Source organism: Lepidochelys olivacea (genome assembly GCF_965140295.1).
Source record: "Lepidochelys olivacea isolate rLepOli2 genome assembly, chromosome: 7".
Taxonomy (NCBI): Eukaryota; Metazoa; Chordata; order Testudines; family Cheloniidae; genus Lepidochelys; species Lepidochelys olivacea.
Genome location: NC_140417.1, coordinates 57,399,926 through 57,460,873, shown reverse-complemented (window position 1 = coordinate 57,460,873; position 60,948 = coordinate 57,399,926). Strand labels below are relative to the sequence as shown.

General features: G+C 46.0%; 1 protein-coding gene across 1 annotated transcript; it reads left to right on the top strand.

Moving 5' to 3' along the window:
- The first annotated feature begins 347 nt into the window (after positions 1-347).
- LOC311523232 (uncharacterized protein) lies at positions 348-50,538 on the top strand. The gene is made up of 19 exons (XM_084633007.1): positions 348-564; positions 2,694-2,856; positions 3,327-3,476; positions 5,523-5,683; positions 6,542-6,718; positions 7,973-8,114; positions 10,215-10,402; positions 11,045-11,186; positions 12,029-12,207; positions 30,681-30,869; positions 32,081-32,243; positions 32,713-32,862; positions 35,195-35,355; positions 36,211-36,387; positions 37,643-37,784; positions 38,763-38,950; positions 39,796-39,937; positions 43,596-43,685; positions 50,215-50,538. Exons 1-19 carry the CDS (start codon positions 385-387, stop codon positions 50,319-50,321), a joined length of 2,991 nt encoding a protein of 996 aa, XP_084489133.1. The 5' UTR covers positions 348-384; the 3' UTR covers positions 50,322-50,538.
- Positions 50,539-60,948: the final 10,410 nt, after the last annotated feature.

The following is a 60,948-nucleotide window of genomic DNA, read 5'->3' as shown; positions in this document are numbered from 1 at the left end:
TGTTCATCCAGCCTTAGTCTAAAGCCCGTATAACAGCATGAAAGGCAATCACCACTGTATGTATGTAGTGTTCCAGCTGGCACCAAGCCTCTGGGGGTCGGGTACAACAGTCACATGACTTAGAGGGATTCACTTAATGATTAATTTTTGTGCTCTGTCAGCGAGTACACAAGAGGCAAACACAGATGATATGCAAACAAAGATTCAAAGGAGTTGTCCAGTAACCTTTTTTAGACCATACTTAGTGTTGTTGACCCAGAAGAACTGAGACCCTATTGGCTAATTGCTTGCACTTGCAATTGGAATTTTGCACCATACAATATATAAAAGCTGAAGTATAAAGTAAGCCCCTGCCAGAACCTGGAATAATTGCTACACTCTGCAATGGAACCTCTGGGAGCAACAAGTGTTTTCCTGGTGATTTGTGTCTCTTGCCTTCTTTTCCTTTCAGCATGGAGAAAGGTGTCTGGAAATGGGAAGCTGCCACCTGGCCCTGTTGCTTTTCCCATCATAGGGAACACGCTGCAGCTGAATATGAGGAACTTGCCCCAGTCTATACATGAGGTAAGGGGGCTTTCTCCTTAACCAGGGCTTTGGCTCAGGTGGGTTTTAAGCAGAGACTGTGGAAAGAGAACTCTGAAATTTCTGGGGTTTGCGCAGTGGCTCAACTCCTCATGTTTAAGGTTGAATATTTTTTCCACAGAAATATTTAATCTTGAATGCTAGATACAACCTGTTCCTGGCAATGTGTTATTTTTATGATAATGTGTCTTATTCACAGGTAAACCAGACTATGCCCTCTCAGTTGTGTTGCAGCCTGTACAGGTTATCCTGCAGTGGGGAGTGTGGTCTGGTGGGTTAAGCAGTAAACTGGCAGACAGCAGGCTTTGGTTCTGGTCCCAGCTCTGCAAATGATTCCATGTGTGCGCCTCGGGAAACCACTGAAGTTATTTGTGTGTTTCCCACTTGTAAAACTGATCTAATGATACTTGCCTTCTTCGCAGAACAAGGGTAAGGCCTACACTGTTGCTGTATTCTGTCAAGTTAACATAGTCATTGGGCTACAGAGAGAATGAGACTAACTCTGTATCCTTGTGGTTAGGTCGCTCACCCAGGATGTGGGAGACCCAAGTTTCTTTCCCAATGACTATTCAGTTATTTATATGCAATGGAATGGCTTCAACGGGAAAGACAGAGAGCCCCTTTCCAGAATGACCCACAGCGTGGTGGTTTAGGGCACTCTCCAAAGAGAGGGGAGACCTGGATTCAGATCCCTTCTTCACATCAGGTATGGGGGAGAATTAAACCCGGCTCTCCCACATCTCAGGTGAGTAGCATTCCCACTAAACTAAAAGTGATTGGGGCGGGAGAGGGGGGAGGCACCTCCTCCTCCTCTTCTGGTGCATGTTGTATGGATCTAATCTGTTAGGTGAGCTTTAAGAGCAGATGAGCGAGGGAGGGCAACACTGCATTTGAGGATCCAGACAGGGCTCAGGCGTGTGTTAGGCGCTGGCCATAAGGACTGAGGTAGCCGTGTGCATGCCCAGCCACAGATTTTATAAGTGCCTCCGGGAATTCCTTATAGGAGGACTCAGATCCAGCGTTCTGGTGGACTCACCTTTCCTTGGCAGCTGCTCCAGAGAGAGAGTGAGACTGACTCTATATCCTAGTGGTTAGGCCTAGGTCACTCACCCAGGATGTGGGAGACCCAAGTTCCTTTCCCAATGACTGTTCACTCATTGATATGCAATGGAACAGCTTCAACAGGAAAGATGGAGAGAGTTCTGCTCCAGAATGACCCACAGCGAGGTGGTTTAGGGCACTCTCCAAAGAGAGGAGAGACCCAGTTTGATCCCTTCTTTACATCGGGTATGGGGGGGAATTAAACCCAGCTCTCCCACATCCTAGGTGAGTACCATTCCCACTAAGTTGTGGTTCTCAAACCATGTGGTGGACCACACAAGGGAGGCATGGGAATGGGTCAAAGGAGGTGTGAGTTGGGTGGGGTTTTTTTGGTTTGTTTTGTTTTTTAAAGAGCTCTGGCTGTCAGTCTTGGGTGGCTGGGCTCGTGCCAAAGGATCCTGCACACCCTGGAGGCAAGGATAAAGGGGACAGATAGAACTCCGCCACCGGGGCTGACAGCCAGAGCTCTGCCACCAGGGCTTGGGGTCTCCTTCCTGCCCCCCTGCCAATCCCTCACTGGGAAGAGGTGGGGTTCTGGCTGTTAGCTCTGGGGTGACAGTAGCAGCGCAGAAGTAAGGGTGCCAATGTGGCGCTAAGTCTTAGGGACTATATTGATGAATGTCACTTCACATTGCCACCCTTACTTCTGTGCTGCTGCTGGCATGGTGCTGCCTTCAGAGCTGGGCACCGAGCCAGCAGCTTCTGCTGCTCTGCTTCGCCTTCAGAGCTGGGGGGCGGTATATGTACTTGTGGGGTGGGGGTGGCCGTAAATGACTACAGACACAAAGAAGGGGGGCGCGATCAAATGACTTTGAGAACTGCTGGCCTAGAGGATTAGCTGAGGGTTTTGAGGAGCAACATTTTTCATCTAGGTGTTTATATCCCTTTTTGAGTGTAGTCCTTGGTGGCAGGAGAGCTCTTCCATCAGTTTGTAATTAGATCCACTCTCCTCCTTATTCTTAAGTGGATTTAGTAAAAACATATTGGTCCTTTGTGTTAATCTTTTACAGCTCAGTGCAAAGTACGGCCCGGTTTTCACAATATGCTTAGGCTCACAGCGGGTTGTGGTGCTGTATGGACAGGAGGCTGTGAAGGAAGCTTTGATTGATCAAGGGGATGAGTTCAGTGGAAGAGGAAAACTAGCACTGGTTGACAAGCTTGCCAAAGGAGCAGGTACATTGCTAACAACTTCAGCATGTAGCGCTGATGTTCTCTGTATGTGGAGAACACGACTGAGAAGACTGTTGGTGTTTCATTTAGTCCTGCTCTTTGAGGGATACTCACTATAGCCACTTATTCATGTCCAGTGTATTTCTTATTTTTACATGGGTACCAGTATATCTACTTTGCTCTAATTACTGTGACAGTTTACACTGTGTTAGAGAACAAAATATAGCCATTGCGCATGGCAATCAATGGAATTATTTTTCTTGTTCATAATTGCTATAAACAGCAATGAGATTAACGTGTGGGATTTTGAGTTTCATACAGAAAAAATGTAATCCAGGGTCTCCAGTAGAACACAAATACAATAATGTTTGCCTTGACGTTGAACCTTTCAATGACCCATGTTTCCCTAGGTTAGAAATTTAGCAAATTGAGTCTGCCCCCACCCTTCTTTCCTATTCTCCTCCCTTTTCCAGGCATTATATTCAGCAATGGGGAGCGGTGGAAGCAGCTTCGCCGATTTGCCCTCACCACGCTCAGAAACTTTGGGATGGGGAAGAAAAGCATTGAGGAACGGATCCAGGAGGAAGCCTGTTTTCTGGTGGAAAGGCTCAAAAAAACACACGGTGGGGAATTGCTGCTTGTAATTCGGAAACTGAGGAGTCAGCTAAAGACTCCTGTCTTCCTTTATTTTGTGATCTTAACTTTGGTTCAAACACCTTATAACTCAAGCCATTAGCTGCACATATAACAAACTGTGTTTAATATAAAGGAAAAATATGTGAGAAAAGTTCCCGAGATGACCTTTCCTGGCTGTTATTTCCCATGTTTTCGACCCTCTGATCTGTGGCCAACGGGCAAATGGAAAATGTTTGTCCAGAGTAGGCAGAAGCTAACACAGTGAACCATGTTAGAGTGGATTAGTTTATCTTCCGTGTGTTGGGCTAATAAGACACTGAGGCCTACAGCTTGCTTATTCTGATTTTCTTCTCTGCTAGATGTCTGATACGAGTCTGACTCCTACATTGCATGGGGATGGTCTCCCGAGGAAAGTTTGAAATCACTGTGTAAATTTACAGTGCTTCCTAAGAGGAGATGATGATTTTATTATTTATTTATTTATGTTCTATTAGTTTCTAGAGGTCCCAGCCAAGACTGGGGCTCCTTCGCCTATGGGTTGTGCTAACAAACAGTTTGAGACAGTCCCTGCCCCAAGCAACGTACATATTAAATACACATGACGAAGAAAAAGTGGAGAAAGGAAGAATTATTTTCTCTCTTTTAGAGATGGGGAACTGAAACACAGAGAGATTAAGCGACTTGCTCGAGGTCACACCTGGAAGTTTGTGGCAGAGCTGGGAATTGTATCCAGATTTCCTGAGACCCAGGCCACTGCCTTAACCACAAGACCATCCCACCTCTTGCAATATACAGTATGCCATTAAGGGCTAAAATGAAGTTGACTGTCCGTCTCGGTGAATTGTGTGTATGAGAGGAGAATACACGGAGAACCTTCCCCACCCGTGATTCAGAAACAAGGGAGAGCCACTTTACTGCTGTTGCCACGTGTGTATCCTGAGCCAAGGGCAGCTGCTCCTGTAGATAATGACCCAAAAGAAATCTGCCTGGGTGAGGGCCAGGAGCAGGAGTCTGCTGTGAGGCGAGAACACACTGCATGGAGAAAATGCTGCTTCTGGATGTTTTCTCTGTGCAAAGTGGTCTCAAGTCAGAGGGGTGAAATCTTGTAGACAATTCCCTTGAATACTGCATAGGCCCTGCTGCATTACAGGAGTTTGTGACGATGCTACAAGCAATGGCTCAGGCAGAGTCCTCTGAATGCAGGATCCTGTTCTGAATGGGATACTGTCTGTCAGGCCTGTGTAAAGAGCCCGCGGCAGACAGGCAGTCCTCACTCGGAGATGGACTGATGGTCCCTGGTCAGACCAGAGTGTGTCAGGCAGAGAGCACCAAAGGAGACAGTGTGAAAACTGATTCCCAGCAAAATGGGGATAATTATTTAATATAAATTTACAGAGATAGCATTGGGGAAGCTGTAGGTGGAGAATGAGGGAAATATCTGTGTTATTTTTCATAAATACCTTGTGCGCCTCAGTTTACCTGTGTGATATTATCCTGCCTGACTGTACAGAATTAAGCAAAAAGGAGGCTGAAAGGGGAACAGCAAGAGGAAATAAAATAATGGCAAAGATAAGTATGATCAGAGAGAATGCCACTGGTAATAATGGAGAAGCTGTTAGTTTGAGAACAGCCCCAGCTTAGCTTCAGTTAATTGGCAAAGTATTGTCTTCCCAGACAGAAACTAGCATCCAACAGGGAGCAGCCTGTCATGCTAATATAGTTGGGAAGTAGCAAGTCTGCCGCTCAGCTATCCAGTCCAAGGGTGGTTAGATTGCGGGGTTCCTCCCATTCAGAGCAGGGCAGGAACTCAGCCTGTCACCTGAGGTGGGGTCTGGAGAGGGGCTGAGAGGGGTCTAAAGCGCAGCTCACCCTGGAACTGTGACACCAAAACTCACCCTCCCCAATGAATATTCGGGACTGCACTCTCGGTCTGGGGCCAGGACATCCAGAACTTTCCAATAACATCAATGGATGTGATGCTGTAGGTGAAAATACTGAATTAAAAATTGGACTCTGGTTTGGTTTTGTTGCAGAGCGACCCTTTGACCCAACCATCCCTCTCACCCATGCTGTCTCCAACATCATCTGCTCCATTGTCTTTGGGAACCGGTTTGACTATGAAGATCAGAAGTTTCTGGCATTCATTAGTCTCACAGAGGAAAACAATGAACTCTTCCGCTCTTTCCTGGGACAGGTGTGTTCAGTGGTTTTTTCCACTCTTCTCCTTTGTAATGGGGGAAGGGATAGATCTTTCTTTCTTTCACTGTTACTTTTCCTTAAATAATTATTTCGTTCCCATAATGTTCCTGTTCTCCTCATAAGGCGGCAGCTATTACCAATCCCAGCCTCAAACTTGTTTCTAAGGATTATTTAAATTCCCACACAAACCACTTCATTTCCTCAGAATTACGTTTGCTCAAGGACTTTCCCTTTCAACACTCTTGGTAAAAATCAAGGAAACTGCCAATTAAAACATTAGCATCCAAATCATTGCAATTCACATGCCTTAGTATATTCACAATGGGATACCTGAATGTGGTCACATTCCTCACCTGCAAAGCAAACTCCTTTTCGTTTCTAGTACACAGCCACCCACACATCCCATTGCTGAAAATCTCACCAAATGCACAACAGTTGAACTCAGTCAAAATCAATGGAGTTCTAGCAGCAGAGATTTGGCCCCTTGACTCCAACCTGAGGAAGACTAAGATATCTTTTACGTTTTATTTCTGCCTATGAAAATCTGAGCTAGGTTTGGGAACTTGAGTGTGATTTTCAAGAACAGCACGTTTGTATTGGTGATGCTTTTGTATTGGAAATAATGGAGATTATTGTAGCGAATAGAACTGAGTGTCACTGCAATTTCTGTGAGGAATATGTGTGTATTGAGTAGAATGAGTTAGTGAAGCATGAGACGTTCTTTCGAATGCATTTGCACAGGAACGTGCCACAAAAGTATTGTATTGTGCTGCTGTAACTGAGTCAATTGGGTCAATTGATTATTTGGTGTGTCCAGATAAACCAAGATGTGCTTTTCCTTCCATCATTCTAGCTGTACAATTTTTTCCCAACTCTCATGGATTATATACCTGGGCCTCACCAGAAGTTAGTTAAAAATTCGGAGGAGTTTAAAAGATTTGTTCTGGAGAGAGTGAAGATGCACGAAGAGTCTCTGGATCTCAGCTGCCCTCGAGACTTCATCGATGCTTTCCTCATCAAAATGGAACAGGTATGTGAGGGCAGCCGCCCTTCCCTTTGCTGTGGAGTGGGTTATACATATCGTGGGTATTTATCACTCTGTACAAGACCCAAAGGCAGACCTGGTCTCTGTCGCTGGGATTTACATTCTGAAAGGCAAGCCCTGCTCACCTCATTTGTGTGAGTAGTGCCGGTGATGCCAGTGGGACTACACCAGTGAGTAAGACAAATCTAAGCTTATGTGCACACTGCAATGAAAGACCCACAGTACAGCCATGGCTGGCCCAGGTCAGCTGACTTGGGCTTGAAGGGCTCAGGCTGAAGGGTTATAAAATTGCAGTGTAGATGTTGGTGCTTGGCCTGCAGCCCAAGCTCTGGGATTGTTCCTTCTTTGTGGGCCTCAGAGCCTGGGTGGCAGCCCTAGCCCATATGTCTACACTGCAATATTATAGCAACCCTCAACCCGATCCCCACAAGCCCAAGTCAGCTGACCCAGGCCAGCCGTGGGTCTTTTATTGCAGTGTATACATGTCTTAAAAGGACAGAGCACCCAATGCAGGTATCAACAGCATTTGGCAATGTATAGGCTGGCTCTGTTGGAGGTTAGCCATTGAAAGGGTTTTATTTACAAGGTGGACAGAAGCATTTTTACTGGCCTGTGTTAGCATCAGTGGGATTAGTAGAAGAAAGCAGTTTCTAATGGCTTCCTATGCCGACACCCACAGACCTAAGCTATTACCAGCTTCTTTGGAAACCCCACCTGCTAATCTCCTGCAATATTTTACAGCAACAGCCTCTTCGATGTTCTACCACTGCACCTCTCGGTCAGCAGGTAGCCAGGCATCTGCCTTTTCAATGGGGATCTCACTTTCTTTGGAGCATCAGACTCAATCCTTCTGGCTCGAAGGCTAAAAATTGGTTAGAAACATTTGGTTTCCTTTCTAGTTCAAAGTTTTCAAGGGCATTATTGCTGCCCAATCAAACAAACTATGAAAGCAAAGGGAATCAATAACAGTTAAAAATACAGATGGAAACTAACCAGGTAAAAGTAATGCTCCAATTCTCCCCTAATAGAAAAGGCCATATATTTCCACAGCAATGACCCAAAACACCCCAGCAGTGCTACTGCAATCTCCAGGGCTGTGGCCCATTTTCTGTAAGGATTTTTATATAGATGCCGAGTGGGTCACAGAGCAGGTAGAAGATGAGAGACTTTGGGCCTGTATGAATAGATCCCACACTTACAGTCAATGATCAAACAACTATAACAAGTCTCTCTCTGCAGGAACGACAGAACGGCCAGTCAGAATTTAACACTGATAACTTGTTAGGAAGCACAATGGATTTATTCTTTGCTGGAACAGGGACATCGAGCCTCACCCTGAGACATGGACTCCTGATTCTTCTGAAATACCCAGAAATAGAAGGTACCCCACGGACACACGCAATTTTAAGTTTTGGAGAGATGAGGGGATTACATGGCTCAAGGGATCTCTAATGGATACAGACCCCTGTCCCTTAAGTCACCAGACCAAATCTGGCTGGGGCTGGACGTAACCCACATTAGCGCTGTGTGCAAGCTGTTCACTGGTTTATGTGAAACTGAGAGGTGTTTGGGGATGGGTGTGTTACTTCAATTTGCATAGACAGGTGTCCACATTTGAAAAGCACCACCACAACTGGCATTACTCTGCCTCCTCAGGGGCGGTCTCAGCACAGGGTCCTCAGCCTGAGTAAGACATTGTGACTGGATTCCTTTCTCACCTCCAGTCCAAGTTAAGGCTACTGGGCTGGGGGAAAGTGTATGTGTTTGTGCAGGAGAAACCTCTGCTGCCACTGACAAGAAGGTGCCTGGTCTATGGGTAACAGGAGCCTTCGCATTCCAGGGCTGTCAGATGGCCCCCTCTGTGATGGGATTCCCGCCATACAACCTGGAACTGGGGTACCATTGATCCTCCCTTAACGTTCCAGCCTGGGCTGTCTTTCATAATGCTTTGCTAGTGACAAGCAGCAACCCCCTTTGTGAGCTGTTATCGCTGAGTACAACAGCATGTGGAGTCCCACAGGCAGATACATAGCGTGAATGCTCCCTGAGCCTTTCATGAATCACACAGAGAAAAGCACCAGCAAATCTCCCAAACGCGCAGCCTTGCACCTCAGAGCTGTACCGTCTTGCTGTGGTCAGAAGCCCGACCAGTGTAAGTTCATTACCCAGTCCAGCCCTCCCTCGATGTGAAGAGGACATGCACTAGCCTTTGTAAACTGAACTGAGATTTCCCAAGCACTTTAACCAAAACACACTGTTTTAGGTAAAGTATAAAAGAGGTTTATTAACTACGGAAAGATAGATTTTAAGTCATTATAAGTGGTAGGCACAAAAGGTCAGAGAGAGTTACAAAAGAAAATAAAAGGTAAGCACGCAGTCTAAATCCTGAACCTCATTAGACTGTCCAGTGTTTGGATCAAGCTGTTCTCACCCCACTGGATGTTGCAGGTAGGTTACAATCCTTAACACATAGGCTTCCCCTTTAAGCCTGGGACCAGTCTCCTCAGTTCAAGGCTTGGTCTTCCCAGCATTGTTTTTGCTTCCAGTGTAGGTGGGGGAGGAGAAAGGCAAAAGCATGAAGCCACTGTCCCCTATTTTATATCCGCAGTCCATGTACCTGGAAAACACTAGCTCAGATATGTCCTGGTGGGCTTTGCTGAGTCACAGAGTGGAGCAATCCCCCATTGTGTGATGCTTGTGCAGCTCTCTTACAGCACTGTAAATCCCTTGTTTAAAAGTCCCTCGCTGATTAATGGTAGTTTAACACCCTCCTGGGAGTGGATCCCCTCCTTTGTTGTCACTGGAGAACTGGCAGTTGCCAACTCTCAAGTGTACAACATATTTCAGTAACAACCATAGAGCAAAATCTCCTAACTTCATACTCACTAATGATATACATATTTGGACAGAACAGTGGGTTTCAGCAGATCATGACCTTTCATATAATATCTTACATGGCATGCTGTGTATGAAATATATCATAATCCTATGACAGGAGTGGATATGGGGGTTCCAGGGTGCTGCTTTCAGATACAGAGTGCTACACCCTCCCCTCAAATAAAGGCAAGTGTTAGAGATTTATCAACACCCAGCTAATATCCAGTGCTAATTCCAATCTCATGGGCTTCCTCCAAGGTCATGTGGATGATTGACTTTGATGGGGGGAAATTTTAGGCCTCAGTCTCTTGCGTAGCAGTTAGTTATATGCTCTGGCAATAACATCACACTGCATTCTCTTTTAGTACACAACCAGGCATGAGCCATATCACTGCCCTAATAATTACATTTTTGGCACTTTATCCTAGATACCACGTACAATAGTTTCAGTAACCCAAAACTAACTGTTATATTGTTATAACTTGTTATATTCCCAACATGTATTTGCTGAGACGTGTATATTTCTGACTGTGACAGAATGGGGGCAAAATTATGGGAATCCTGTTCTTTAGCTTTATTGTTAACCTGGTTCATTTGATGACAGCAAAAGTTCATGAAGAGATTGACTGTGTGATTGGCCGAAGCCGAAGCCCCTGCATGGCGGACCGAAGCCAGATGCCCTACACAGATGCTGTGATACATGAGATGCAGAGATTCATTAACCTTGCCCCGATGGGTGTCCCACATACAGTGACCAGAGACACTCGTTTCAGACAATATGTTATCTCCAAGGTTAGTTCTCAACGTTTCAAGCAGGCTGTGCAAAGCTTTCCCTCTTTTTGGAGCCTCTTTTGGGAGGTCAGTTTCTGAGCTGGTTTCATCTCTCCACCAAGATTTAGTCCTGCTGATGTGTTAATGTGCACCACAACTCACAGTGACCATGTTCTAGGTTGCTAATTGAGTTAGTGGGAGTTGTATAGGACTTTTTAGCTTTAATAAAATGATGATGATAATAATAATAATAATACATTTTATTTCTTATAAATAGTGATGTGGAAACCATTGGTGCAATGACTAAATTATGAAGACCAGGGAATGTCAAATGCTTCCAAACAGCAGCTGAGAGATGCACCTAACACTTCTGGATCTTAACCAGACTTTTCCAAATCTCTTAGATGTAGAAATCAGGCTGGCAGTCTAATGCGAGGAGCCTTTCTCATAAGATTCCAGGATCTCCTTGTTGAAGGTGGGCTCCCATTTGGTGAGGTTCCCTTTTCTCATGGAATTTTAATATTTCTGGTTCTGGTTCCAGGGGATGCAGGAAAATGAAGGAAAGAAAAACATGTCCCACTACCCAGCCCAGTGAATTCTGGACGCTTCTCTGCTGTGGACAGTGTCCACTTTAACTCTCTTTATCTGTGTTTGCTAATTCAGGGCACCACTATAATCCCTGTCCTGCAATCGGTCCTATATGACAGCAGGGAATTTCCAAAACCAGAGCAATTTAACCCGGGACATTTCTTGGATGAAAATGGTGCCTTTAAGAAGAGTGACTTCTTCATCCCTTTTTCTGCAGGTAAAAGAAGCCATGTTTGTTTCAGGGCCCAGACAATTCTCTCTTAGCTTTGTCTTGAGTAAACACAGAATTCTCAAACTGTAGTGTGCAGAGACTTTTCAGGCCGTTCACAAAGCAGAGCCTCTCACAACAGTGAAGCATCTGTTGGTCTCCAGTGTCTTTTTTTAACTTATTGAACACACTCTGCCTGACAACTTCACACTCCGCTCTGCCTGACAACTTCACACCTTCCTTTGTCTGTCTGTGTCGGCCTGCAGTGGACAAATTGTGATTGAATGTGCATGCAAAAGTAAAATTGAAGGGAGTAACATGCAAGAGGGCAGAAGTCGTCTGCATAGTCACCTGGAGAGAGATCAGTAGGGGCTGCTTAACTTCTCAACTTTACTCCAATCAATGAAGATCCCGTCACTCTGTTAAAAAACCCTGTTTGCTGTTCTCCATCCTACTACTCCGTATGCCTGCACCTTCCTACCTGTTACTTCCACCTTCCACTCGAGAACCACTGTCATTCCCCCCATAAACATATTAACTGGCTTGGGACCTGCATTAACTGTTCCTCAAACCCCACATCTGCCCACCGGTCTCCACATATTGATTTTTAAGAGGCCACTTTTTATATGGAACTCAGCCTTTAAAACAATCTGTGAGAGGCTTCTAAAGCCCCCAAACACTTCCATACCTTCCCGAACTCTGGCAGATGGCCATTATCCTCCATGTCATTACCCTGAATCACTCTGTGCATCTAACTTTAATCCGGAGGTTTGGTTTCATTGTAACAATATTTAACATATGTTGCAAAGAAAGATCTCCTGCATCTCCTCAACATTGCTTTTTCATTGCAGGGAAACGGATTTGCATGGGAGAGGGTCTGGCTCGGATGGAGATATTTTTGTTACCGACAACGATTTTGCAGAATTTTACCTTGAAATCTCTCGTTGAACCCAAGGACGTTGATATAACTCCAGTGACGAATTTTGGGTCAAATGCACCAAAACCATACCAGCTCTGTGTTTTGCCTCGATAAAGACCATGAAAAGCCACCTCAATGACCTTGAATGAATTTGGTTGTCTATGGTCCTGGATTCATTAATACAGAAATGAACTCATTGTGCTGTAACAGAGACAGATAAATAACCCAGCTTTGTAAGTAATTGGGACTTAACAAAATTAAGTGTAATACCAGAAATAAATATGTAATGGCCCCCAGCCAGGTATAGTGACCCTGCAGTGTTCTCAGATGTGACTGGTTTTGACAAAAGTGGGGTAAGCTTTCAGTTCATTTGTGTGGTAGTTCATTTCCGGTGTAGCATTTTGGAAGCTTAGCTTGGCATGTGCCAACTCCTGTACAATACACTGAGGAGGCTGCAGACTTTTTTATCCCCCAGACCTCATCTTGTCCTACAAATAAATATGCTGTAATTGAAACAGGCTGAAAAAGAATTGCATTGGAGACTATTTTATCCATCCCATTGACATCCACTGCCTTTCCCCAATACCTCATTTGTGAGCGGAATTTGAGCCTGATTTATCAACCTTTACCAGGGTTATAATTAGGAAGGCCAAAAAAGAACTTGAAGAACAGTTAGCCAAAGTCTCAAAAAGTAGTAGCAAAAATGTTTTTAAGTCCATCAGAAGCAGGCAGCCTGCTAAACAACCAGTGGGGCCACTGGATGATCGAGATGCTAAAGGAGCATTCAGGGATGATAAGGCCATTGCGGAGAAACTAAATGAATTCTTTAAGGCCGAAGATGTGAGGGAGATTCCCAAACCTGAGCCATTCTTTTTAGGTGACAGATCTGAGGAACTGTCTCAGATTGAGGTGTCATTAGAGGAGGTTTTGGAACAAATTGATAAATTAAACAGCAATATGTCACCAGGCCCAGACGTCATTCACCCAAGAGTTCTGAAGAAACTCAAAATGTGAAATTGCAGAACTACTAAGTGTGGTTTGTAGCCTATCATTTAAATCAGCTTCTGCACCAAATGACTGGAGGCTAGCGAATGTGATGCCAGTTTTTAAAAAGGGCTCCAGAGGTGACCCCAGCAATTACAGGCCAGTAAGCCTCACTTCAGTACTGGGCAAACTGGTTGAAACTATAGTTGGAGCCCAGTGCGGATACAAAAATGTGGACTCGCATCCGATTCGCATCCATTAGAATCAATGTGCATCCGATCTGCAATCTGCTAGGCATCTTTTATGTGTATCTACGAATCTTTCATGTGAGTGGGGGGAGTGGGATCTTGCAGGGAAGAGGTGATGCGAGGGTGGGGCTTGGGGTAAGGAGTGGTGTGGGGGTGGGGTCTCGAGGAGAAGGGGCAGCACGGGAGCAGAGGCTGTGGGGAAAGGGCGTCACATCACATGCTGCTCTCTGGGATTCGCGAGTGATGGCAGCAGCAGTGTGTGTCGCTTCACAGCGGGGCAGAGGGGTTCCTTTTCGACCAGGCATTCCAGTCCAAAACTGAACACCTGGCAACCATACCCCCGCCCCCTGGGCTGCCCGAGCCAGACACCCTGGGCCAGGCGCTGCTGGTAAGTAGAGCTCTGCATGGCTATATCTGCATCCAATCCACTATTCACAAAAATGGTCCATGGATATCCGCGGATATCAGCGGATTTGCGGAGCTCTAACTTTTGTTTAAGCTGGCCAGTGCCACAGCGCTGCACCACTCCATCTCGGGACATGCCATCCCAGCCATGCCACCCGCCTGGGGAAAATGCCAGGGAGGGAGGTGGGATTGGAGGAGTTTGTGAGTGCTAGGGGGTGGGACTTATTTATAAATGTTTATTACTTTTCAGTTAACCTGAACCATGGCCTTCCCCAGATCCTATTTTCCTGTTCCCAGTAATTCCCTGCTCCGTTCGTTGCTATTCTGGGTATGTCATCCCATCACTGGGGTTTGTGCTATTTACTTTATTGTCCCTCGTGTACCGGCCATTACACGCCTTGCCATCTGTTAGTGTGATCGCTGAGCTTGCAAGGGACGCCACCCTGGCACAGTGCAAAGTCACTTGAGAGGAGGCAACAGGCAGTGGCAGCAGCAAAGGACCTAGCAGCTGACCCACGTCAGGAGAGGGGAGAAGCCACATCAGATATTGGTGATAGCAAGCAGGAGGGAGAGAAAAGGGAGGGAGGAAGGTTAAGCCATATCTTGGGGAGGGGCCACACCAGAAATGGGGGTTCTGTTCTGAGCTCTACCCCTAAGTGGCCAGTTCCTTCTTCATTTGAGGACAGTTACAAACTAACACACCTAGGGGAAAAGAATCCAAAATACAGGTAAGTGGTTGGAGATACTCAGTGAGGAACAAGTCTTGTGGATGGGGGTAGCTGTAGATGTGGTATATCTTGACTTTAGTAAAGCTTCTGATACTGTCCTGCATGACTGTCTCATAAACAAACTAGGGAAATGCAACCTGGATGGAGCTACTATAAGGTGGCTGTAAAACTGGTTGGAAAACCATTCCCAGAGAGTAGTTATCAGTGGTTCACAGTCATGCTGGAAGGACATAACGAGTGAGGTCCCGCAGGGATCAGTTCTGGGTCCAATTCTGTTCAATATCTTCATTAATGATTTAGATAATGGTATAGAGCAGTGGTGGGCAACCTGCAGCCCATGGGCCACATTTGGCTAATCAGGGTAATCTGATTGCGGGCCGCAAGACATTTTGCTGACATTGACGGTCCTCAGGCACGACCCCCCATAGCTCCCAGTTGCCATGGTTCGCTGTTCCCAGCCCATGGGAGCTGCAGGAAGCGGCAGGCTACAAGGATTACCCTGATGGGCCGCAGGTTGCCCACTACTGCCATAGAGAGTATACTTATAAAGTTTGCAGACAATACCAAGCTGGGAGGGGTTGCAAGTGCTTTGGAGGATAGGATTAAAATTCAAAATGATCTGGACAAACTGGAGAAATGGTCTGAAGTAAATAGGATGAAATTCAATAAGGATGAATGCAAAGTACTCCCCTTAGGAAGGAAAAATCAGTTGCACACATACAAAATGGGAAATGACTGCCTGGCAAAGAGTACTGCATAAAGGGATCGGGAGATCATAGTGGACCACAAGTTAAATATGTCATAGTGGACCATAAGCTAAACAGTGTAACGCTGTTGCAAAACAAGCAAACATCATTCTAGGATGTATTAACAGGAGTGTTGTAAGCAAGACACAAATAATAATCCTTCTGCTCTACTGTGCGCTGATTAGGCCTCAACTGGAGGATTGTGTACAGTTCTGAGTGCCACATTTCAGGAAGGATGTGGACAAATTGGAGAGAATCCAGAGAAGAGCTACAAAAATGATTAAAGGTGTAGAAAACATGACCTATGAGGGAAGATTGAAAAAATTGTGCTTGTTTAGTCTGGAAAAGAGGAGACTGAGCGGGGACATAACAGTTGTCAAGTACATGAAAGGTTGTTACAAGGAGGAGGGAGAATTTTTTTTTCTTAACCTCTGAGGATAGGACAAGACGCAATGGACTTAAATTGCACCAAGGGAGATTTAGGTTGGTGTGGTGTTTAGATGTTGCTTGTAATGATGAGAATTAGGAGCACTGGCTGTTGGGAATCTGAAAGGACAGGAAACAGGAAGGAGGGGGGAGGAGTTGAGAGGCTGGGAGAAAGCTACAGAGGGTGCAGCAGCAGCAGCTTGGTAAAGAGGTTTCCACTTTGAAAATAAAGTCCTGTTGAAGCTTGTTAGTACCTTGCATGGTTGATACAACAGTTGGACATTAGAAAAAACTTCCTACCTGTCAGGGTGGTTAAGCACTGGAATAAATTGCCTAGGGAGGTTGTGGAATCTCCATCATTGGAGATTTTTAAAAGCAGGTTAGACAAACAGCTGTCAGGGATGGTCTAGATAATACTTAGTCCTGCCATGAGTACTGGAGACTGGACTAGATGACCTCTGAAGGTCCCTTCCAGTCCTATGATTCTATTACACTAAAAAACATGGGAATAGCAAAATAGATGGATCTGAGTCTGCAATACAAATACAGAGGCAAATCAGCTGGTGTAATTTTGGGCTCTGTGTCCAGAGACACCATGAGGTAGGGAGGTGGTAAGAGTGGGAACTCTAGATGGTGCTGTGAGACCATGTTTAGATCACTGCCCACAATCAGCCACAATTCGGTGCCCGAATATCAGCAAACTGATGGGTATTCAGAGAAGAGAAAACTGGACACCAGAGGGCACTGGGAGTAAGGTGGATGCAGGTTGATTCAGCTCCAAAGCAGCCTACAGAGAATCCCCAAACATTGTACCCTAAACCCCATCACCCGGCCCTGAGAAATATGACTGACTAGAGAAACCCCACCGTGCCCTCTAGCTCTGCATCTTCCTCGCCGAATCCAAAAGAACTGAAAAAATAGAAGAGATCTGCCTCCTCCCCTTCTACAAACACAATGGTGCATGAGCCTGGTGGAGCACAGCTGATGGCTGTACTACAGCCATTGGCCACAAATACTCTTCAAATTAAATCTACAGTTTCCACCCACCAGGCCATCACGACTGAGATTCAGAGTGCACAATAAGCTCTGTCCAGGCTGCTGGGTGAAGCAGAACCCAGGATTTCTGGAGTGGAAGATGATTTTAAAGAGAACATATTACAGTTTATGAAGAACTGTAATGATATCAAGAACGTGAAGACCAAGCTAATTGATCAAGAAATGCACTCACGATGATGTAACATCAGGGTTGTGGGTGTCCCTGAGGGAATAGAGAGACCCTCTGAATTTGTCCCTAAACTGCTAGCTAAGTTGCTGGATCTGCCAGTAGATTTGTTTTGATATAGAACAGGCACACAGGCCCTTGCCCTCAAGCCAGCTCCAGGAGGTTGCCCAAGAGCACTGATTCTGAAGTTCCTGAAGTTTGCTACTAAGGAGCTTATATTGCAGAAATCCAGAGGGGGAAAAACGAGCTGCTATCAGGAGAGCCAGTAATGAGAGCACTACTCTTTCAAAAGTCTGCCCATGATGTGGTTCAATGAGGGCTGCTTTTAACCAAGCAAACAATTGGCCAGAAAGATGGACTTGAAACATTTCATTAAATACCCAGTAATGCTCCATGTTAAGAACGGCAAGAAGATAGTCCAGAGGGTATGATGAGATAACTGGCTCTGGAGATATGGGCAAAGCGGAGGGCAACAAAAATGATTAGGGGGCTGGAGCACATGATTTAGGAGGAGAGGCTGAGGGAACTGGGGTTATTTAGCCTGCAGAAGAGAAGAGTGAGAGGGGATTTGATAGCAGCCTTCAACTACCTGAAGCTCATTTAAAATATTCAGGATTGGACTATTTCTTTGTGTCACAAGACTTGATCAATTCAGTGACTAATTGTGACATTGATACTATTGTATCTGACCATGGTCCTAAACATATGTCTTTTAGGCCCCCAGCGTATGCATCTGCAACTAAAAGGTGGAGTTGAAATACCTCTCTGCTGTTTGGTACCTCATTTGTTAACTCCATACAGAAGAGTTAGACCTTTTTTCAAACAACAAATGCCACAGTCGCTTCATCAGCTGCCACACTTTGGGAAGCCTTTAAAGCAGGGGTTGGCAAACTACGAGCTGCATCTGGCCCTTGAGCTGCTGCCAGGGAATGGGGTCAGGGACTTGCTCCATGCCGCTCCCGGAAGCAGTGGCACGTCCCCACTCCAGCTCCTATGTGTTGGGGCATCCAGGAGGCTCGCATGCTGCCCCTGCCCCAAGTGCTGCCTCCGTAGCTCCTATTGGCCAGCAAATGGGGCTAATGGGAGCTGCAGGGGCGGTGTCTGTGGATAGAGCAGTGTGCAGAGCTGCCTGGCCATGCCTCCATGTAGGAGGCGGAGTGGGGACATGCCGCTGCTTCCGGGAGCTGCTTGAGGTAAGCACTGCCCAGAGCCTGCACCCCGACCCCCTCCCATGCCCCAACCCCTAACCCCAGCCTTGATCCCCCTCATGCCCTCCAAACCTCTTGGTCCCATCCTCCTGCACCCCAGAGCCCGCAGCTGGAGCCCGCACCTCCCCACCCACAACCCAGTCCCCTGCCCCAGCCTGGAGCCCCCTCCTGCACCCTGAACTCCTTATTTCTGGCTCCCAGAGCCCACACCACCAGCTGGAGCCCTCACCCCAACCCCCAATTTCGTGAGCATTCATGGCCCGCCATACAATTTCCATACCCAGATGGGGCCCTCGGACCAAAAAGTTTGCCCACTCCTGCTTTAAAGACTTCATCAGAGGCTGCCTCATCTCTTATGCCACCTTTAAAAAGAAATGGAGAGAATATAAAATTGATAGCCTTGTAATGGAAACTAAGCCCTGGTCTACACTAGGACTTTAGGTCAAATTTAGCAGCATTAAATCGATGTAAACCTGCACCCGTCCACACAATGAAGCTCTTTTTTTCGACTTAAAGGGCTCTTAAAATCAATTTCCTTACTCCACCCCTGACAAGTGGATTAGCACTTAAATCATAGAATCATAGAATATCAGGGTTGGAAGGGACCCCAGAAGGTCATCTAGTCCAACCCCCTGCTCAAAGCAGGACCAATTCCCAGTTAAATCATCCCAGCCCAGGGCCTTGTCAAGCCCAGGGCCTTGCCGGGTCGAATTTGGGGTACTGTGGACACAATTCGACGATATTGGCGTCCGGGAGCTATCCCAGAGTGCTCCATTGTGACCACTCTGGACAGCACTCTCAACTCAGATGCACTGGCCAGGTAGACAGGAAAAGAACCGTGAACTTTTGAATCTCATTTCCTGTTTGGCCAGTGTGGCAAGCTGCAGGTGACCATGCAGAGCTCATCAGCAGAGGGGATCTGATCGCTGTATGGGGAGAGGAATCCGTGCTATCAGAACTCCGTTCCAGTTTTCGAAATGCCAAAACCTTTGTCAAAATCTCCCAGGGCATGAAGGACAGAGGCCATAACAGGGACCCGAAGCAGTGCCGCGTGAAACTTAAGGAGCTGAGGCAAGCCTACCAGAAAACCAGAGAGGCGAATGGCCGCTCCGGGTCAGAGCCCCAAACATGCTGCTTCTATGATGAGCTGCATGCCATTTTAGGGGGTTCAGCCACCACTACCCCAGCTGTGTTGTTTGACTCCTTCAATGGGGATGGAGGCAACACGGAAGCAGGTTTTGGGGACGAAGAAGAAGATGATGATGATTGATGATGAGGTTGTAGATAGCTCACAGCAAGCAAGCAGAGAAACGGTTTTCCCGACAGCCAGGAACTGTTTCTCACCCTGGACCTCTGGAGCCAATACCCCCCGAACCAACCCAAGGCTGCCTCCTGGATCCGGCAGGCGGAGAAAGGACCTCCAGTGAGTGTACCTTTTCAGGTTTCAGAGTAACAGCCGTGTTAGTCTGTATTCGCAAAAAGAAAAGGAGTACTTGTGGCACCTTAGAGACTAACCAATTTATTAGAGCATAAGCTTTCGTGAGCTACAGCTCACTTCATCAGATGCATATCGTGGAAACTGCAGCAGACTTTATATATACACAGAGAATATGAACCAATACCTCCTCCCACCCCACTGTCCTGCTGGTAATAGCTTATCTAAAGTGATCATCAGGTGGGCCATTTCCAGCACAAATCCAGGTTTCTCACCCTCCACCCCCCGACACAAATTCACTCTCCTGCTGGTGATAGCCCATCCAAAGTGACAACTCTTTACACAATGTGCATGACAATCAAGTTGGGCTATTTCCTGCACAAATCCAGGTTTTCTCACATCCCCCCCACCCCCATACACACACAAACTCACTCTCCTGCTGGTAATAGCTCATCCAAACTGACCACTCTTCAAGTTTAAATCCAAGTTAAACCAGAACATCTGGGGGGGGGGTAGGAAAAAACAAGAGGAAACAGGCTACCTTGCATAATGACTTAGCCACTCCAAGTCTCTATTTAAGCCTAAATTAATAGTATCCAATTTGCAAATGAATTCCAATTCAGCAGTTTCTCGCTGGAGTCTGGATTTGAAGTTTTTTTGTTTTAAGATAGCGACCTTCATGTCTGTGATTGCGTGACCAGAGAGATTGAAGTGTTCTCCGACTGGTTTATGAATGTTATAATTCTTGACATCTGATTTGTGTCCATTTATTCTTTTACGTAGAGACTGTCCAGTTTGACCAATGTACATGGCGGAGGGGCATTGCTGGCACATGATGGCATATATCACATTGGTGGATGTGCAGGTGAACGAGCCTCTGATAGTGTGGCTGATGTTATTAGGCCCTGTGATGGTGTCCCCTGAATAGATATGTGGGCACAATTGGCAACGGGCTTTGTTGCAAGGATAAGTTCCTGGGTTAGTGGTTCTGTTGTGTGGTATGTGGTTGTTGGTGAGTATTTGCTTCAGGTTGCGGGGCTGTCTGTAGGCAAGGACTGGCCTGTCTCCCAAGATTTGTGAGAGTGTTGGGTCATCCTTTAGGATAGGTTATAGATCCTTAATAATGCGTTGGAGGGGTTTTAGTTGGGGGCTGAAGGTGACGGCTAGTGGCGTTCTGTTATTTTCTTTGTTAGGCCTGTCCTGTAGTAGGTAACTTCTGGGAACTCTTCTGGCTCTATCAATCTGTTTCTTTACTTCAGGAGGTGGGTATTGTCGTTGTAAGAATGCTTGACAGAGATCTTGTAGGTGTTTGTCTCTGTCTGAGGGGTTGGAGCAAATGCGGTTGTATCGCAGAGCTTGGCTGTAGATGATGGATCGTGTGGTGTGGTCAGGGTGAAAGCTGGAGGCATGCAGGTAGGAATAGCGGTCAGTAGGTTTCCGGTATAGGGTGGTGTTTATGTGACCATTGTTTATTAGCACTGTAGTGTCCAGGAAGTGGATCTCTTGTGTGGACTGGACCAGGCTGAGGTTGGTGGTGGGATGGAAATTGTTGAAATCATGGTGGAATTCCTCAAGGGCTTCTTTTCCATGGGTCCAGATGATGAAGATGTCATCAATATAGCGCAAGTAGAGTAGGGGCTTTAGGGGACGAGAGCTGAGGAAGCGTTGTTCTAAATCAGCCATAAAAATGTTGGCATACTGTGGGGCCATGCGGGTACCCATAGCAGTGCCGCTGATCTGAAGGTATACATTGTCCCCAAATGTGAAGTAGTTATGGGTAAGGACAAAGTCACAAAGTTCAGCCACCAGGTTAGCCGTGACATTATCGGGGATAGTGTTCTTGACGGCTTGTAGTCCATCTTTGTGTGGAATGTTGGTGTAGAGGGCTTCTACATCCATAGTGGCCAGGATGGTGTTATCAGGAAGATCACCGACGGATTGAAGTTTCCTCAGGAAGTCAGTGGTGTCTCGAAGGTAGCTGGGAGTGCTGGTAGCGTAGGGCCTGAGGAGGGAGTCTACATAGCCAGACAATCCTGCTGTCAGGGTGCCAATGCCTGAGATGATGGGGCGCCCAGGATTTCCAGGTTTATGGATCTTGGGTAGTAGATAGAATATCCCAGGTCGGGGTTCCAGGGGTGTGTCTGTGCGGATTTGATCTTGTGCTTTTTCAGGAAGTTTCTTGAGCAAATGCTGTAGTTGCTTTTGGTAACTCTCAGTGGGATCAGAGGGTAATGGCTTGTAGAAACTCGTGTTGGAGAGCTGCCGAGCAGCCTCTTGTTCATATTGTTCATAGCCTCTTGTTCATATATTTAAAATACTATACATGGTTTAAAAGCAAGCATGTGAAAGGATTAATTTGCCCTGGCATTCGCGGCTCTCCTGGATGTACTCCCAAAGCCTTTGCAAAAGGTTTCTGGAGAGGGCAGCCTTATTGCATCTTCCATGGTAGGACGCTTTACCACTCCAGGCTAGTAGCATGTACTCGGGACTCATTGTAGAACAAAGCATTGCAGTGTATGTTTGCTGGCATTCAAACAACATCCGTTCTTTATCTCTCTGTGTTATCTTCAGGAGAGTGAGATATCATTCATGGTCACCTGGTTGAAATAGAGTGCTTTTCTTCAGGGGACACTCAGAGGTGCCCATTCCTGCTGGGCTGTTTGCCTGTGGCTGAACAGAAATGTTCCCCGCTGTTAGCCACGGGGAAGAGGGATGGTTGAAGGGGTAGTCACATGGTGGGGGGAGGCAAAATGCGACCTTGTAATGAAAGCACATGTGCTATGTATGTAATGTTAACAGCAAGGTTTACCCTGAAAGAGTGTAGCCATTGTTTTATAAATTGTGTCTTTTTAAATACCTCTGTCCCTTTTTTTTCTCCACCAGCTGCATGTGTTTCAATGATCACAGGATCTTCTCCTTCCCAGAGGCTAGTGAAGATTAGAAAGGAAAAAAAAACCACACTCGTGATAAAATGTTCTCTGAGCTCATGCTGTCCTCCCACACTGACAGAGCACAGATGAATGCGTGGAGGCAAATAATGTCAGAGTGCAGGAAAGCACAGAATGACCGGGAGGAGAGGTGGTGGGCTGAAGAGAGTAAGTGGCAGGCTGAAGCTCAAATGTGGCGGCAGCGTGATGAGAGGAGGCAGGATTCAATGCTGAGGCTGCTGGAGGATCAAACCAGTATGCTCCAGTGTATGGTTGAGCTGCAGCAAAGGCAGCTGGAGCACAGACTGCTGCTACAGCCCCTGTGGAACCAACCACCCTTCTCCCCAAGTTCCATAGCCTCCTCACCCAGACGCCCAAGAACGCAGTGCGGGGGCCTCTGGCCAACCAGCCACTCCACCACAGAGGATTGCGCAAAAAACAGAAGGCTGGCATTCAATAAATTTTAAAGTTGTAACCTTTTAAAGTGCTGTGTGGCATTTTCCTTCCCTCCTCCACCACCCCTCCTGGGCTACCTTGGTAGTCATCCCCCTATTTGTGTGATGAATGAATAAAGAATGCATGAATGTGTAGCAACAATGACTTTATTGCCTCTGCAAGCGGTGATCGAAGGGAGGAGGGGAAGGTGGTTAGCTTACAGGGAAGTAGAGTGAACCAAGGGGCGGGGGGTTTCATCAAAGAGAAGCAAACAGATCTTTCACACCGTAGCCTGTCCAGTCATGAAACTGGTTTTCAAAGCTTCTCTGATGCGTACCACGCCCTCCTGTGCTCTTCTAACCACCCTCGTGTCTGGCTGCACGTAACCAGCAGCCAGGCGATTTGCCTCAACCTCCCACCCCACCATAAACATCTCCCCCTTACTCTCACAGATATTTTGGAGCGCACAGCAAGCAGTAATAACAGTGGGAATATTGGTTTCGCTGAGGTCTAAGCGAGTCAGTAAACTGCGCCAGCGCGCCTTTAAACGTCCAAATGCACATTCTACCGCCATTCTGCACTTGCTCAGCCTGTAGTTGAATAGCTCCTGACTACTGTCCAGGCTGCCTGTGTACGGCTTCATGAGCCATGGCATTAAGGGGTAGGCTGGGTCCCCAAGGATACATATAGGCATTTCAACATCCCCAACAGTTATTTTCTGGTCTGGGAAGAAAGTCCCTTCCTGCAGCTTTTGAAACAGACCAGAGTTCCTGAAGATGCGAGCGTCATGTACCTTTCCCGGCCATGTACCTTTCCCACGTACCGTCATGTACCTTTCCCACGTTGATGTTGGTGAAACGTCCCTTCTGATCCACCAGAGCTTGCAGCACTATTGAAAAGTACCCCTTGCGGTTTATGTACTCGCTGGCTTGGTGCTCTGGTGCCAAGATAGGGCTATGGGTTCCGTCTATGGCCCCACCACAGTTAGGGAATCCCATTGCAGCAAAGCCATCCACTATGACCTGCACGTTTCCCAGGGTCACTACCCTTGATATCAGCAGATCTTTGATTGCATTGGCTACTTGCATCACAGCAGCCCCCACAGTAGATTTGCCCACTCCAAATTGATTCCCAACTGACCGGTAGCTGTCTGGCGTTGCAAGCTTCCACAGGGCTATCGCCACTCGCTTCTCAACTGTGAGGGCTGCTCTCATCTTGGTATTCATGCGCTTCAGGGCAGGAAAAAGCAAGTCACAAAGTTCCATGAAAGTGCCCTTATGCATGCGAAAGTTTCACAGCCACTGGGAATCGTCCCAGACCTGCAACACTGTGCGGTCCCACCAGTCTGTGCTTGTTTCCCGAGCCCAGAATCGGCGTTCCACAGCATGAACCTGCCCCATTAGCACCATGATGCATGCATTGGCAGGGCCCATGTTTTCAGAGAAATCTGTGTCCATGTCCTGATCACTCACGTGACCGCACTGACGTCACCTCCTCACCCGGTATCGCTCTGCCAGGTTCTGGTGCTGCATATACTGCTGGATAATGCGTGTGGTGTTTAATGTGCTCCTAATTGCCAAAGTGAGCTGAGCAGCCTCCATGGTTGTCTTGGTATGGCGTCCGCACAGAACGATTGTCTGCCGTTGCTCTGATGGGGGAGGGGCGACTGACAACATGGCTTACAGGGAATTAAAATCAACAAAGGGGTTGGCTTTACATCAAGAAGTATTTCAGGCAGGACTTCACGGAGGGTTCCAATAAGAAATGGTGCACCTAAGTAATTGTTCTTATTGGAACAAGCAGATTGGTCTGGCCTCTGATTGATACATGGCTAGATTTACCTCTCTGCACCTTCTCTATGAGTGACTGCAGTGTGACCTAGAGGAATGAGTCCCCTAGACGGGGCGGGGGTGGGAAGCAAATGCGTACAAAACAAATCTGGTCTATTTCTTGTTTTGATCCACTCCATCTACCTTTTACATCTTTGGCTGGCAGCAGACGGTGCAGAAGGACTGCAAGCCATCCACATCTCACGGCTGCTCGGCAGAAGATGGTATAATAGGACTGCTAGCCATCCTCATCTCTTGCCTGCCCGGCAGAAGATGGTACAATAGGACTGCTAGCAATCCGTATTGCCTGCCTGCTCACCATAAGATGGTTCAATAGGACTTCCTGCAGGATTAAAGAGAATGACCTGGTCAAGTCACTTCTAATGTAGACCCTGCACCCATGTCTGCCCAGGCGCTCCTGGCCGATGTGGCCAGGAGCACCTCGGACATGACGATGACGGCTACCAGTCCTATTGTACCATCTGCTGCCACAAGGCAAGGGGTTGCTGCTGCTGTGTAGCAATGCAGTACCAAGTCTGCCAGCACCCAGGAGACATACCGTGACGGTTACCTGAGCGGGCTCCATGCTTGCTGTGGTATGGCATCTGCACAGGTAACTCAAGAAAAAAGGCGCGAAACGATTGTCTGCTGCTGCTGTCATGGAGGGAGGGAGGGAAGGGGGGGCCTGACGATATGTACCCAGAACCACCCGTGACAATGTTTTAGCCCCATCAGGCATTGGGATCTCAACCCAGAATTCCAATGGGCAGTGGAGACTGCGGGAACTGTGGGATAGCTACCCACAGTGCAACACTCCGGAAGTCGACGCTTGCCTCGGTACTGTGGAAGCACTCCGCCGAGTTAATGCACTTAGAGCATTTTCTGTGGGGACACACACACTCGAATATATAAAAATGATTTCTAAGGGTATGTCTACACTACGAAATTAGGTCGAATTTATAGAAGTCGGTTCTTTAGAAATCGGTTTTATATATTCGAGTGTGTGTGTCCCCACAGAAAATGCTCTAAGTGCATTAAGTGCATTAACTCGGCGGAGCGCTTCCACCGTACCGAGGCAAGCGTCGACTTCCGGAGCGTTGCACTGTGGGTAGCTATCCCACAGTTCCCGCAGTCTCCGCTGCCCATTGGAATTCTGGGTTGAGATCCCAATGCCTGATGGGGCTAAAACATTGTCGCGGGTGGTTCTGGGTACATATCGTCAGGCCCCCGTTCCCTCCCTCCCCCCGTGAAAGCAAGGGCAGACAATCATTTCGCGCCTTTTTTCTGTGTGGACGCCATACCAAGGCAAGCATGGAGGCCGCTCAGCTCACTTTGGCAATTAGGAGCACATTAAACACCACACGCATTATCCAGCAGTATATGCAGCACCAGAATATGGCAACGCGATACCGGGCGAGGAGGCGACGTCCGCGCGGTCCCGTGAGTGATCAGGACATGGACACAGATTTCTCTGAAAGCATGGGACCTGACAATGCATGCATCATGGTGCTAATGGGGCAGGTTCATGCTGTGGAACGCCGATTCTGGGCTCGGGAAACAAGCACAGACTGGTGGGACCGCACAGTGTTGCAGGTCTGGGACGATTCCCAGTGGCTGCGAAACTTTCGCATGCGTAGGGGCACTTTCATGGAACTTTGTGACTTGCTTTCCCCTGCCCTGAAGCACATGAATACCAAGATGAGAGCAGCCCTCACAGTTGAGAAGCGAGTGGCGATAGCCCTGTGGAAGCTTGCAACGCTAGACAGCTACCGGTCAGTTGGGAATCAATTTGGAGTGGGCAAATCTACTGTGGGGGCTGCTGTGATGCAAGTAGCCCACGCAATCAAAGATCTGCTGATATCAAGGGTAGTGACTCTGGGAAATGTGCAGGTCATAGTGGATGGCTTTGCTGCAATGGGATTCCCTAACTGTGGTGGGGCTATAGACGGAACCCATATCCCTATCTTGGCACCGGAGCACCAAGCCGCCGAGTACATAAACCGCAAGGGGTACTTTTCGATAGTGCTGCAAGCTCTGGTGGATCACAAGGGACGTTTCACCAACATCAACGTGGGATGGCTGGGAAAGGTGCATGATGCTCGCATCTTCAGGAACTCTGGTCTGTTTCAAAAGCTGCAGGAAGGGACTTTATTCCCAGACCAGAAAATAACTATTGGGGATGTTGAAATGCCTATATGTATCCTTGGGGACCCAGCCTACCCCTTAATGCCATGGCTCATGAAGCCGTACACAGGCAGCCTGGACAGTAGTCAGGAGCTGTTCAACTACAGGCTGAGCAAGTGCAGAATGGTGGAAGAATGTGCATTTGGACGTTTAAAGGCGCGCTGGCGCAGTTTACTGACTCGCTTAGACCTCAGCGAAACCAATATTCCCACTGTTATTACTGCTTGCTGTGCACTCCAAAATATCTGTGAGAGTAAGGGGGAGACATTTATGGTGGGGTGGGAGGTTGAGGCAAATCGCCTAGCTGCTGGTTACGCGCAGCCAGACACCAGGGCGGTTAGAAGAGCACAGAAGGGCGCGGTACGCATCAGAGAAGCTTTGAAAACCAGTTTCATGACTGGCCAGGCTACGGTGTGAAAGTTCTGTTTGTTTCTCCTTGATGAAACCCCCCGCCCCTTGGTTCACTCTACTTCCCTGTAAGCTACCCACCCTCCCCTCCTCCCTTTAATCATTGCTTGCAGAGGCAATAAAGTCATTGCTGCTTCACAGTCATGCATTCGTTATTCATTCATCACACAAATAGGGGGATGACTACCAAGGTAGCCCAGGAGGGGTGGTGGAGGAGGGAAGGAAAATGCCACACAGCACTTTAAAAGGTTACAACTTTAAAATTTATTGAATGACAGCCTTCTTTTTTTTGGGCAATCCTCTGTGGTGGAGTGGCTGGTTGGCCGGAGGCCCCCCCACCGCGTTCTTGGGCGTCTGGGTGTGGAGGCTATGGAACTTGGGGAGGAGGGCGGTTGGTTACAGAGGGGCAGCAGTGGCAGTCTGTGCTCCAGCTGCCTTTGCTGCAGCTCAACCATACACTGGAGCATACTGGTTTGGTCCTGCAGCAGCCTCAGCATTGAATCCTGCCTCCTCTCATCACGCTGCCGCCACATTTGAGCTTCAGCCCTGTCTTCAGCCCGCCACTCTCCTCCCGGTCATTTTGTGCTTTCCTGCACTCTGACATTATTTGCCTCCACGCATTCGTCTGTGCTCTGTCAGTGTGGGAGGACAGCATGAGCTCGGAGAACATTTCATCGCTAGTGCGTTTTTTTTTCTTTCTAATCTTCACTAGCCTCTGGGAAGGAGAAGATCCTGTGATCATTGAAACACATGCAGCTGGTGGAGAAAAAAAAAGGGACAGCGGTATTTAAAAAGACACATTTTATAAAACAGTCGCTACACTCTTTCAGGGTAAACCTTGCTGTTAACATTACATACATAGCACATGTGCTTTCGTTACAAGGTCGCATTTTGCCTCCTCCCACCGTGTGACTACCCCCTCAACCTTCCCCCCTCCCTGTGGCTAACAGCAGGGAACATTTCTGTTTAGCCACAGGCAAACAGCCCAGCAGGAATTGGCTCCTCTGAGTGTCCCCTGAAGAAAAGCACTCTATTTCAACCAGGTGACCATGAATTATATCTCACTCTCCTGAGGATAACACAGAGAGATAAAGAACGGATTTTGGTTGAATGCCAGCAAACATACACTGCAATGCTTTGTTCTACAGTGATTCCCGAGTACGTGTTACTGGCCTGGAGTGGTAAAGTGTCCTACCATGAAGGACGAAATAAGGCTGCCCTCCCCAGAAACCTTTTGCAAAGGCTTTAGGACTACATCTAGGAGAACCGCAAATGCCAGGGCAAAGTAATCCTTTCACATGCTTGCTTTTAAACCATGTATAGCATTTTAAAAGGTACACTCACCGGAGGTCCCTTCTCCGCCTGCTGGGTCCAGGAGGCAGCCTTGGGTGGGTTCGGGGGGTACTGGCTCCAGGTCTAGGGTGAGAAACAGTTCCTGGCTGTCGGGAAAACCGGTTTCTCCGCTTGCTTGCTGTGAGCTATCTACAACCTCCTCCTCCTCATCATCATCTTCGTCCCCAAAACCTACTTCCGTACTGCCTCCATCTCCATTGAAGGAGTCAAACAACACGGCTGGGGTAGTGGTGGCTGAACCCCTTAAAATGGCATGCAGCTCATCATAGAAGCGGCATGTTTGGGGCTCTGACCCAGAGCGGCTGTTCGCCTCTCTGGTTTTCTGGTAGGCTTGCCTCAGCTCCTTCAGTTTCACGCGGCACTGCTTCGGGTCCCTGTTATGGCCTCTGTCCTTCATGCCCTGGGAGATTTTCACAAATGTTTTGGCATTTCGAAAACTGGAACGGAGTTCTGATAGCACAGATTCCTCTCCCCAAACAGCGATCAGATCCCGTACCTCCCGTTCGGTCCATGCTGGAGCTCTTTTGCGATTCTGGGACTCCATCATGGTCACCTGTGCTGATGAGCTCTGCATGGTCACCTGCAGCTTGCCACGCTGGCCAAACAGGAAATGAGATTCAAAAGTTTGCGGTTCTTTTCCTGTCTACCTGGCCAGTGCATCTGAGTTGAGAGTGCTGTCCAGAGCCGTCAGAACGGAGCACTCTGGGATAGCTCCCGGAGGCCAATACCATCGAATTGTGTCCACAGTACCCCAAATTCGAGCCGGCAACGTCGATTTAAGCGCTAATCCACTTGTCAGGGGTGGAGTAAGGAAATCGATTTTAAGAGCCCTTTAAGTCGAAATAAAGGGCTTCATTGTGTGGACGGGTGCAGGTTTAAATCGATTTAATGCTGCTAAATTTGACCTAAAGTCCTAGTGTAGACCAGGGCTAAAAAACCAACTTCTATAAATTCGACCTAATTTCATAGTGTAGACATACCCTAAGGCCTTGGATGTAGACTGTGATTCTATCCTTTCTCCAGAGAAACTCAGAACCCTCATCAATCTAAGCTATGAAATCAACAAACTTCTGTCCCAAAAGGCTGAGTTTGCTTTATTCTGTTTGAAGCAAAACTACTTGGAATTTGGCAAGAGAGCTGGCAAGCTGTTGACACACACATTTAAGCAAAAGGCTTTCAGAAATAAGATTGCTCCTGTTCATGATAGTAGCAATAAATTATATACAACACAGTCAGATATTAATAAACAGTTTCATCTAAATGATATTTAGCTGAAGAAGAAATCAGTGAAGAGGCCCTAGATAATTTCTTTTGGTAGACTGTCTCTGCCACAGTTCTCTGACTCTCGGAAGGAACTTTTAGATGCCTCTGCAAGAGGCTCTTTGGGGCTGCTCCTGGCCCTGCCCCAGGAAAAAACCCTGGTGATGGCGGCTCCTGCCCCACCCTCTGCCAGTTGCAGGCATACTTAGCACCTGTCTCAGGCAGCAGTGCTTTAGACTCCTCACACCTGTGTCTTAAGTTGGCCAGTGGGCCTGGGAGGGCAACAAGAGGAAAAGCCAAGATGGTGGCCGGCTCAGAGAGGGGCTGGCAGGGGAGGGGGTGTAACAGCAGTTTTCTCAGCTGTTAATTCTTTTCCTCCAGCCTCAATCTGAATCCTGCATAGCAGCATGAAAGGCACTCACCATTGTATGTTCCAGCTGGCACCATGCCTCTCAAGATACATGCAGATGGAGGATGGTGAGTTCATGGAAGTTTGGAGAGCCTTAGAAGATTTCACATAATGATTAATTATTTTGCTCTGTCACTGAGTACACAAGGGGCAAACACAGATGATCAGCAAACAAAGGTTCAAAGGAGTTCATTCCTAGTTTGTCAATATCCAGTAACCCTTCGTTAGCCCTAGATAATCTTGTTGACCCAGAAGAATTGAGAACTGCAATTGGCTAATTGCTTGCACTTTCCATTGTACTTTTGCACCGTACAGTATATAAAAGATGGATTCTGAAATACAAAGTAATCCCCTGTTAGAACCCAGAATAATTGTTACACTCTGCAATGGAACCTCTGGGAGCAACAAGTGTTTTCCTGGTGATTTGTGTCTCTTGCCTTCTTTTCCTTTCAGCATGGAAAAAGGTGTCTGGAAGTGGGAAGCTGCCACCTGGCCCTGTTGCTTTTCCCATCATAGGGAACACGCTGCAGCTGAATATGAGGAACTTGCCCCAATCTATACATGAGGTAAGGGGGCTTTCTCCGTATCCAGGGCTTTGGCTCAGGTGGGTTTTAAGCAGAGACTGTGGAAAGAGAACTCTGAAATTTCTGGGGTTTGCAGAGTGGCTCAACTCCTCATGTTTGAGGCTAAATATTTTTTCCACAGAAATATTTAATCTTGAATGCTAGATACAACCTGTTCCTGGCAATGTGTTATTTTTATGATAATGTGTCTTATTCACAGGTAAACCAGAATACACCCTCTCACTTGTGCTGCAGCCTGTACAGGTTGTGCTGCAGTGGGGAGTGTGGTCTGGTGGTTAAGCAGGGAAGCAGACAGCAGCCCTAGGTTCTGGTCCCAGCTCCGCAATTGATTACATGTGTGTGCCTGGGGAAACCACCAAAGTTCTTTGTATGTTTCCCTCTTGTAAAATTGATCTAATGATACTTGCCTTCTTCACAGGACAAGGGTAAGGCCTAGACTGTTGCTCTATTCTGTAAAGTTGACATATCCCTCCTGGGTGGAGATCCAGAAAGGACAGTGATTGTAGAGGGGCTCCTCTCCCCACACACATCCAGGGGTAAATTGCCTTATAGGAGGACTCAGGTCCAGTGTTCTGGTGGACTCACCTTTCCTTGGCAGCTGCTCCAGAGAGAGAGTGAGACTGACTCTATATCCTAGTGGTTAGGCCTAGGTCGCTCACCCAGGATGTGGGAGACCCAAGTTCCTTTCCCAATGACTGTTCACTTATTGATATGCAATGGAACAGCTTCAACAGGAAAGATGGAGAGAGTCCTGCTCCAGAATGACCCACAGCGTGGTGGTTTAGGGCACTCTCCAAAGAGAGGGGAGACCTGGATTCAGATCCCTTCTTCACATCAGGTATGGGGGGGAATTAAACCCGGCTCTCCCACATCTCAGGTGAGTAGCATTCCCACTAAACTAAAAGTGATTGGGGCGGGAGAGGGGGGAGGCACCTCCTCCTCCTTTTCTGGTGCATGTTGTATGGATCTAATCTGTTAGGTGAGCTTTAAGAGCAGATGAGCGAGGGAGGGCAACACTGCATTTGAGGATCAAGACAGGCTGGCTCGGGCGTGTGTTAGGCGCTGGCCATAAGGACTGAGGTAGCCGTGTGCATGAGAGCTCTTCCATCAGTTTGTAATTAGATCCACTCTCCTTCTTATTCTTAAGTGGATTTAGTAAAAACGTATTGGTCCTTTGTGTTAATCTTTTACAGCTCAGTGCAAAGTACGGCCCGGTTTTCACAATACGCTTAGGCTCACAGCGGGTTGTGGTGCTGTATGGACAGGAGGCTGTGAAGGAAGCTCTGATTGATCAAGGGGATGAGTTCAGTGGAAGAGGAAAACTAGCACTGGCTGACAAGCTTGCTAAAGGAGCAGGTATATTGCTAACAACTTCAGCATGTAGCGCTGATGTTCTCTGTATGTGGAGAACACGACTGAGAAGATCGTTGGTGTTTCATTTAGTCCTGCTCTTTGAGGGATACTCACTATAGCCACTTATTCATGTCCAGTGTATTTCTTATTTTTACATGGTACCAGCATATGTACTTTGCTCTAATTACTGTGACAGTTTACACTGTGTTAGAGAACAAAATATAGCCATTGTGCATGGCAATCAATGGAATTATTTTTCTTGTTCATAATTGCTATAAACAGCAATGAGATTAACGTGTGGGATTTTGAGTTTCATACAGAAAAAATGTAATCCAGGGTCTCCAGTAGAACACAAATACAATAATGTTTGCCTTGACGTTGAACCTTTCAATGACCCATGTTTCCCTAGGTTAGAAATTTAGCAAATTGAGTCTGCCCCCACCCTTCTTTCCTATTCTCCTCCCTTTTCCAGGCATTATATTCAGCAATGGGGAGCGGTGGAAGCAGCTTCGCCGATTTGCCCTCACCACGCTCAGAAACTTTGGGATGGGGAAGAAAAGCATTGAGGAACGGATCCAGGAGGAAGCCTGTTTTCTGGTGGAAAGGCTCAAAAAAACACACGGTGGGGAATTGCTGCTTGTAATTCGGAAACTGAGGAGTCAGCTAAAGACTCCTGTCTTCCTTTATTTTGTGATCTTAACTTTGGTTCAAACACCTTATAACTCAAGCCATTAGCTGCACATATAACAACCTGTGTTTAATATAAAGGAAAAATATGTGAGAAAAGTTCCCGAGATGACCTTTTTCCTGGCTGTTATTTCCCATGTTTTCGACCCTCTGATCTGTGGCCAACGGGCAAATGGAAAATGTTTGTCCAGAGTAGGCAGAAGCTAACACAGTGAACCATGTTAGAGTGGATTAGTTTATCTTCCGTGTGTTGGGCTAATAAGACACTGAGGCCTACAGCTTGCTTATTCTGATTTTCTTCTCTGCTAGATGTCTGATACGAGTCTGACTCCTACATTGCATGGGGATGGTCTCCCGAGGAAAGTTTGAAATCACTGTGTAAATTTACAGTGCTTCCTAAGAGGAGATGATGATTTTATTATTTATTTATTTATGTTCTATTAGTTTCTAGAGGTCCCAGCCAAGACTGGGGCTCCTTCGCCTATGGGTTGTGCTAACAAACAGTTTGAGACAGTCCCTGCCCCAAGCAACGTACATATTAAATACACATGACGAAGAAAAAGTGGAGAAAGGAAGAATTATTTTCTCTCTTTTAGAGATGGGGAACTGAAACACAGAGAGATTAAGCGACTTGCTCGAGGTCACACCTGGAAGTTTGTGGCAGAGCTGGGAATTGTATCCAGATTTCCTGAGACCCAGGCCACTGCCTTAACCACAAGACCATCCCACCTCTTGCAATATACAGTATGCCATTAAGGGCTAAAATGAAGTTGACTGTCCGTCTCGGTGAATTGTGTGTATGAGAGGAGAATACACGGAGAACCTTCCCCACCCGTGATTCAGAAACAAGGGAGAGCCACTTTACTGCTGTTGCCACGTGTGTATCCTGAGCCAAGGGCAGCTGCTCCTGTAGATAATGACCCAAAAGAAATCTGCCTGGGTGAGGGCCAGGAGCAGGAGTCTGCTGTGAGGCGAGAACACACTGCATGGAGAAAATGCTGCTTCTGGATGTTTTCTCTGTGCAAAGTGGTCTCAAGTCAGAGGGGTGAAATCTTGTAGACAATTCCCTTGAATACTGCATAGGCCCTGCTGCATTACAGGAGTTTGTGACGATGCTAAAAGCAATGGCTCAGGCAGAATCTTCTGAATGCAGGATTCTGTTCTGAATGGGATACTGTCTGTCAGGCCTGTGTAAAGAGCCCGCGGCAGACAGGCAGGCCTCACTCGGAGAGGGACTGATGGTCCCTGGTCAGACCAGAGTGTGTCAGGCAGAGAGCACCAAAGGAGACAGTGTGAAAACTGATTCCCAGCAAAATGGGGATAATTATTTAATATAAATTTACAGGGATAGCATTGGGGAAGCTGTAGGTGGAGAATGAGGGAAATATCTGTGTTATTTTTCATAAATACCTTGTGCACCTCAGTTTACCTGTGTGATATTATCCTGCCTGACTGTACAGAATTAAGTAAAAGGAGGCTGAAAGGGGGACAGCAAGAGGAAATGGAATAATGGCAAAGATAAGTACGATCAGAGAGAATGCCACTGGTAATAATGGAGAAGCTGTTAGTTTGAGAACAGCCCCAGCTTAGCTTCAGTTAATTGGCAAAGTATTGTCTTCCCGGACAGAAACTAGCATCCAACAGGGATACTAAAATATTAGAGATTCTCACCGAAGCAGAAAGGGAGTTGAGTGAGATGGAGGTAACTGGGCTGCATGGAACTTACCGAAGCTTGCAAGGATAGATTGTTTCGGTAAAAGGAATGTGTGTAGAAGCCTTTATTGTTTCTAGTTTTTGCTCTGTGTGCTGCATACCTTTAAGTGGATAAATAACACTTTGTTTTGGAGATTGGTTTTTTTTTTTTGAGTCGCTTTGATCACCCGCTGGTCACAGGTCCCTGGAGGGAAAGGGCTCACAGGTGCACAGCACAGAGCAGCCTGTCATGCTAATATAGTTGGGAAGTAGTGAGTTTGCTGCTCAGCTATCCAGTCCAAGGGTGGTTAGACTGCAGGGTTCCTCCCATTCAGAGCAGGGCAGGAACTCAGCCTGTCACCTGAGGTGGGGTCTGGAGAGGGGCTGAGAGGGGTCTAAAGCCCAGCTCACCCTGGAACTGTGACACCAGAACTCACCCTCCCCAATGAATATTCGGGACTGCACTCTCGGTCTGGGGCCAGGACATCCAGAACTTTCCAATAACATCAATGGATGTGATGCTGTAGGTGAAAATACTGAATTAAAAATTGGACGCTGGTTTGGTTTTGTTGCAGAGCGACCCTTTGATCCCACCATCCCTCTCACCCATTCTGTCTCCAACATCATCTGCTCCATTGTCTTTGGGAACCGGTTTGACTATGAAGATCAGAAGTTTCTGGCATTCATTAATCTCACAGAGGAAAACAATGAACTCTTCCGCTCTTTCCTGGGACAGGTGTGTTCAGTGGTTTTTTCCACTCTTCTTTGTAATGGGGGAAGAGATAGATCTTTCTTTCTTTCACTGTTACTTTTCCTTAAATAATTATTTCGTTCCCATAATGTTCCTGTTCTCCTCATAAGGCGGCAGCTATTACCAATCCCAGCCTCAAACTTGTTTCTAAGGATTATTTAAATTCCCACACAAACCACTTCATTTCCTCAGAATTACGTTTGCTCAAGGACTTTCCCTTTCAACACTCTTGGTAAAAATCAAGGAAACTGCCAATTAAAACATTAGCATCCAAATCATTGCAATTCACATGCCTTAGTATATTCACAATGGGATACCTGAATGTGGTCACATTCCTCACCTGCAAAGCAAACTCCTTTTCGTTTCTAGTACACAGCCACCCACACATCCCATTGCTGAAAATCTCACCAAATGCACAACAGTTGAACTCAGTCAAAATCAATGGAGTTCCAGCAGCAGAGATTTGGCCCCTTGACTCCAACCTGAGGACGACTAAGATATCTTTTACGTTTTATTTCTGCCTATGAAAATCTGAGCTAGGTTTGGGAACTTGAGTGTGATTTTCAAGAACAGCATGTTTGTATTGGTGATGCTTTTGTGTTGGAAATAATGGAAATTATTGTAGCGAATAGAACTGAGTGTCACTGCAATTTCTGTGAGGAATATGTGTGTATTGAGTAGAATGAGTTAGTGAAGCATGAGACGTTCTTTCGAATGCATTTGCACAGGAACGTGCCACAAAAGTATTGTATTGTGCTGCTGTAACTGAGTCAATTGGGTCAATTGATTATTTGGTGTGTCTAGATAAACCAAGATGTGCTTTTCCTTCCATCATTCTAGCTGTACAATTTTTTCCCAACTCTCATGGATTATATACCTGGGCCTCACCAGAAGTTAGTTAAAAATTCGGAGGAGTTTAAAAGATTTGTTCTGGAGAGAGTGAAGATGCACAAAGAGTCTCTGGATCTCAGCTGCCCTCGAGACTTCATTGATGCTTTCCTCATCAAAATGGAACAGGTATGTGAGGGCAGCCGCCCTTCCCCTTTGTTGTGGAGTGGGTTATACATATCGTGGGTATTTATCACTCTGTACAAGACCCAAAGGCAGACCTGGTCTCTGTCGCTGGGATTTACATTCTGAAAGGCAAGCCCTGCTCACCTCATTTGTGTGAGTAGTGCCGGTGATGCCAGTGGGACTACACCAGTGAGTAAGACAAATCTAAGCTTATGTGCACACTGCAATGAAAGACCCACAGCACAGCCATGGCTGGCCCAGGTCAGCTGACTTGGGCTTGAAGGGCTCGGTCTGCAGAGTTATAATATTGCAGTGTAGATGTTGGTGTTTGGGCTGCAGCCCAGGTTCTGAGACCCTTCCCTCTTCCTGGGCCTCAGACCCGGGGCTACAGCCCAAGCCCGTATGTCTACACTGCAATATTATAGCCCCTCAACCCGATCCCCACGAGTCCGAGTCAGCTGACCCAGGCCAGCCGTGGGTTTTTTATTGCAGTATAGACATCTTAAAAGGACAGAGCACCCAAAGTAGGTATCAAAAGCACTTGGAAACAGATTGGTTCTGTTTGTAATTAAGCCATTAAAAGAGGTTTTATTAAGTGGGTGGACAGAGGCACTTTTACTGCTCTGTGTTAGCCTCAGTGGGATTAGCAGGAGAATCCAGTTTCAAACGGCTGCCTATGCCCACACCTACAGACCTAACCTACCATCTGTTTCTTTGGAAACCCTCCTGCTAATCTCATGTAATATTTTGCAATGACAGCCTATTACAAGTTCTATCAGTGCACTCCTCGTTCAACAGGTAGCCAGGCATTTGTGTTTTCGTGGGTTTTTGCTTCCTTTAGAGCATCAGACTCAATCCATCTGGCTCCAAGATTAAAAACGGGTTAGAAACATTTGGTTTCCTTTCTAATTCAAGGTTATCAAGGCAATTCGTGCTGCCCAGGCAAACAAAATAGGAAAGCAAAGGAATCAACAAGTTCAATTTTAACCGTTGGAAATACAGATGAAAACTAACCTAGTTACTGTAATGCTCCAGTTCTCCTCTTTTACAAAAGACCACCTATTTCCACAGCAATGGCCTAAATCACCCCTGAAGTGCTACTGCAATCTCCAGGGCCATGGCCCATTTTCTGTAAGGATTTTTATAAAGATGCCGAGTGGGTCACAGAGCAGGTAGAAGATGAGAGGGTTTGGGCCTGTATGAATAGATCCCACACTTACAGTCAATGATCCAACAACTATAACAAGTCTCTCTACAGGAGCAACAGAATGGCCAGTCAGAATTTAACTCTGAAAACTTGGTGAGAAGCACAGTAGACTTATTCCTTGCTGGAACAGGGACATCCAGCACCACCCTGAGATATGGACTCCTGATTCTTCTGAAATACCCAGATATAGAAGGTACCCTACAGACACACACACAATTTTAAGTTTTGGAGAGATGAGGGGATTGCATGGCTCAAGGAATCTGTAATGGGGTACAGAGCCCTGTCCCTTAAGTCACTAGATCAAATCTGGCTTGGGCTGGAAGTGAGCCATGTCACCACTGTGTGCAGGCTGATTTGTGAGAGAGGTGTTTGGGGATGGGTGTTTTAGTTCAGTTTGTGTGGACAGGTGTCTGCATTCGAAAAGCACCATCACAACTGCCATTACTCGGCCTCCTTATGGGCAGTCTCAGCAGAGGGCTTTCAGACTGAGTAGGCCCTTGTGACTGGATTCCTTTCTCACCTCGCGGTTCACATTAAGGCTCACAAGCCAGGGGAAATTGTATGTGTTTGTGTGGGGGAAGCCTGCGCTGCCATTGGCCAGATGGTGCCTGGTCTGTGGGTAACAGGTACCTTTGCATTCTAGGGCTGTCAGACTGGCACCCTCCCCTCAAATAAAGGCAAAGCCATTTCATTTTAGGATTTAATCATCTTGTAGGTGTCAGGATTCAGTAAGGGCTTAAATCAAAACTCTGTCAGTGCAAGAGATTTATCAAAACCCAGTTAATATACAGCGCTAATTTCCACCTCATCAGCTTCCTCCATGCTCATGTGGATGATTGACTTTGGTGTGGGAAAATTTTAGGCCTCAATCTCTTGTGTAGCAGTTAGTTATATGCTCTGGTGATAACATCATACTGTGCTTTCTTTTATAACATAACCAGGCATGAGCCATATCACTGCCCTAATAATTACATTATAGACATTTTGTTCTAGATACCACGTACAATAGTTTCAGTAACCCAAAACTAACTGTTATATTGTTATAACTTGTTATATTCCCAACATGTATCTGCTGAGACGTGTATATTTCTGACTGTGTTACAGAATGGGGGCAAAATTATGGGAATCCTGTTCTTTAGCTTTATTGTTAACCTTGTTCATTTGATGACAGCGAAAGTTCATGAAGAGATTGACCGTGTGATTGGCCAAAGCCGAAGCCCCTGCATGGCGGACCGAAGCCAGATGCCCTACACAGATGCTGTGATACATGAGATGCAGAGATTCATTAACCTTGTCCCGATGGGTGTCCCACATGCAGTGACCAGAGACACTAATTTCAGACAATATGTTATTCCCAAGGTTAGTTCTCAACATTTCTCCGAAAAATCCAGTTCTACGTTTTCCTTTTTTCAGTTTTGAATTATTCACAATAGAAATGTTTGCCCTGGTTTGAGCATGACAGGTGTTTTTCACAGTTACCAACAACGTTCCAGTTATTATTGCATGAAGAAGAACAGAACCCTGCATTCTGCAGACTCAGCTCTCCTTCCAGAAGACAGGCTTAGAGCCTCATTCAAGCTTTTAGATATGGAATAGATATCAAACAAGTATGCAATAGTTTCCCTCTTTTTGGGAGTCTCTTTGGGGAGTTCAATTTCTGAGCTGATTCCATCTCCACCAAGCTTTAGACATTCTGAGGTGTTAATATGCACCACAACTCGCAGTGACCATGTCTTAGGTTGCTAATTGAGTTTCACTTTGAGTTGTATAGGGCTTTTTAGCATTGTTATCTTTGTGTTAGTTAGTTATGGGGAAATTATTGGTGTGATGACTAAACTATAAAGACCAGGGAAACTCAAATGCTTTCAAATAGCAGCTGAGAGATGCACCTAACACTTCTGGATCTTAGCCAGACTTTCCTAAACCTCTTTGATGTAGAAACCAGAGCGGTAACCTAATGGGAGCAGCTTTTCTCATGAAATTCCAGGATCTAGTTGTTCCAGGTGGGCTGCAGTTTGGTGGGGTTACCTTTTGTCATGGAATCTGAGTATTTCTAGTTCTGGTTGAAGGCATGAATTTCCCGGGGATGCAAGGAAATGAAGGAAAGAAAAATGTGTCCCACTACCCAGCTCAGTGAATTCTGGGGGCTTTTCACTTTGAACAGTATCCACTTAAACTTTCTTTATCTGTGTTTACTAAATCAGGGCACTACTATATTCCCTGCTCTGCAATCAGTCCTAGGTGACAGCAGGGAATTTCCAAAGCCAGAGCAATTTAACCCGGGACATTTCTTGGATGAAAATGGTGCCTTTAAGAAGAGTGACTTCTTCATGCCTTTTTCTGCAGGTAAAAAAAGCCATGTTTATTTCAGATCCCAGACCATTCTCTCTTAGCTTTGTCTTAAGTATATAAAGAGTTCTCAGACTGTAGTCTGCAGAGCATTTTTGGGCCAGCCATGAAGCAGAGCCTCTCACAACAGCGAAGTATCTGTTGGTCTCCATTCTGTTTTTTAACTAATTGAACATGCACTACTCTCCACTCTGCCTGGCAACTTCACATCTTCCTTTGTCTGTCTGTGTCAGCTCGCAGTGGACGTATTGTGATTGAATGTGCATGCAAAAAATTGAAGGGAGTAACATGCAAGAGGGCAGAAGCCATCTGCATAGTCACTGGGAGAGAGATCAGTAGGGGCTGCTTAACTTCTCAACTTTACTCCAATCAATGAAGATCCCGTCACTCTGTTAAAAAACCCTGTTTGCTGTTCTCCATCCTAGTACTCAGTATGCCTGCACCTCGCTACCTGTTAATTCCACCTTCCACTCAAGAACCACTGTGTCATTCCCCCCTTAAACATATTAACTGACTTGGGACCTGCATTAACTCTTCCTCAAACCCCATTATCTGCCCACCTGTCTCCACATATTTGTATTTAAAGAGCTACTTACTCTGTGGAACTCAGCCTTTGAAATGATCTGTGAGTGGCTTCTTAAGACCGCAAATGCTTTCATACCTTCCTGAACTCTGAGAGATGGTCATTATCCTCCATGTCATTACCCGGAATCACTCTGTGCATCTAATTTTAATCTGGATGTTTACTTCCATTGTAACAGTATTTAACATATGTTGCAAAGAAAGATCTCCTGCATCTCCTCAATATTCCTTTTTCATTTCAGGGAAACGGATTTGTGTGGGAGAGGGTCTGGCTCGGATGGAGATATTTTTGATACTGACAATGATTTTGCAGAATTTTACCTTGAAATCTCTCGTTGACCCCAAGGACATTGATATAGCTTCAGTACCAAGTTTAGTGTCAAATGCACCAAAATCATACCAGCTCTGTGTTTTGCCTCGATAAAGATCATGAAAAGTCACCTCAATGTCCTACACCAGTAGTGAATTTGATTGTCTATGATCCCGGAGTCATTAGTACAGTGACAGAAATGAACTCATTGTCTTGAAACAGACAGATAAATAACCTGGCTTTTTAAGTAACTGTGATTTAACAAAATTAAATGCAATACCAAAAAAAAAAAAATTATTGACTCCAAAGGCATGTACAATAACCCAACAGTGTTCTTAGCCTGGCTCAGGTGCGAATCTGTTCCTCACATAAGTTGGGTATGTTTTCAGTTCATTTGTGGTGCAGTTGACAACAATTGAAACTACTTTTGACAGCCATAAATGCTGCTTTATTTACAAGGGGCTAGTATGTTTCCAGCTCTTGAGGTCTGATCAGCCAATCAGAGTAAATTGTGGTGATGTAATGCTTATGATTGGACAGCCTGCTTTGATGCGGGGAGTTTCTGTGGCACTGGACTGAACTAGAGTTCCCCCTCCCCTGCTCATTCATGTAATTTCAATTTAGCTCAGTGGAATTAAACTTTCACTTAATAAAGATTCTTCTTATTTCTCCAGCTCACCTCCATGCTCCTATATATTTATTTAATTAACATATTTATTGCAGCTATCCAACACATTGCAGGTCAGGGACTGAGCTGGGTTGATGGTGCCTAGGGTAAGAGAAGTTGTGCAACTGTCTATCTTTAGCCGGTTGATCAGACGCCCTATGCTTAGGGGACCCTTACACCTATGGGCGTCACATATACATCACCCTTAGGATACAAAGTTAGAACCTCACGATCTGTGTGTTTCCTTCTCCTCTCCCTTCCTTTCTCCTTCCAGCTCTCAGTATCAAGTCATGTACTCTGCTGCCTCTGTACCTCCAGGGACCCTCTCCCTGTCTTCATTCACCAAGGGCCTTCTCTGCTCCAGCAAATCCCTCCTCAAAAACCAACCCTTCCCTCTGCTTTGCCTCATCAGTCATCCTCCGACTTCTAGTAGCTGCCAGGTTTGTGTAGCTCCTTGTGTGACATTTCACACTGGTGACGTGAAATCCCCCAAATAGTTGCAGCAGTTGTTGGGAGGCAGGCATGGATCCTTCTTTCCTTAAAATCTACGATTCTGTCCATTCCCCATACTGTCTGATTTCTACTATTGGTGAGATCTTGGGGTCTTCTTACTCTCCAGGGGTTTGCCAGTTCTCAGAAGGAAAGGTGTGCAATTGTATATAATTAGCAAGTTAAAAAAAAAAGTGAATTCAACCCAAGCCCAGTAGAATATCCATATTATAACATACAGTATTATACCATTGTTGTATAATCTTAATTTAATCTTTTTACAGACCATTCTCATTTGAATGTTATAAACATTCTAATATCTTTAACTCTGTAATCAAGCAGACTTCACGAGAGGTGAGCTGGGTCCCCTGCTCTAGCATTTGCAACTTTGTTTATTATATACCATGAACTATAACATTAAATTAACTGTAACTAAAGATGGACAGGAAAGTGAATTTCACTTTTGTGAAAAATTTCAAGGTTTGGGGAAAATCCATAGAAATTAAATTACACAATCTTTCGTTTTGCAAACACCAAAATATTCCTGCAATGGAAACATTTTAGTATTTCTGATGTGAAATATGCTCCCCTGGCTTGCGGGCTGCTCAGAAGAAGCTGGGGAGTCAGGGACATTGGGAGCCTGGTTTCCATGGAGCCGTGACCCCCTAGGAGCCCTGGTGCTGCAGCAGTCCTCCAAGTGGACTGAAAGGAGCTGGAAACCCTGGCTGCCAAGCTCCTTGCCAGGTGGGCTGCTGAGGAGCCAGGGGTACTGGGAGCCCAGGCTACTAAGGGGTCTGGGAGCCCAGGAGCCCTGGCAGGTTGCCAGGCACAGGACCTGGAGTTGGAACAGAAGACTGCCTGAGACAGGCGTAGGGACAGCTTGTCTGGGGGGATTTTGTCACGCTGGAAGAGGAGGACGATATAGAGACTTATTTGGAGGGCCAAGTCACGAAGAGGGAACACCCTGAGTCAGAGAGATGGGCGGCGTGGGGGTGGAATCCAGAGAGTGGGCAACTGTCAGAAGGCAGTGCCAGACAGGGTGAGAGCTAATTCCAGGGCTTAATTTGTAATGAAAGAGGTGCCAGGGTTCAAGCAATTTTTTTACTTCCATAACCGACTCAGCAAGCCCAAAGGTGCCAGGGGTATGAACTGCCAAGCCTAAACCTATTGGGGCTCAGCCCTGGCAAGCCCTGGCACAAAGTAAGGACTGGCTAATTCCCACACAGAGCCAAAAGGAGTCGCACTTCAGTGTGTAAACCCATTTATATATATATAGATAGATAGATAGATAGACCTAAAAATATACTGTTTCCATGTGAATTGTTGTGGATGCTGCACATCCCCCGTCTCTGTTTAACTGTACCATGTTGTTGTTAAGTGCTGAAGGCTGGAATGTCATTGCCTTGGTAATGCTATTCAGGCTGCTCCACACTTCTGTTCACGAAGCATCAACATTACTAGTATTAGCAAGTAGTGCAGCATGTTAATTTAGCTGACCTCAATTTACTCATGAAGAAAGACCTCAGGCACTGTTTGGTGACAAAGGCCATTGGCCAGGTTTATTGCCCTGAAAGCACAGTCCTAGAGCCCTGGCTCTGTGTTTACAGGTTCACAAACACATGCATGTCCAGAGGCAAGGAGTGGCTCAGTCAGCAGTGGGACTTTCTGCTATCCCCTGTGCTGCACACAGGACCAAGGTGAGGTACCCAACATTTATAGACTGAGACGAAAAAACTGGGATACACAACTTACATACCACCTTACATATTTTATGGCATCTGTTTGTTCCTGATATTTTGGACAAAACATCCCTCTTCATTGTTCTGTCTGACCATCTGATCTACTAGATTGGGGTGTATCTGTACTAGCCTTCTGAAAAGTATTTATGTAAATATTGTGGCAAAATACCTTGTTCACCTCAGCAGGCTCAGTCCTTTCTTAGCCTTGGAGACTCAGGTTTGGGGCAAGGCAAATCCTTATAGGTGGCACAGGGTCCTGCTACTCCTCTCCTCAGTCGGTCCCTTGTGCTTCTTTTCTTTTCCCTTCTGGGGAGGGAGTGCAGCCTCCCTACTGGGAAGGTTTGGTGTCTTGCTGCAAACCGCCTACTAGCAGCTTCCCTGCTCCTCTCACTCCCTCAGACCCCATCTCCCTCCACCTAGGGGAGGGTTTAAAAAGGTCTCTAGTAGTTGGAGTCAGCTGAACCTAATTTGGTTCCCTAGCAACCCCTTTTCCAACTGAACCTTATTGCCCTGTGGTTATCTCTCCACAGTGGATAGGGAAGGCCTTTTAACTCCCTAGGACTAATTACCCTCCCCACCCTCCTCCTTTGTAGCTGTTTGTCCTGGGTTTACCACAATATCTAGTGTGGTGTATTTGTGGCAAGACCAGGCCAGCTCTGGTTCACAGCCTTTGGTTCAGGCCTTAGGTTTCACACCAGGCTCAGTGCTCCAGGCTCTCTCTCTCCACTACATCTGTCATCATCATCATAACATCCGAATATGATATCCGTTATTTAGGAAAATGCTTTCACTCATACTCTAATCATGTTCTTGTGTCTCTGGACCATTCCATTTGCTTTCATGTCTGTCCTGCCATCTTTGTTCTGCTTCTTTTCTGAACATCCTTGTACTCCTTGGTGTGCCTGGTGTCCTGTAGCTGCAGTGCCTTTATTCCCATTCAGTCTGTTGTTCCTGAATGATTCACCTTTTCTCACCCCCCAATATTACAGATTCATAGATTCCATGGCCAGAAGGAGCCTTTGTGATTCTGGTCTGACCTCCTGTATAACACAAGTCAGACAACTCTGCCCGAAGTAATTCCTAGAGCAGATTGTTTAGAGCACCGGAACTGGACACAGAATTCCAGCACCAGTTACACCAGTGCCAAATACAGAGGTCACATACACTCTCTACTCCTACTTGAGATTCCCCAGGTCATTGTCTTCACCATAGTGTTCCCCGTCTCCTCATGAACAGGAGGCAGACCAGATCTTTGATGTGAGCAGCAGCTTAGGGCCGTTGCCTAGGAAGAGTTCCACAGAATTCTCTGCCTCCAAAAGGCACATGCAGTAGACTCCAGAGCTTTCACAGGATTTTTAACAGATTTTTAACTAAATTTCCTTCAGTTATCTCGTTGGTTTGGAAGTTTTTCTCCTCAGAACTGCTCAACTAAAAAACCGAAACCCACCTATTTTGGCTTTCTGAGGAAAGTCTGAAGGACAGCACCTCTGCTCCCCACTTCCCTCAGAAATGGCAGACGCAGGCAGCAGGCTTCAGAAACTCAGCTTCCAGCCAGCTTGTGGGCAAGGTCCACACCAAGACAGTTAAGCAGGCTGATGCCGAGCCAAATTCTGGTCAGCAGTTAGGCAAGGTCCATGCTGAGATGGTTGAGCAGGCCGCATGGACACTTCTTTCATAGAGACCCGAATCCCTGGCATGGAATTAGAGGTAGGACTTTCAAATGAGTTGTGAAGTGCTTGATGTGTAAACCAGGGAGCAGAAAGGATGTGTGTGGGGGGGTTGGGAGATGCTTACTTTGGAGTTAGACTCTTCTTCCTATTTCCATTCAATTACAGGAAAACTCACCTCTTTCAAGCTCGTTTAGATTCAAAGTTGATTGCTGTCACCCTTTCATTGGTTCAGTACCTTCCCGGGTTTCCCTCAGAAGTCTCTTCAACTTATGACTATATAGTTTGAAGGCATATGTGCATTAGAGTTGTAATTCTTTCTCTACAATTATATTTCCTTTGTCATTGTGGTGGGAGATGCTCAGAACATGTTTAAGTTTAGAGTTTTAACTTTTGTTTTTATTCAGCCTGTTTTCTGTGCTATTCTGTGCCGTTCAATTTTATTAGAATTCTACCAGAAATGAAATTCTATTTTCAAAAAGTCCATCCTGTTCTTTACAGTTAAAATTTAGAATTCTCAAAATGGTCTTTTAAAATTAAATTATTATAAAGTCTTTAGCTTACATATATCCAATCCAAACCAGCTCAAAGGTAAAACTGAAACATGTGACTTCTTGCATTCCTGAGCAGCTCCACGAAACCCATGAAGCAGGAGATACACGTCTTGTTAGTCCTTTGCATCATAGGGGAGTCCACAACCCCGTGGTGTAGCCCAGGAGTTCAGGTTCCCAAATCCAGTGGGATCACTCAGGTTTGCATGGACTTCACGAAGTTTAACTCAGTATCACAATTTGATGGCTACCTCATGCCATGTGTCAACAAATTCCTTGCACACCTTGAAAAGGCTAAATACATAACCATGCTTGACTTAATGAAAGGTTACTGGCAGATACTCCTGGCTTCTGATTCCAAAGAAAAGACAGCATTTGCTGCACATCCAGGGCCATCCTTAGGATTTATGGGACCCTACTCAGTATTATTAAACTGGTGCCCCTATGACCGACAGCAGCCCAGACTCGCAGTTGGGGCGGGGCGGGGAGGGAGAAGACAAGGGAGCAAAGGATAGTGAGATCCCCATACCCTCTCCTTCATGCAGAATGGACATGCAGAAGGTACCTAATTAAAAACACTGAACTTGGGAATAAAAAAAGTCAGTCATAGTTTTTTTTGATATGCCCTGAAGTTTGTCAAACATTTATTTGCAAAAACTTTGTAGTAAGGGTAAGTCAGCTGTCTTGCTGAACACATCATTAAATATTATGGAATACATGATGCAGCTCTTCTGTTTTACATTTTCTTAATCAGTATTTCTAAACTGATTTTATATTTTAAATGTACTCTTAAGCCTTCATAAAGTAATCGTTCCAGATTACTACATATTTAACTCACTGAAACAAAGACATTATTTTAAATTAATCAGTCACAGAGATTTAGTGTGTTCATTGCTTTTAGAAACAGGGAACACTAATTTACTTTGTGTGATCTCCATAACAATAGACATGTTTATGAAATTTCACCAACTTTAAAAAATATGTTTCCAAAGATTTTAGGCATAACAAAGGATTTTATATCTTACTAAGGTATTGATTTTGCTGGAGGGTTCTCTTAAAAGTAGTTCATCAGCTAGTCAGAAATAAAGAAAGGGAAATTCTTTGTTCAGCTATCTGGAAGGAAAGGGGCTCTCTTCAACGGGGTGGGGTGGAGTGTGTGTGAAGGGAGAAAGGGATGGACAGAAAGGACAGGAAGATTTTTGAAGCAATTTCTTTTTATTATAGTAATTACAATTAAAATGTGTATTTTAGATAAAGCTGATCTTTTGAAGGATTTATTTAAAAAACCATGTCTGAAGATCCAAGCATTTAAGGCTAAAGATGATTGTGCATCTAAAAATTTGTGGAAGGATTTTTTTAGAGATGTGATTTTATAATCTTCACCAGCTTACTAATGACATATTTTTAAAGCAAATTTTAAACTGAGGTCCTGTAGACTAACATGTTGTGAGTAAAGAAGGAGCAGAAGCCTGGAGAAAGCGGGTAATGACAGTATTCAGTTAAAAACAGTAATGCACAACTGTTTTTGTCAGTAAATTCAGAAACTGATAGCATATACCTATGGGTTGGCAAATGCCTGTTAAATGGCTTCATTACCCCTTGAATGGGTCTTTAACAGTTTCAGTGTTGTGCTAATAGGTCTGGCAGGTTAGAGGCTTTTTCATTTCTAAAAAGAAAAGGAGTACTTGTGGCACCTTAGAGACTAACCAATTTATTTGAGCATGAGCTTTCGTGAGCTACAGCTCACTTCATCGGATGCATGCCGTGGAAACTGTAGCAGACTTTATATATACACAGAGAATATGAAAAAATACCTCCTCCCACCCCACTGTCCAGCTGGTAATAGCTTATCTAAAGTGATCATCAGGTGGGCCATTTCCAGCACAAATCCAGGTTTTCTCACCCTCCACCCCCGCCCCCCCACAAATTCACTCTCCTGCTGGTGATAGCCCATCCAAAGTGACAACTCTTTACACAATGTGCATGATAATAAAGTTGGGCCATTTCCTGCACAAATCCAGAAAGTGAATTTGTGTGGGGGGGTGGAGCTCACGAAAGCTCATGCTCAAATAAATTGGTTAGTCTCTAAGGTGCCACAAGTACTCCTTTTCTTTTTGCGAATACAGACTAACACGGCTGTTACTCTGAAACCTTTCATTTCTAACTTACTAGATCCCCTCCAGAGTAAGAGTCACCAGGCTGCAGCAGCTAGCTGTGGGAGCCTGCAGGAAGGGTCAGAACAGGGATAGAAAGGCCGGAAGGGTAGACACTAAGACCCAGTGGTGCCCCAAATTTTCAGGTGCCCTACGCAGCTGCGTATTTTGCAGCTGCCTGAGGACAGCCCTGTGCACATCTTGGACTTTTTCAATTTATGACGATGCCCTTTGGACTGCACTGGTCCCTTGCCACATTCTAGAGGCTTAGGGACCAGGTCCTACACCACCATAGTGAGTTTGCAGTAGCCTATTTGCATGATGTGGTTATTTTTAGTACAACTGGGCAGTCACATGGGTTCTGCGCTGCAATCACTGAAAAAGGCAAGGCTTACTGCTAAGTCAAAAAAAAATTGGGGTGCAGGAAACCTGCTCTCTGAGGTTAAAAAAGAGCTGGAGCTAGAACAGACTCTCTTGCAGGAAAATCCACTCCGACTGGGCAACCAGCAAGACAGTCCTCCAGAGGCCTAGAAGGGCCAGGAGGAAATACTGACAAATTGGAAAGCAGCAGGCCAGTTAAGAAAGCTTACCTGCTTTTGCTCAGAGGCAGAGCTGGGTGAGACTAGGACAGAGGAACTCTACAGGACTAACCCAGAACCCGGAGCCAGGTTAAGGCCTTGCCCTAAGCACTGCAACTAAGTGTTTATATATTTTGAAGGCTTTCCCCACCCCTTTTTTTGGAAAGCTGCAGACATCTGAGGCCTGAGTTGCTGTTTTTGCTACTTGACTGGTTAGTGACAGATGCCAAGCTTACAGCATGGGCTACCCTGCCCCAAACAGGTGGACAGACTAAGGAGGGGAATGGCTGCAGTACTGTGCATGGCCTGAAGGGGGCACTGCAGAGCAGTCCTCTCAGCCACACCACCCTTGACCTCTCTGGCACATTTCTTGTGCTCCAACTTCTCATTTTACTTCCCCTTCAGGGAAGTGGAGCCCCTCAGCCCACCTGCCTAGGCCCCTAGGTCCAGTGCAATACTGCGCAGCATAAATATATCCTCTCCCAGAATTGCACTGAAGATACGAGTCTTCTGGGTGACAGTTTAACTGTCTTCAGAGGCACGTGGTAGCAGTGAAGCGTGTCACACATGGAGACTTTACTTAGAAGTCTCACATGACTGTTTTTGCTTATTCATGTGAGGAATAGACAGAGAGTAGAGGTGATTTAAAAAACACCCTAAATGCAGTGCTCCTCCCTAGTTCACCCGTCCCTTGAGTGAGTCCTTGGTAGGGGTTAAGTATCTCAGCAGGTTTCTCTGCCTCATCAGGCTTGTGCAACTGCTGCAACAGAGGAGCTTCTCCCAGAAGCCCCCACCCCCAGCAGGCTGGTGCGGGTTTCTGAAACCAGGGCAAACAAAGGAACATAAGAATGGCCATGCCGGGTTAGACCAAAGGTCCATCTAGCCCAGTGCCCTGCCAACAGTGGTCAGTGCCAAATGCTTCAGAGGGAATGAACAGAACAGGGCAATTTATCTAGTGATCCATCCCCTGCCATCCACTCCCAAGTTCTTGCAGTCATGGGTTTAAGGACATCAAGAGGATGGGGTTGCATCCCTGATCATCTTGGCTAATAGCCATTGATGGACCTATCCTCCATGAACATATCTAATTCTTTTTTGAACCCAGTTACACTTTTGGCCTTGTTGTGATGTTGCACTCCATATGTTTATGGAAATATGCATATGAGTGTGAATATAATGTAACTAGAATATGCTTTATGCGAAAGGTCTCTTGTAAGGTATTACAAAGCTTATAATCTACTGAGTGTGTTCATCCTATTTGTATGAATGTATCATTCTTGTATCTGAAGCTAGAAATATGAAGTATTACTCTGATGTTCTATGATATTTGTGCAAAGTGTGGGCCATTAATGGTGGCTTGGAATCTTGATGGCTCCCATTGACTAGGACAATTGATTGTAACATGGCTCTATTTACTTGCAAGTCTTTCTGTTCCTGTGAGTCAGCCCAGGAAGAATGGAGGTTTGGGGTCTCACAGGACATGTTAACATGTCACCTGGTACTGGAATCCATCTTAAATCTGGTGCTTTTCCATTTAGGAGGAGGGGTGGGAACCCAGAGAGACAAAAGATTCCCACCTTGTGCCAAAGATATACAAGGGGGTGGAACAGAACAAAGGGGGCTGCCAGTCATGAGAAATCCGTAGTTACCACCTGAGCTGGAACTAACAAGGACTGTACCAGGGGAAAGGATTGGGCCCAGACTAAGAAGGAGTCTAGTCTGTGAAAGAAGCTAATTGGAACATCTCTGAGGGTGAGATTTAACTGTATTCAGTTTCTTAATGTATTAGGCTTAGACTTGCGTGTTTTGTTTTATTTTGCTTGGTAATTTACTTTGTTCTGTCTGTTATTACTTGAAACCACTCAAATCCTACTTTTTATACTTAATAAAATTACTTTTGTTTATTAACAAACCCAGAGTAAGTGATTAATATCTGGGGGAGCAAACAGCTGTGCATATCTCTCTATCAGTGTTATAGAGGGGGGACAATTTCTGAGTTTACCCTGTATACGCTTTATACAGAATGAAACAGATTTATTTGGGGTTTAGATCCCATTGGGAACTGAGTGTCTGGGTGCTGAAGACAGGAATACTTGCTGAGCTGTTTTCAGTTAAGTTTGCAGCTTTGGGGGTATGGTTCAGACTCTGGGTCTGTGTTGCAGCAGGCTAGCGTGTCTGCCTCAACAAGGCAGGGTTCTGGAGTCCCAAGCTGACAAAGAAAACGGGCTCAGAGGTAGTTTCACCACATCAGGTGACAGTCCCAAGGGGGTCTCTGTGACCTAACCCATCACACTGCTGTTATGGGAAGGGGTAAATAAATCTTCTTTATTCGCTTTCTCCACACCATTCATGATTTCATAGATCTCTGTCATATCTGTCCTCAGTCATCTCTTTTCTAAGCTGAACAGTCCTAGTCTTTCCTCATACCTAATCATTTTTTGTTGCCCTTTCTCTGTACTTTTTCCAAATCTAATGTATTTTTTCAGACACAGTGACCAGAACTGCAGGCAGTATTCAAGGTGTGGGCATGCCATGGATGTATATAGTGCTATTATGATATTTTCTGTCTTATTATCTAGCCCTTTTCCTAATGGTTCCTAATATTGTTACCTTTTTTGAGTACCACATAACACTGAGCGTATGTTTTCAGAGACCTATCCACAGTGACTCCAAGATTTCTTTCTTGAGTGGTAACAGCTAATGGTATGTATAATTGGGATTAAGTTTTCCGGTTTGCAGTTATCAACATTGAATTTCATCTGGCATTTTGTTGCCCAGTTACCCCGTTTTGTGAGATCCCTTTGGAACTCTTCAAAGTCTGCTGTGACTTAACTATCTTCAGTATCTTTGTATTGTCTGGAAATTTTGCCACCTCGCTGTTTACCCCCTTTTCCAGATCATTTATGAATATGTTGAATAGCACTGGTTGCAGTACAGATTCTTGAGGGAGCCTGCCATTTACTTCTCTGCACCATGAAAACTGACCATTTATTCCTACCCTATCGTATAACCAGTTACTGATCTAGGAGAGGACCTTCCCTCTTATCCCAGGACTGCCTACTTTGCTTAAGAGCCTTTGGTGAGGGACCCTGTTAAAGTGTTTCTGAAAGTCCAATTGTACTATATCCACTGGATCACCCTTGTCCACATTCTAATAGATTGGTAAGGCATTGATTTCCCTTTACAAAAGCCCTAATATATCATGTTCATCTATGTGCTTGACAGTTCTGTTTTTTGCTATAGTTTCAGCCAATGTGCCTGGTGTTGAAGTTAGGCTTACTGGCCTGTAATTTCCAGATTCACATCTAGAGCCTTTTAAAAAAATTGGTGTGACATTAGCTGTCTGCCAATCATTTGCTACAGCAGGGGTGGGCAAACTTTTTAGCCTGAGGGCCACACTGGGGTTCCAAAACTGTATGGAGGGCCGGGTAGGGAAGGCTGTGCCACCCCAAACAGCCTGGCCCCTGCCCCCTATCTGCCCCCTCCCACTTTCCACCCCCTGACTGCCTCCCTCAGAACCCCCGACCCATCCAAACCCTCCTGCTCCTTGTCCCCTGACCGCGCCCTCCTGGGACCCCACCCACATCCAACCCCCCCTGCTTCCTGTTCCCTGACTGCCCCAACCCCTATCCACACCCCCGCCCCCTGACAGGCCCCTCAGGCCTCCCATGCCTATCCAACCTCCACTGTTCCCCATCCCCTGACTGCCCCTCTGCCCCATACAACCGCCCCCTGCTCCCTGTCTCCTGACTGCCCCACAGGACCTCCTGCCTCTTATCCAACCTCCCCACCCCCTTACCATGCTGCTCAGAGCAGCATGTCTGGCAGCCACGCCACCTGGGCGGAGCCAGCCATGCCACCCGCACTGCCCGGCAGGAGCTCGCAGCCATGTTGCCCAGAACGCTGGCGGCACAGCAAGCTGAGGCTGCGGGAGAAGGGGAACAGGGGGAGGTGCTGGGGGCTAGCCTCCCTGGCTGGGAGCTCAAGGGCCAGGCAAGACGATCCCGCAGGGTGGATGTGGCCCGTGGGCCATAGTTTGCCCACCTCTGTGCTACAGAGACTGATTTAAGCGATCAGTTACATACCACAGTTAGCAGTTCTGCAATTTCATATTTGGGTTCCTTCAAAACTCTTGGGTGAATACCATCTGATATGGGTGACTTCTTACTGTGTAATCTATCCATTTGTTCCTAAACTTCCTTTATTGACACCTCAATTGGGGATAGTTCCTCAGATTTGTCACCTACAAAGAATGGCTGGGGTGCGGGAATCTCTCTCAGGTCCTCTGCAGTGACGACTGATACAAAGAATTCCTTTAGCTTCTCCACGACAGCCTTGTCTTCCTTGAGTGCTCCTTTAGTATCTCATTCATCCAGGAAGGATGTAATCTATGCTGTAGCTGAGGTGTCCTTGTAGTTCCCAGCACAGCAGTTTCGGAGATGTAGAGATACAGGGTCTGTTCCTGTCATCCTGTTTTCAAAGGGAGAATGAGCACTGATGAAGCTCAAGAAGGAAACACCCATCCCTGCAGACCAGAGCAGCTCAGGGAGAGTCAGGTTGTAGCCCCCACTCTTTGTGAGCCTGGTGTGAACAGGCAGCTCTCCACCTGCAGAAATTAACGATGGTGCTTTGGGCTCTAGTCATCAATAACAGGTTTGGTAACTGGCTATATGGCAATCTTTATTTCAGGATTTTGCACTGCCATGTATCGCTGTAGTGTCAGATCACCTTCCATGTGAAACAAATCCGTTGTGGAGGTGATAAAGCCAATGTAATTTTGGGCTGTGTGCACAGAGATCTTATGAGTTAGCAAAGCACTAGGAGGAATTCTAGAAGGCTCTGTGAGACCACAATTAGGTCATTGCCCACCAGCAGAGGCATTTAGGCGCCAGAAAGATATCACCAAACCAACAGAAATTCGGAGGGGAGAAGACTAAACAGTGAAGAGGCCTGGAAGGTTTGACAGAAGAGGATAGATTAAAATAAGTACAGCTCAGCTGTGAAAGCCATGACAAGTAACTGAAGGGTTTGCACAGCAAGGAGGGAGAGTGGCTCCTGAGTGGTCAGGGTGTAACTAGGAGCCTTGAGAAGAGATACAGCACAGTAAAACGTAGACATTTTGGCTGAATCTCCTACAACAATTCTGAAAAGCGAGTTCTACAGATGGCGGAATCATCTCCCGAGGGAAGTGATGGAAGCCCCTTTATTTGGGACAGTAAAAATTGCACAGAGAAAGCCCTTGTCAGCACTGCCATCCTGTTCATAGCAAGGGCACTTCAGGCTGAGCGCCTCCATTGATCTAAGCCTCAGGTGAATGGTCAAGGAGGGAGGCAGGACTCTTGGTCACCAGGGCTCAGACCATCTAGGCCTTTAAAGGCCAAAGCCAGCCCCTTGAATTCCACCTGGAAGCTCATGCACAGGTAGCTTCTGTGCTGTAGAGTAATTCCTCCAGGAAGTGTACAGGTGCCACACCTTCTTTACCCTCTAGCTACAGTCTCTGTTTTCCTGTGACATCTCCTGCTGGGCCAGAAACAGAGCAGCCCAGGGCAGGGCAGGATGCAGCTACTCACAACAGTGGGAAATCCCACTACTTCATTTCTGTACCTAGTTCTGCCCATAATAAAGGGTTTATCCTGACACCAGTCTGCCCATCAGTAAGATTCTACAACTGATCTGGTCCTGGAGCACTGGTGCAATATGGTCTCAGCATCAAGGTTCTCTCACTTATCAGGCTAGTGCATTTGACACCAGCTTCAGACTCTGGATAATTTCAAGGTGTAACCCTACTACACTACAGGGTCGCCTTGTATAGGCTGAGTGTATGGTACTCATCAAGGGCTCCTTGAATTTTTCGATACTCCCAACTCCCTGTGTGCCATTTTTCCTTCCCCCTCTATTTCAGGGACTCCCTAAATACTCCCACCTCTCCCTTGTGCAAGTGGCTCTTTGTATCCCCCATTGCCCAATCCCCCCACCATGGTCTTTCAGTTTCTCCCCAAGCCAGGGACTTTATGTGCCCCCTTCAGTCTCCTCCCTCCCCAATTTTCTCTGTAGCACTCTCCCCCACCCCCCATCCAGGGTCCCCAGTTCTTCTCTCCAACCATGGCTGGGGCTCTCTGTGCCCCCATTTACCCAAACCATTGTCCCCCATCCTGGCTCCCATGCCAGGGTCTCTGTGTGGACCCCTATTGCCCCCTTCCACCAAGGCCTTCCCATTCCCCTTCCCTCCACCATTTTTGTTTTTTCTTTCTCCTTTTCTTTGTTCATTTCTTTGTCTTTCAGGGTGCCAGCATCTGAAATCTGCATTGGAAAGATCGGCAGAACTGAGATGAGGGATGTTATGCTGGAAGGTTTTAATAGCTGCCGTCCACTGGTACTTTACTCTGTGGACAGTCATAGAGGTGGCTGAAGCTGTTGGCTTTGCCAACCAAATGCCCAACGGTTTGTGTGTCCACAGTTTAGCCCTTTTGTTTTTTCCAGTTTTCACCAAAATCAATAGACTTCTGGTCACTGAGGCCTAGAACATTCCCTGAACCATTGGAATCTATGGGATGCAGTGTTCAAGAACTAGCATGTTACAGACAGACAGACACACATACAGAAATGCCATTAAGATGAGTGGCAAAGAGTCTTGTGGCACCTTATAGACTAACAGACGTATTGGAGTATGAGCTTTCATGGGTGAATACCCACTTCGTCGGATGCATGTATCCGACGAAGTGGGTATTCACCCACGAAAGCTCATGCTCCAATACGTCTGTTAGTCTATAAGGTACCACAGAACTCTTTGCCGCTTTTACAAATCCAGATTAACACAGCTACCCCTCTGATAATTAAGATGAGCGTTAGCCCTTGCTTCTCTTGGCACATTATGACAGGTTTCAGAGTAACAGCCATGTTAGTCTGTATTTGCAAAAAGAAAAGGAGTACTTGTGGCACCTTAGAGACTAACCAATTTATTTGAGCATGAGCTTTCGTGAGCTACAGCTCACTTCATCGGATGCATACCGTGGAAACTGCAGCAGACTTTATATATACACAGAGAATATGAAACAATACCTCCTCCCACCCCACTGTCCTGCTGGTAATAGCTTATCTAAAGTGATCATCAGGTTGGGCCATTTCCAGTACAAATCCAGGTTTTCTCACCCTCCACCCCCCCACACACAAATTCACTCTCCTGCTGGTGATAGCCCATGATAGCCCATGTTTCATATGATAGCCCATGTTGTAGGAGATCCCTTGGCTGGAGAAGGATAACCCATGGGCTATCACCAGCAGGAGAGGCACCAGGATCTGTGAAGTGCTGGTTCATGCCTTGGGAGGACAGAACCTTTGGCGATTTTAGCTGCTAAGCTCTAAGAAGTCTCTATTGAGCATGTGTGAAATGTGATTTTTTTCAAAGGCTTGTAACTTGGGCACATTCTGGGAAACGACTGAAAATGAAGTGTCCTATAAACATGAAATGGACAATTAACACCTCTGCAGTGGTGGGATGATGGAGGGTTAGTCAGCAGGGTGTCTTATAAATAGTTGCAATGGGCCAAAAAACCAGTGTCTCTGTTAAATGTGAAACTCTTTTGCAGTCTGTCCCACCTTGTTTTTAGCTTGGACACTCTAATTACCTGCTGCAGACCTGAGGAAGAGTTCTGTGCAGCTCAAAAGCTTATCCTTCCACCAACACAGGTTGCTCCAATAGAAGATATGACCTCACCTACCTTGTCTCTCTGATATCTGGGGTCCCACATGGCAATAGCAATACTGCAATCAGTATTTGCAATGTAGCTGTAATGTCATCTCCCTACTAGAACACAGACACAATATCAGTTAAGTTGAAATGGAACCTTTGACTCACCAATGTTTGGGTATTTTTCAAAGAGGCAAACTGAGTCTGGCCCTCCCTCCTTTCATTCCTGTTCTCTTCCTGTTTCCAGATATTGTTTTCAGCAGTGGGGAACGATGGAAGCAGCTCCACTGATTTGCCCTGGCTAATCTGAGAAATTTTGGGATGGGAAAGAAAAGCATTGAGGAGCGTATCCAGGAAGAAACCCGTTTTCTGGTGGAAAGACTCAGAAACACACACGGTGGGGATTGTTTCATGTCTGTTGGAAATTGAGGAGTCAAAGACTCTTATCTTTCTTTCTGTTTTTCATTATATTAATTATTTGGTTCAAATGTCTAATAACTCAAGCCTTTAACTGCATATATAACAACCTGTGTTAATGTAATGGGAAAGGATGTGTGAAAAGTTCCAGAGATGACCATTTCTGGCTGTTTCTTTCTCACATTTTCTCCCCTCTGATCTGTGACCAATGAGCAAATTGAAAATGTTTGTCTAGAGTTTGTAGACCCTAACACAGTGAACCATATTAGAGCGGGTTAGTTCCAGTGTGCTGGGTTAAGAAGACACCCACGCCTACAGTTTGCTGCTTCTCATTTGCTCTTGGCTAGATGTCTGATACATATTTGGCACCTACCTTTGATAGCGATGGGCTCCATCAGAATGTTTGTAATCACTGTGTACATTTACAGTGCTTCATAACTGACACTCATTCTCTCTTACCGTATTCCTCTCCATTCCTTGTGGAACATAGGGCCTTCCCCAGCGCCTTCCATCTTTGCCAATCTCCTACTGCAGTCTTAGCGTCTTCCAATGTCAATTTGATAACTAACAATTATGCATTTTCAACTTACTCATGGTCTACCTATTGCCTCTTGCCAAGAGGGTTCCAGTCCAATGCCTGTCTTATGATGATATTCAGGTCTTTTGTCCATATATGTTGTAGTCATCTCCAGTTTCATTCCTGTCCCATCAGTTTTTGTTTCATCTTCCTCCAGAGTTCTTCATTTGTGATTTTTTTTAACCCATCTGATATTGAGAATTTGTCTAAAGGCAGTTGTTTATGAGAACTTGGAGTATAGATAATGAGGTTTCAGTATGTCTCTAAGTTTCAGCACGATATAGTAAGACTGCCTTTACAATGGTGCTAAATAGTAATGATGCTAAAAAACACAAGTGATGACTCAGGCAGAGCCCTCTGAGCAGGATCTTCTTGTGAAAGGGTTGGGATTCTTTCTGTTAAATGGGCCTCAAGTCAGACAGGCAGGTGTCACTCAGAGAGGCACTGATGGCCCCTGGTCAGACCAGAGTGTGCCAGGCAGAGAGCAGCAGAGCAGACAGTGAAAACTGATTGCCAAGAAAAAAAAGTGGCACGTGTTTAATTTAGCATGTGAGAGGTAAGAGGGGGGGATTGGGGCAGCCCTAACCCACCCTCCTCAGGGAATATTACAATGAGCCCCACCTTGCCCTGGGGTAGAAAATCCACAACATCCCTGTGCTGTCAGTGACTCTGATGCTGAGGGTGAAAACACAGAATTAAAACTGACTCTTTTTGAGTTTTGTTTTGCTCCAGGGCGGCCCTTTGACCCCACCCTCTTCCTCACCCACGCTGTCTCCAATGTCATCTGCTCCATCATCTCTGGGGACCGGTTTGACTATGAAGATAAGAAGTTTGTGACATTAATAAATCTTATAGAGGAAAATGGCAAGCTCCAGTGCTCTCCCTGGACAGCGGTATGTTCAAGTGTTTATTCTATTCTTCTCCTTTGTACTGGGAGAGGGGACAGAGATTTATTTCTTTAACTATTAATTTTCACTAAACAAGTGTTATTTCAGATTCCCATAATGGTCTCCTTCTCCTTGTTAAGCTGCTGCTGCTACCAAACCCAGCCTCAAACTTGTTTCTATGTATTGTTTAAATTCCCACACAAAACACTTTGTTAAGTCAGAATTAAGTTTGCTCGACGACATTCTCTATCTACACAATTGGTAAAAAATCAAGGAAATCACCAATAAAAACACTGATATCAACATCAACATCAAAACATTCCCTAGGACTTCTGCAATGTGCTAGGTGAATGTGATCACATTCCTCACCTCCAAAGCAAACTTCCTTTCACTTCCAGTTCACAGCCAGCCACCACGCACTCACCCCATCCCTGAAAACCTCACGAAATGCACAATGAAGGGCCAAACTCTCTGCTGGCATAGTTCAGTCAAAAGAAATAGAGTTACACCAGCAGGTAATTTGGCCCTTTAACTGCTACCTCAGGAAGTCTAAAGTGTAGTGTCCTTTTAAAATCTATAATGGTTTATAACTGCCTAAGAAAATCTGTGGTTAGAGCTAAGTTTGGGGAGTTGTTTGTTTTTTCAAGAAAAGGATGTGTGTTATGTTGGAAAAAATGGCGTGTATCTTAGTTGCTATAACTGAATGGCACTGGGATTTTTGTGATGAATTTGTATATGTTCGATAGTCTGATTTAGTGGAGTTTGCAACGTTCTGTTGAATCCATTTTGATAGAAGATGCCTCAGAAGTATTGTATTGTACTGCTGTAGTTGAGTCATTTGAGTGCACACTATGATTATCTGTTGTGTCCAGATAAATCAACCTGTGTTTTTCTTTCAACCTTTATAGTTGTACAATTTGTTCCCAACTCTCGTGGATTACATGCCTGGGCCTCCCTGGGGGATATTTAAAAATGTTGGGGCATTCAGAAGATATTTTCTGGAAAGACTGAAGATGCACAAAACAGCTGTGCATATCTATCTATCAGTGTTACAGTGTGTGGACAATTTATGAGTTTACCCGGTATAAGCTTTATGCAGAGTAAAACGGATTTATTTGGGGTTTGGATCCTATTGGGAGCTGCCTGTCTGTTGGAGACAGCGTGGGTGAGGAAGAGGGTGGGGTCAAACCTGCCATTTGTTAAAACCAAGTGACTGGGTCTAAATAAAGGTCCATCAACAAAAGACTACCCTGGCCCCATGCTGGAAAGGCCCTTATTAAGTCCTGCTAACTACCAACACCGCTGTGAAGTGACAAGGACTGACTGCCTGGACCCATGCTTCTTACTGCAAAAAGACCCCTCCACCTCGAGATGACTTCACTTCAACTACTGATCAGCCTGTCCCTCCTTCTGGGTTTTTTTTTTCTTTCCTCCTTTTAAACAGCAAAAAAAAAAACAAAACAAAACAAAAACAACAAAAAAAAAACAAGGTGAAGTGCTAGTAACCTCTCCCTTGTCCCATGACAAAGCTAACCTGCATTCAGTATTTGCTAAAGAAACCAAAGCACTACAGGGTGACGTGCTAGTAACCTCTCCCCTGTATAATGCAAAACCATGACTGTTCCAAGAAAAAAGAAAAAATGCCTGCTCTGCTAAAACCACCAAAACCCAAGGATTCCTGACTGCAAAAGACACTGAGAGTTGGCCTTAATGGCAAAAATGGAGCATTGTACATTGGCAGGGAGGAAGTTGCGGGATTTATTCTTGGGAATGTGAAGTGAAGTGGTGGGGTGGGTTTATTCCAGAGGCTGGAACCTGTGCTGGTAGGCAAGTATAAATACCAAAAACGCCTTACAGCCACGAACATTACTCCCACCGTCTGCCATCACTCCTTTGCAGGTAAAGGTTCCTGGATCCATCATAGCTACGTTAAGTTGGCGCTGGGACCCCCACCTGACCCTGACAAGCCATTGGACGAGCCACTTCACGAATGAACCCTACAACCAACCCATGGACTGAGCTTTCCAGCTACTGGGACCTTCACAGCTCACCAGGACTTTTTGTGTTCCTGTTTATTGGACTTACATTGGGGGTAGTGTTTTTTGTATGGTACAGGGGAGGATGCCGACATTGGTATGGTTTGCCTGGGGGGGTCCTCTCCCTATTCCCAAGTCCAGTACAAGGATGGGAGGGCTTCTTGAATTTAACCCGTGTTATCAAACAGGGTGTAAATCGAACGCAGTGTTGGTTTTGTATTCATACCCCCACATATTTAGGTCAGGGGTTCCCGTTGGTAGGGGTACCTATCCCCCTTAATCGAACACTCCAAGCTAAGCTATGGGCAAACACTACATTTAACTGGAATGTTACAATCCAAATATGGTCTATTGATATGGTGGCGCAGGATAATTATGCTTTGTGTGTGTCACGACGTAAGGGCATAGAAAATACAGTTTTTGTAGGGAATTTTGTGGGGTGCAAGGACACCACCCAAATCAGCTCTGGTGCAGGAGGTCCCTTTACCTACTCCAGAACCCCGTGGCTAGTCCCCGAGGGGTCTGGCTGGTATTGGTTATGCAATCACACAGCCTATAAGGTTCTCCCAGCAGGATGCTGTGGTACATGTACCTTAGGGGCTATAGTACCCACCGTGACAGTACACCAGAACCTGATCTGGGGAGAGATCCGCAATCTAGTATGGAGG

Bases quoted from the DNA above. Each gene is read 5' to 3' on its own strand.
- LOC311523232 (XM_084633007.1), top strand. From the start codon at position 385: ATGGAACCTCTGGGAGCAACAAGTGTTTTCCTGGTGATTTGTGTCTCT. The intron at 36,388-37,642 runs GTATGTGAGGGC...GTCTCTCTACAG, and splicing joins TCCTCATCAAAATGGAACAG to GAGCAACAGAATGGCCAGTC. The intron at 38,951-39,795 runs GTTAGTTCTCAA...TTACTAAATCAG, and splicing joins GACAATATGTTATTCCCAAG to GGCACTACTATATTCCCTGC.